General features: G+C 32.0%; 2 protein-coding genes across 4 annotated transcripts; both read right to left on the bottom strand.

Moving 5' to 3' along the window:
* Positions 1–2433: 2433 nt before the first annotated feature.
* Positions 2434–31135, bottom strand: LOC139524417 (cell adhesion molecule 2-like). 3 transcript variants are annotated; one of them, XM_071319190.1, is made up of 8 exons: positions 31031–31099; positions 15483–15875; positions 12485–12832; positions 11182–11460; positions 10407–10457; positions 7253–7354; positions 5086–5119; positions 2434–3287 (listed from the first exon to the last, which is right to left on the bottom strand). In XM_071319190.1, exons 1-8 carry the CDS (start codon positions 31077–31079, stop codon positions 3254–3256), a joined length of 1290 nt encoding a protein of 429 aa, XP_071175291.1. In that variant the 5' UTR covers positions 31080–31099; the 3' UTR covers positions 2434–3253. The 3 variants fall into 3 exon arrangements, with proteins under 3 accessions (XP_071175291.1, XP_071175292.1, XP_071175293.1); XM_071319191.1 differs by lacking the exon at positions 10407–10457 and having other exon boundaries at positions 31031–31135; XM_071319192.1 differs by lacking the exon at positions 7253–7354 and having other exon boundaries at positions 3103–3287; positions 31031–31095.
* Positions 31136–38167: 7032 nt separating this feature from the next.
* On the bottom strand, positions 38168–58328 carry LOC139524419 (angiopoietin-related protein 7-like). Its single transcript, XM_071319194.1, has 4 exons — positions 58208–58328; positions 48307–48403; positions 43943–44107; positions 38168–39131 (listed from the first exon to the last, which is right to left on the bottom strand). The coding sequence occupies exons 1-4, from the start codon at positions 58265–58267 to the stop codon at positions 38863–38865; spliced, it is 591 nt and encodes a 196-aa protein (XP_071175295.1). The 5' UTR covers positions 58268–58328; the 3' UTR covers positions 38168–38862.
* Between the last annotated feature and the right edge of the window lie 13761 nt (positions 58329–72089).

Consider the following 72089-nt stretch of genomic DNA (forward strand, 5'->3'; position numbering starts at 1 on the left):
CGATACAAGATCTTCTTTAATAATAACATCTTTATCATAAATATATACAATAATCCATACATACATGCATCAAGTTGATAGAGTGTCATGGAAGATGGATATATGCGGAGGGAGGTTATGAAATATTATAACAAACTAACTTTTTCCTTACTATCTCGCTACGAACGTAGCATTGGTCAAGTGGGTTTTAACTTTATTTATAAAATGACCGTCGAAATTGTCCGTGCAGAAAGGAATTCAAAGGGTAGTACCATATATCACTGGAGTATTGAAGGCCCGTTATTTTAACAAATTAACGATAAGAAAAGAAAAGAAATGCAAGTAAACTCAGTTTAATCAGGCGAAAATAAAAGTTGTATTGTGGTGTTTGCACTGTGTACCATCAGCATAATGTATGTATCCGATTGTGAGTGAAGGTTTTTTTTATATTCAGTCGTGTAGAAACTCAATCCGGCAATGATGATAAAGTTCATTCAGAACCTTCTGCTACAGAGGATGGTTTTTGATCTTTGATCGGGTTGTTCTTTCTTTGACACATTCCCCTTTTTCATTCTAAATTTTATCCCTTCATTAAATCATACAAAATAAAAAATAAAAACGTGTGGTTGATATAAAAAGTACATGTTCAGTGTTGCATTAATATTAGGATAACATTACACCATGTGTCTGATATATTTATAAAGGGGATGGTACGAAAATGAGTAACGTTGCCCATAATTTGTTATCTCAAACTTTCTGATTTCTGAACTTTTACTACGAGTTACACTAGAAATATAGCATCAACAATTAAACATCAAGGTTATTCAAGTCATGTAACTACAACAGAGGGGATTTATCCTATAAAAGGAGTAAAATCAATTTCAAAAGACTCACCTATAAGTGACAAAAGCACAAAAACAACATGTATAATCATGGTACCCATCGTATTAACCAGGAAGAACAAGAAAAATAAATTTTACCTGTATAGATACAGTCACTTATAAGATATACATTCTCAAATAATTATTTAGTGAAGTAACGGAAATATATAAATTCGTGTATGAAATGAGTGAATATTTTTATCTTGTCGGTATGGCACAATAATCATTGTCTCTATGAGAACGAATGTTTGCTACTAAGGCATTGCATTGCATGAATGGAAATTCTTCAACAGTTAACTTTTTCATCTTTACACATCTTTAATTATGAAGAACCATTAGCTTCAAATTACAGACCTATGTTTTTCCAAAGTAGTCACGTGGTTCACCTCATCTTAAGATAAACAAGTTGTCGACTTGATCAATTAACACGTTGAATTCATCATGTCGACTTCTCATTACTAAGTCATTATATTTATATTAACAAGTCGACATTGAAATGCCATTGCTTCCTCATCTTTCCGACAAGTTGACGCCACATGATGATTAGATTCCAACTTATAACACAATATAACTAATAATTCCGACTTATTAGCAACAAAATAACTTAACAAGGTGTATCATATGCGCTTCCATATATACTACTTTGTAAAGTATCTCTCTGAATCAAGCACACAGATTCTCTGAAACTACTATTATCAAGATGCTTGATGTCTTGATTGACAATATATTTGTTATGTTTGAAGGACGTGTTTGTCAACAGACTGTCAGCATTCTAATGGAAACCAGTTGTGCCATTCATCTGCCGACTTGTTTCTTTATTATTATGAGGCTGATAGCTTGATAGCTGCTGCTGCTTACAAGAAATCTTTTAAACCAAGAGTTCCAAATGGTGAAGTAGAAATCATTCCATCGTAAATTTTATGGACGCCATCACGAGTTGGTTAAACTATTAAAAATTAAACTAGTTTTGGATTAGTGATAAAATGAGCAACACGTCGGGTGCCACATGTGGAGCAGGATCTGTCTACACTTCCAGAGCACCTGAGAGCAACCTCATATTTTGGTGGGGTTCGTGTAACTAAGTCTTTAGTTTTCAATGTTGGGTCTTGTGTACTATTATTTGTCTGCTTGTCTTTTTTCATCCAAGGCGTTGTTAGTTTATTTTCAATCTATGAGTTTGACTGTCCCTCTGGTATATTTTGCTCCTCTTCTACAATACAAATTGGAATTCAATAGAACTCAGAATTCTCCAACTACTTTACATTAAATTTTGATTAAAACTAATTGAAATCAAGTACAAATAAGAATTCCAATAAATACTAAAAGTAGGATTAGATAATGTTCATATCTTTGACTTTTTACTACGGAGTATATAATTTTCCTATAAGTGACCTTTTCTCTAATATGACACTCTAGCTCTCACTAGTAAGCGCAACTAAAAGAAGTAAACTAAAGCTAACAATCGACACAACACACTACATTGAAAACAAACTAAAGACAGAACAAGACAAACTACATTTGAGCCGAGTGAATGTTGAAATCATTTTACAATATTTATGAAAGAAAAGCTTAGTTCTCTAGATATTTTTTATTAGCTTTTCGTTCATCATTTTTGTTTTACGTTATAAGAAACTCATCAATTTAATAACGTATTTGTGATTAAAAACAAGAAAAGTAAATATTGATGATAACAGTTTCATAACTACAGGTAGATTATTTTTTTTCTAGCCACATAAAACCAACTGTGTAGTAAAACACTCTCTTGTACAGCGTTCAAAATCAATGCTTTATGACAATTAATATTCGACAAATATGGTACACTAAAATTGAAACGTACAAGCAATACTGGCTTGCATACTTTCTTTATGGAACATTGAATAATTAAGTTAAATTTAACTGAATTGTGATTTACAACTTAAATGCAAATGATTTTTAAACTTTTTATATTTCAGGGGTAACATAAGTGGAGAGAAGCTAAATAAAAATATTTCTCTATTAGTAAGTAAGGAAACTTTAGTACATACTTAAAATCCGATATTTTTTTCAATTTAAATTACGGGAAACTTTTTAATCATCTGAATGTTCTACCATCTATTTTTGGCGACCAACAGCTGATGTAAGGACTCAAATACGACGACGTCAGCTACATTTTAACAAATATGTATTTTATTGTGTTTAGCGCAACGACAACCATAGCTTCATAACCGAATGAGTATATTTTTGTGATATATTATTTCCGATTTTACAACATTAAAAATCGTTTTTTTCTCTAGCTGTTATCAGTTTTACAGTCTTTGTTTGTATCTTGAAGGCATACAAAGACGTTAGTTCATTTCATTAGATTCACTGTTTTCGCTTTTTGTAGTTTTGTTCATTAAACTAAAGATGTTTTTCTATGTATTTCTACTATTGACTCCAACATAAATCCTGAAAATAAAAAAAAATGTATATGTTAAATATTTGCCTATCCGTATCACATTTTGATGAAGTGCATATAAATGTAGTTGCTGTGAAATATTTTGATTGTGATAGATATAGATTCTACCACTGCATCGAGTGTGATACGATATTTATCTACTCGAGACAATTAAATTTTCAAATTTAAAACGCCAGGCTCGCCGAGCGTTTTAAATATTTAGAATTTAACTGTCGAGAGTCGATAAATATTGTATTACACGAGATTTGGTGGTAGAATCTGTTTCTCTTATGATTTTCAAACAATATGCAGGTAAACGTATTCCTTCTTTTCGAATGGTTTGCAAAAAGATGTGTTCTTTCTATGTGACGTCATCAGGCATGGTCGCCTTTTTTCATGCCGTCACAATATGAAATTCAGAGAAAAGCTAGAAAATTCGACGTCATAATCGGATTTTAACCAATGAAGAACTGACATCAAACGAACCACACGTTGATTAATTTTTTTTTTATACAATGAGTGCAGAAAGGGATAAATTGACGAAGAATTAGAGAAATGTATATATTGAATCAAATGGGTCATTATCCTGTTAACAATTAGTTTGTAAGTTCGAGTCAGGCAAGTAGCGGGTTCGTTCTAATCCACTTTAAATTGAGTTAAATGAAGTGAACTGTCAGGTTCACAATGAAGGTAAGAGTGTCTCTTTGACAATCCGGCTTCACGCATCAATCAAATCAGGCCACAACAAATTAGCGAAAAATGCATAAAGTGGCTTTCAGTGATTAAATAAAAATAGAAAAGAATGCAAATAACGAGAAGTGAAACAAATGAGCAACCGTGGTCCAACCAAAATCTGGTAAATAATGGTAAAATGAAAATTGTTAAAGTTATTGACATGCAGTCAATCAATTAATCGTTGTATGTATTGTGTACACATTCGACAAAAAAAACAACAACACACAAATAACAATTTCCAATAACTGTCCGTTAAACTGACACTCATTTACATAATTTTTGGTCATACAACTTTCCGCCATTTTGGTGTGTATACCTTCTTGACCCTCGAATATTTAGTTTTACGCGTTCCTTTTGAATATCAATCCAGAAAAGTAATTCAACATAAAAAATTGTTCAAGAAAAAAACAATGAAATATAATTGTAATGGTACAACAATGGACAGAGTTTGTATAATGAATTGTAAAATGATGCTAAATAAGAGTTTTTGTATTCCACAGCTGATACTTATTTATATATGTGTGATATACAAACGTTTCAGTTTTGAAAAGACGCTTTTTATACTTCAAACTTTGAAATAAGTGTATTAGACAAATATGAATGATCGTCGATATAGAGCTGTAAGTTATTTATGAGAGTGTTTCGCCTATTTTGTCAGGAAAATGTCCAATACCACCAATATGACCATAAGTCATGCTTATCTTATTGTTAATCTGCAACGTTTTTGTTCTTACTCTTAACTATTAAAGAGTAATAGAATCGATGATATTTCTAAATCGCTTATTGAAATAAACTTTATAATATTATATAAATATATTATTCGGAGTTTAGTATGACGTCCATTATCACTGAAGTAGTATACATATTTTTTAAGGGGCCAGTTGAAGGACGCCTCCGGGTGCGGGAGTTTGTCGCTACATTGAAGACCCATTGGTGGCCTTCGGCTGTTGTCTGCTCTATGGTCGGGTGGTTGTCGCTTTGAAACCTGCCCCATTTCCTTTCCCACTTTTATTCATGAAGTCTCAAGAAAATAGAGCTATATTAAAGCGAAAATCAATGTAATTAGCAACTTACTTATTATCCTTTCCCGTCTTGATGTTTACAATCCCTGAATGGTTAAAATGCCATAGTTCGTACGATACTTAGTAACATAGGTACCTTTATTGTTATGAATACTGATTAATTGACATTTCTGATTTTTGTATTTTGTGCCATGCGTTCCAGTTAGGAAACGAGGACAGAATTATGGTAACGACAAGTGGTACATATTCGTGATCATCTGTGACAAATATTGCATAACAAGAGAACAATAGGTGTTGGCGTCCATAAAAATTTAAAAGAGAAGACTTCATAAGAGGGGCGAAAAATACAAGAGTGGAATTCAAACTCCTAAACTAAAAAAAACCTGACAACACAATCGCGAAAAACAAAAAAGACAAACAATATTACACAACTAACAACAAAGAAAAGTGAAAACTTAGCAACAGGAACCCAACCAAAACTGGGGTTGATCTCAAGTGCTCCGGAGGAGTAAACAAATTCTGCTTAGCTAGTGGCACCCATCGTGTTGCTTATATTAGTTCATTGATATAGGATGATGTGGAATGAGTGCCAATGAGACAACTCTCTATCAAAGTTATAATTTATAAAAGTAAATCATTGTAGGTCATGATGCGGCCTTCAACACGGAGCCTTGGATAACACCGAACAACAAGCTATATAGGGCCCAAAACATTACTAGTTTATAACCATTCAAACGAGAGAAAAAAAAACGAGAAAGAGAAACACGTATGCACTATATAAATAGACGACAACTACTGACTACTGAATATTAGATTTATGACTTGGGAAAGGTGCAAACATTTGCAGCGGGATTACACATTTTAATGTACCAAACTTTTTCCCTTTTCTGAAATAGTAGTATAACATCACAATATAGAAAGACATACTATAAAATATCAATTGGACGGCTTACCTCAACAAAAAGACGCAAACCTGTTTACCAGTCTTATTTAGAACATGTAGAAAGGAAACGGGATTGTACGTACGACATTAGGAACATATTAGCTATCCACTGTCAAATGGATATTCCATAACAGTAACCCAACTCGTCATGGCGTCAGTAAAATTTACAAAGGGATGATTTGAACTTCATCTTACAGCTACTCTCTATCAAGAAAATCATTATAGGAAATACAATCGTTGGAATATTCGTATCAATTGGCCGGTTTGTTCTTATCCCAGGAATAGATTACCGTAGCCGTATTTGGCACAACTTTTGGGAATTTTGGATCCTCAATGCTCTTCAACTTCGTACTTGTATGGAGTTATAAATATTTTGATATGAGCGTCACTAATGAGTCTTATGCAGACAAAACGCGCGTCTGGTGTACTAAATTATAACCCTGGTACATTTGATAACTATTAACACCACTGGGTCGATGCCACTGCTGGTGGACGTTTCGTCCCCGAATGTATCACTAGCCCAGTAGTCAGCTCTTCAATGTTGACATGAATATCGATCAATTATGTGGTAATTTTTTATAATTTTCCTGTTTACAAAAATTTGAATGTTTTGAAAAACTAAGGATTTATTTTTTTATCCAAGGAATAGATTGCTTTAGCCGTATTTGGCACAATTGTTGGGAATTTGGGATTCTCAGTGCACTTTAACTTCGTACTTGTTTGGCTTTATAATTATTTTGATATGAGCGTCACCTATGAGTCTTAAGTTTATTTAGACGAAACGCGCGTCTGGTGTACTAAAATTTAGTCAGTAGTTGTCGTCTATTTATGTAGTGCATACGTGTTTCTCGTTTCTCGTTTTTTTTTCTCGTTTGAATGATTTTAAACTAGTAATGTTTTGGGACCTTTATAGCTTGTTGTTCGGTGTTATCCAAGGCTCCGTCTTGAAGGCCGTACCTTGACCTATAATGGTTTAACGTATCGTAATTTTAATCATACACATGCTCCTGCTCAAATTTTTGTGAAAACTTTGAACAGCTAAGAACTAGTTATAGTAATTTTGTATCTGTTACTAGTATATTAATTCATCAGGTTTGTTTTAAAACTTGATAATATATCCAGAGCTTTACTATTGTGATGACAACGGTTTAGCTAGGTATAAAATTAGGTTTGAGCCACCATTTTTCTACATAAAAAAATCCTACACTTAAAAAAAAAAACACCATTTTTTTCTTTATTAATAGTAAGGTAGACATATTATACAGTTATAGTTTACCTTTTTTATGTAATATATATAAACTAATTATTTCTCCAAGTTGCAGGACATCTAATATTACTACCAAGGAAACCAATATTGGAATCATTATAGTTGAACATTCTACAAAAATATCAGTAGATATGGAGGTTTAGTTTATAAATAAGCGATACGCCACAAATAAATAAGAAAAGAAGAAGAATTTTATATCAAAATCATTTGTTGAGGAAGGCTAAATGCATTTCTAATTTCATCTGACCACGTTGAAGCGAGTTGAAGATGAAACTTGGCTTATAAGATACTATTAACCTTTCGTAATTTATTTTGGCAGTACTACATATAATGAGGGAGGGGCTCGGAGTGGTCCTGATTCCGAAATCCCGGGCTTAAAAACACGAAATCCCAAGGTCCAAAATTTACAGAAATTTAATTCCCGACATCCCGAAATTCGAAAAAAGAATTCCCGCACCCTAAGTGGATCAATCCCGAAATCCCGATCTAAAAATCACCGAACCTGACGTCTCGAAAAAAGTTCATATCAATACACCATAACCATTCCACATTAATGTGTAGACTTTAAGATAGTCCAAGACAAAAATATTTTTTTGTTTTGTTTTTTCGTGGCTTGTCGAAAATTTTGACTGTGAACCATTTCTCAATTGCTCGATTATTCCTTGTTCATTATAATAAATTATGTCAACTGAAGATTTCGACTATGTTTAATATATGAAGACCTTTCTTTTGATACTTTTTGTTGTTTACATAATTTCTGTATCTCTTCATAGGTTTTTGTCAATACTGGAAAATAGGCAAACATTATCACTTAAGATCAATCACTGTTATAAGGAGTAGCACGACAAAGACCATGTAGACATTTAATGAGTGACTTTAAAATGCAAATCTTTATTATTATTTTTATAGTCATCTTTTTTAAAAACGTGGCGTTGTTTCATTTGGTTGCTAATGACAATTGCTTTCTGTTTATACGGTTGTCGTAAGAACTAAAATGGGAGTTTTTTACGTAAAACTATCAAAATCAACACGTTTATCCATTTGTTCCTGATTCGGTCTTATGTCCCGATTCGTTGCTCTGTCCTAAGAATATGTAAAACGAACAGACGATTTCTATTTTGAAATTGTCAAATTATATGAGATATATATTTTCAAAATTATTCGGTATTCAAGAGCTTGCAGCTGCTACTAAGACTTTGTATAGCGTCACCAGTATCCAAGTAGAAGGATGCTGTACCGGTTTATCAAAGTATTGGACTTTTTTCCAAAAAAAAGTTCATTGGCAGGTACTAAGGGTAGGAAGACCTTACTTATAAATATTCCATATCAACTTCACAAATAATGTACGATGGTCTTGAAGTATAGATTATGTGTACTGACGTTGTTTGTCATCTGAATAAAGTGTTATGGTATTCTTTTTTGTTGTATATATGAATATTAATTTTATAAGTTAGTCTGTTTTTTTGTGATATCCATTTGACGTTGCTCTGTACTTATACTCCCGTCATGTTATTGTGCAATGGAAATTTTTGTATTCTTGTCTTTCATTTTTCTTAATGTGGTTTGTCTATTTGTTCTTTTGAATGTCACAATATATACCCTGCCTGAGTCCTGTGTTACGGTCTGAATGCTGTTTTTTTACTAGTGCAGGTATTTGTTTTACATGCACAATCCAGCATATATACTAGTATTATTACATGTTTATTGTTTCTTAATATTTTGAATATTCCGTTTAAAAACACCTTGTTTATCTTGACAATTTCTTCAACAAATGTTTTGAGAGTTCATATCTTGTGTTTGTAGATGTGTGTGGCTTTGTTTATTACAACACAAATATTGAGAAGCCGGCTAACTTGATATGTTCCACATACGTGAATATTTTAAAAATTGCTGTGTGCAACAGTTTATACATTGAAACTTTTAAACATTAAATTTAATTATTTGAAGTCTTAATTGTGTGGTTTTGTATGAATTATGTTTTATAGACTGATGCACGTAATTATATTCTTTCTGTGAGTCTCTGACATTCCGTATTGTTCTGTATAGCTTTCAACTATGTCACATAGTAACAGGTGTTATGAAGACGTTATTGAGGTTCAAATTGGGGATAAAAAAAACACTTAGTATATACCCCGGCAGTTTCCTGTATATATATTGACATCTCTGTGTTGTAATCCAATCATAGAACTCGACACATTGGTATCCGTTATATAAGAAAATGTCTACACTAATTACAAGTCGGAAATATTACAGTTGTCATCTATTCGAGTGATGTGTTTGAGCTTTTGATTTTGCCACTTGATTATGGACTTTCTGTTTTGAATTTCACTTGGAATTGGCATTTGTTTTAAGATCTTGGAATGTGGTATTTTTGTTGTTTTCCTTTTTGGAATGTGATGACGAATATAGCACGATGAGCAGAAGATTCCTTATAGTGTATTGCACTTGGTCTCACTTTGCTGTCCACATTGTGGCCCTTTTTCAAAGTAAGTTATTAGTCCTCGATTTACGAAATAGAACAGTCATTTATTTACACCATTTCATATCTATTATAAGTAAAATATATTTGATGATAATGTGCAGGTATCCGCCCAAATACGTCTGAGATGAAATGAAATAATTTAATGAGTACCTAGATCTGTATTTGTACTGGGTGTATTTGGTGTGGTGAACACTGTCTCTATATTTGTAATGGATGTGTTTGGTGTGGTAAAAACTGTCGCTATATTTGTACTGGATGTATTTGGTGTGGTAAAAACTGTCGCTATATTTGTACTGGATGTATTTGGTGTGATAAAATCTGTCTCTGTCTGTGAACTGGATATATTTGGTGTGGTAAAACTTATCTCTGCCTTTAAACTGGATGTATTCGATAGGGTAAAAAAGTCTCTGTGTTCAGCTTAATAAATATTTTGATATGAGCGTCACTGATGAGTCTTATGTCTTGTTTACAATACTTTGAATTTTTCGAAAAAATAAGGATTGTCTTATCCCAGGCATAGATTACCTTAGCCGTATTTGGCACCACTTTTTGGAATTTTGGATCCTCAATGATTCTCAACTTTTAATTGTTTAGCTTAATAAATATTTTGATATGAACGTCACTGATGAGTCTTATGTAGATGAAACGCGCGTCTGGCGTACTAAATTATAATCCTGGTACCTTTGATAACTATTGTTGTCATTTTCGTAGAGTCAGTTGTAGTGGTAAAATCTGTTAATGAAATTTCATGAATGATGAATTCTTACGTGTTGTTTTAGAATATCTTATCGAATCTTTACAATTTTAGTAATATGGTATATAATATGGTAGTATTCAGTAATTCGATATGAATATTTTCCTTTACAGTACAATGTAAAAAAGAGAATTCAATTTACATTCATGAGACAAAATCAATACACGCACTGCAAAATATAGGACCTTTGAGACGTTGCAACATTTAAACTCTTTTTTTTACCACGATTTTTTTTATTTATGTTTAATGTCTGTTTCATTTAAAACTTACATACTTGTATATATTCCATAATTTACATAAACATAAGTTAAGTTTTGTCTCATTCAGTCTACTATTTAAGGTCTTTGAAAATTGAATTTTTGCTGTTAATTTTCTACCTATTTGTATGTGTAGAAAGTTGATAATGTTGAATGTTTGTCCATTTAATCTGTACAGTGCCATATGGATATAGTTATCTCTCTCAATTAATGTCACATTATTGAACGGTGTGGACGTTTGTGTATATATGTATATCATAAATTTGTATGTGAATTTAGCTGTTCACAGTGGATTGTGGTTCATAAAATCTATTGTATGCTACAAATATGTAGTTAAAATTGACAATGGAAATGTGGATTGTGTCAAAGAGACAACTACACGACCATAGAGCTCTCTCAGTTACTACCGCATTATTGATATATATCTCTATGTTTTAAAACTCACCTATTTGTATGTGTATAGAGTTGTTCATGTTGAATGTTTGCCCATTAAAACTGTTTTGTGCTACACATATGTAGCGATCTGTTTTAACAACATTACTAATGACATATATAGCACCAGTCCCTAATGGCATATTGGTGTTGGATTCTTTGTACCACGTATAACCAGTGTTAATTACAAAAGGATTTCCATCTGATGTACACGTCAGAGATATGGGTCCTGCTCCTTCAGTAAATATTGGAATATTAGGAGACTTAGTAACTTCAACATTTCTTACACTATCTGTGAAAAAGTGAGAGAAAATTTGTAATAGAAATACTGTTATATGTGATTTACTAGTAAACAGCTTTTGGCCCTGCTTCTGTGGTATATATTGGGTTGGTTGGAGAATTATTATGTTGTATGTTTCTGTCAACACTGTATGATAAAAAATTTGTTACTTGTACATTTCTGACAATATCTGTTTAATTTGAAAACTATCAACAAGTCAAAAATAATTATTTTTTTTGTAAAAATAAACTTTCTCACATGTTCCTTTAAGCCGGGAGTCAAGCTTTCACGATTTGTACAGGAAGCCTTGACCGTAACATTCCCTATTAAACTTTGTTAAATGTTTGATAAGATTCTGTTAATTATGTCTGGGAATTCAAACTAAAGTTAAAATTTGTAAAATCAATTATTTAATCACGACAACAATCAGGTATTCTTTAGGAAATATTAACTGTTTTCAGTCGATTTTTTGGGGATTGTCCCTTTTTTAAAACCGATTTAAATCCGATAGGTTTTGCATGATTAGAAATGACAGAATCTGTCTCGACAACGTCCCGATTCAACCGAATGTGATTTGACAGAGTTCATGAATGAATGCATTAGGTCGTATGTTTTTTCGTTTAAATTGTTTATCATTCGTCATTTCGGGGCCTGTAATGTCAGACTATGTGATATGGGCTTTTCTAATGGTTGAAAGCCGTAATATGACATATCGCTTTTAATGTCTGTGTCATCTGGTTCTTGTAGAGAGTTGTCCCATTGTCATTCATACAACATCTATTTATTTTTCTTTATCTAAAAACTTGCATTTTATAGTAGTGTAAGTCTATATATTAAGGAGTTCACATGTTTTATCTTATCAGAAACGATGATTCACTTGTGATTTGTCTTTTCATGTTGCAAGATTTGAATATTAATTAAGGCTTTTACTTTTCTTCATCTTGTGTTATAATTCTAGACTTATTCAGTCTGTAATTCTACTAATCTTTTGGCACAATTTAACCCTGCATCGAAACATTTGATTTTAACAACTTACAATGGACATTAATGGGGTTAGTCTGTTGGTACAACTCCTGTAGTACGTCTTGATAAGCAACCTGACATCTGACTATAGCATTATCATCTAGCTGTTCCATCTTCAGTGTCAGCTGACTGGTACCGTGGAATGTACAGTTTGCTGGAATCTCTATCGCTGTCGTGTTTTGTGATTCGTATGATGTTTCCTCTATAGTATTACCATTGGAGTTACGTCTGTATCTAACCCATCTAAATTTGCCTTGTGGTTTACCAACATTACCAGTACATGTGAAGACAACATTATTGCCTTCTTCTATCCCAGTTGATGGTATATGTACTGGTTCACTTTTTGGTTGTTCTGGATAACCTGATATTAATATTTTTATTATAGTATTAATGAATTGGTGTTTTTATAAAGGCCCTGTTATATGTCCAAGATCTGTAATAATGGTCGAGGAAGTCTGTAATGGCCCGAGGCAACGCCATTATTACTGACCGAGGACATATAACAGGGTCATTATAAAACACCCATTTCTTAATACATTTATTAACCAACTGAACTAAAGTGTATGTGTTGCTGCTAACTTGATGTACTGTCTTACTCTTTTAATGACAGTTTAGTTTGAACAAAATAATTTGTACTTCACCATTATAAAGCTTTAAATATACCAAATATCCAAGATATTAAGTTGAAAGAGATATGTGTTAACAAACAGGATGAACAGTGATCCCTTTATATAGTTCTTCAATGTTGGTTGCTGGTTACTAAATTAAATAAAATACAAAAAAAGTATTATACTCTTTACAACTTAGTTTTATTAACTTTATTAAAAATCTTAACAGGGCTTAATACAGACAAACTGGGCATTAATACAGGGCCATTACAGAAAAACAGGGCCATTACAGAAAAAAACAGGGCCATTACAGAAAAACAGGGCCATTACAGAATAAAACAGGGCCAAAACAGAAATATAGGGCCATTACAGAAAATATGTAATTTTTAATAAACAGTCACTTTTGGCAATAATGCACTTAATTGGTTAATAATGTTTTGTTATATATAAAACGGTTTAGTATTTTTCAAGTCCGGACCTTTTATAACCGACAATACGACTGGTGGAAGTGTTTAGCAACTTCGACTGGCTTTACAGCCATCTCAGGGACGTCTCGATGTCTGACAGTAATTGGCGATCGTTTATGTATTGTTTAATGCGTGACTATGGAAAGTTGGAAAGAACGGCCTACATTTTGTTTTTGGTAACTTCTGTTTGGTATGTTGACTATTATGGTCTTGTTTACTGCCTTGACAACGCCTGTTTCCAGGACTAGGTTGGTCAGCTTGGCAGCCCGCTAACCACAATTGAACAGTACTGGTCGATGAGTCTTGGAAATAGTAAAAACGATGACAGTAAGCTCTATCAGGACCAAAGTCGTAAGACAGTAAAATGGTGGGCCTTTATCAGACGCCTACTTTACAGACCCTCAGACGTCAGTCGGCATAACATGTCCCCCGTAATGGATGTTACGGACCATACATATGCTTAAGTTGGTATTACGCAAAACCACAGGTTTATAAACGTACTGCATAGCCATGGATTGGTTTCTGTCATCGAAATTAGGGCGAAATTGATCATTCTATCAGTAAACCAACATCGTAGATACATGTAGCGGGTGAAGATATAGAAGCTGACCCAGCGATAAGCCATGTCATTTCAGTTGTAATGACTCAGACGTGACTGAATGTATTGCATCAGTAATGGCGACCATACGGTATGGGTATTATCACCATTGAAGGCCGTTTTGATGCATATCATTGCTAACATTCCCTTCATTTGAATTTTGGTGGATAGTTGTCTCATTGACAATCATTCCCCATCCCCTAATTTCGATATACGAGTTACAAAACTGTTCGAATCCCAATTGACTTGTTTTGTTTTTAATTAAGTGTTTAAAAACGCAACGTAAATGTAAAATGTATCAAGGTAAGACTTTAAATAAGTTTAAAATAATGTTTCCCCGTTACCATTGCGATTATTTTTCCCTTTCTCTTTCTATCTCTCTTACAATACGATTGGCAAGCTCAAAAGTCGCCGAGCAAACTCCATATTAAAACAAAAATGTTTTGGTAAGAAATCTGTAGAAAGAAAAATGAACCAAAAACTATATTCAAAAGATTGTAATACTACACCCAATGTTAAGGTGTATGGAGGATTTGGAAGATTTCTTTTGCAAATTCGATTTAAATATAGAATGATTTGTAGAATCAATAGTAAACAACACTGGTCTAAGACATATTTTCATGAATCAGATTGGCCTTTGGAATAAAAATCAACTTGTTAGTGATCAGTTTTGATTCCTCATGGTTGCAGTCTTGTAATTGACTTATCCATAGGTTTACATGCAGACCAGCTGATCTTTGATTCTTTTTTAAGAATAAAATGCTACATTGAAATTGTTTTCATATGCATGTTATGAATGTCGTAATGTGAAATTATAATTTATTTTTGGATTCATTTGAAAAAAGGAGGGTCATGCCACGAAAAATTGAATAAAGTTATGCAACCCAGAAGTCACAACAATTTTTTCTACTTTCTGTTTTCTGTTTTTACTAGGTCGCACCACTCCCAGTAAACCTGATGTCCCAAAAAAGATGCAAAAATTTTTTTTTTAAATGCAAATGGGTGTTTTAATTCAGCATACACTTTTTATCAAATAGAAGAAAAAAAAATGAGTCCAGGAAAAATTTCAGGAAAAATGAACTGTTTTAATTCAATTCACTCCATGTGTTGACATGCACCGGAAACTGGGGTTGTTATACACTGGTATATATAACTGTTATGAAATGTCTTTAAATATAAATCAATTATTTTGTTTCATTAAGTAGCCATATTTGAACATTCATTCTTAAGTTTGCATTGTTTGAACCATAAATTCATAAAACCATAAATCAGTATTACAATAATCTACTTATACGACATATTTTAAATGATGATATCTGTTTTACTATTTACACATACCTGTAACACTTAAATTCGCAACACCAGAATTTGAAGTTTCACTTCCACCTGAACCTACATATTGTACTTGACACATGTACTCATTCTCATCTTCACATTCTATCTGAGAAAACTGTATTACAGCAGAATTTGTAGATGAAGATGTTGGGTTGATAAGTGTCACTCTGTTTGATAAATAATTACCATTTGTTGTTAAGGTTGCATTTAATGGTACTGATGGAGGGTAAAATGTGGCTATATTTTTAAACTGTCCATTTATTTTAGCCTGAATGTTTACACCTGTAACAAATTCCCCTGTCACAGTTGTATAAGAACATCTCAACTGTAAACTATTCTGTCCAAGTATTCCTTCTGAAGGTGTTGCATGTATCTGAACACTTATCGCTTCGATACCTACAAAGAAGGACAACTTAATTAGTTACAATTACACAGGTTATTTAATAAATTTTAAAGTGCAAAATTTCAGACATGAGAAACAATACGACGATACAGCTTTAGCGAATAAGCACAATGAAGGAGTCCAAAGATATAATTTTGGGGCCAAACAGGTGTTATTTGACACTATCGATGTAAGGCAATATATAGTGTGGCAAGCAGTTGTTATTTTACGCAATCGATGAAAGGCAATATATTGTGGCAAACAGGTTTTATTTACACTATCGATGTAAGACAATATATTATGTCAAACAGGTGGCATTTTACCTTATTGGTGTACAGATGGTCGCGATCCTAAGCTTGATTAAAGTTAACTAACTTGGAACAGACTTGTTGACTGCTTTCTAAATTAACTTGAGTTTTTTTAAGCAGACAAGCAAGTTAACTTCGTTGTTGATGGACCAGACCTAAGGTCTGATTTTTTAGGAATGCTGCAGACCTATCGACAGGTCTGCTCCTGACTAGACCTATGGACAAGTCTGCTTTTGACCTGACCTGAGGACAGGTCTGCTTATGACAGATTATCGTGTGTAAAAGTTTTCAAATCAGACTTGAGCTTTTATTAAAATATGTAAACAGCATTCGCATTGTTTTTCCCCAGATAGCAATTTCTTTACTCTCTAGACTCCACTAAATATTATACAAAATTCGATTTTTTAATTTGATATATTCTTATATACATAAAACAATGGCTATACAATCACATAGAGCTATCATAAAGGAAATGAGAGGTTTTTTTTGTTTTTTTTTTATATTAGAGGGCGGATAGAAAGGTTATCCAACTCATCGGAACAATATTCTTATATCATTGGATATCAACATCATTGTCGACGTTGCTTCGTTCCCCGTTTTTTACCTGTCTCTTCCTAAATTTTACTTTATGTATTGATATTTCATTGTTATTCAACTTGATTGCATTTGATTTACTATTCTATTTTATGCCGAATATTCTAACGAAAAATGTGCAGTGTGTGGATACATACGGTGTGGTAAAACTATCAACAATCTCGTCAAATTTGTCAGATTTGTCGAGAGCCGATTTGTCTTTGTCGAATTGATATATGGGACGTTCCAAAATTATACTCAATGTACATGTGCACTTGAATGAAATAGTTGCCACTTGACGTTTGACTACAAACAAAATCAATCAACCGACTACTAGTAATAGCTTAACAGTATACTATTCACAGAAGAGAACCTCATATACTAATTTATTAAAACCTCAAATGAATTCAGATATGTCAGCGTTGGTACTTGGATGATGCGACTAGGAGCAGGAAACGTAAACTTGTAGTCCTTACGGGCGTAGAAAAAGGTGGTAATAGTTATCAAAAGTACCAGGATTATAATTTAGTACGCCAGACGCGCGTTTCGTCTACATAAGACTCATCAGTGACGCTCATATCAAAATAGTTATAAAGCCAAACAATACAAAGTTGAAGAGCATAGAGGATCCGATAAACCTCGCGTAAATTTTCTTACGGGCGTGAAACTGTTGGTATGGCGTAAATAAAAATACCCATAATGCTTTGTTTTAAGGATCATGGGATTTTTTTTCAAAATTTGGCTCTTTGGTTTTAGTTTGCAAGCGTTGCTTCATATATTCAAGGATAATCTAAGCTTGTCTTGCGCTTTTTGGAAGTATTAGAAATTTGAATTATGGAATCAAATTGATTAGTGAAAATCGTGAAAGAAGTATACATGGTAAATTATAATTATGTGAGTATAACTAAGTTATTTTTTAAGTTTTATTTAACCTATCACTAATTTTTAAATCCCAAAACCATTATCCTTGGATAGAAAAACATCAAAATCTTTTACTTTTAAGTTAAATTGCAGTATTATGATTTATATTTTAATTCAAAAGACAATAATTTAAAAAAAAAAAAAACACTTTAAAATGCTACTTTTATTTCAAGAAAAATTATTATTGTCATATTATTTTTGTTTAAACGTAAAAACGTATTTGAGCCAGTGTCTGTTTAAAATGTACTTATTTATATATTAGCTTCTTCAATGGTTAATATTTCAAGTTTTTTTGTCAAGCAATGAGAAATAAAAGCAACAGTAAAGAAGTTTGTATGAAATACACAAAAGTACACAGCTATGGTTATACATTGATCTAAAATAAGTGTAGTATTATGTAAGGATATTACGCCTGGTGTATTTATTGACCAGGCGTACTCATTTAAATTTTCCGCCTGGTTTCCGCCTCAGTTACGCTTGGTTTAAGCCTTGTTTCCGCCTTGACATGCATTTTGTAAACACTGCAATGCCGCCTGGATATAGTATGATTCTTACGCCTGGTTTCCGTGTATAAACGGGCGTCACAGTTCGTACAGAAAGTATCAATATTTTGAAAAAAAGGAGGACATGTTGACACCCTAAATTTATGCGAACAAAAATTTGTTGTTATTGTATTGCAATATTGCTGTCCATTGTATTATACATTGAATCCTGACATAAAAAATATGGCTGATTTACTATGCGGGTATATAGATTTACAAATTAAAGTGCACATAGGGTCAGTTTTGGTCGATGCGGTTAAATAATTGTGTTGTACAAGTCAGCATGATGTATCCAAACTACTGAAATTTTGTTACGTATCAATATTTTGAATAAAGGAGGACATGCTGACAGCCCAAATTTATGCGAACAAAAATTTGTTCTTATTGTATTGCAATATTGCTGTCCATTGTATTATACATTGAATCCTGAAATAAAAAAATAGATTTACAAATTTAAGTGCACATAGGGTCAGTTTTGGTCGATGCGGTCAAATAATTGTGTTGTACAAGTCAGCATGAGGTATCAAAACTACTGAAAGTTTGTCACGTATCAATGTTTTGAATAAAAGGAGGACATGCTGGCACCCTAAATTTATGCGAACAAAAATTTGTAGTCTGTTTAAATGATGCTTTCATTTTGTATAAGAAATTCTATCCTGAAATTAAAATATTGCTACATAAATAAAGGACGTATAACTAACATCTTATATACGCCCTTTCATAGATATACATAATAAAGTGCAAATATGGTTGAATTTGATAGGTATTTGAATATATATGCATTGCCCGTTATCAATGCAACCAAGATCGTTTTTTGATTTATAGGTTGGCAGATCACAGATAAATTTATGTTACAAGCAACGTTTTTATTAATTTATGCGTGCTTTATTTTCAAATATTTGTATAAAATCCTGTTTATACATAAACGGAAATATTAATTTTACTTTATTTTCGATGTTAATACTACGAAACAAAGACATTAAAAAATATTTTTAATAAATCGATGTAGATCTGTCTTGGTTACAAGTTAACTTAGTGTTGAGCAGACCAGTCAAAAGTTAGCTTGGAAACAGATCTGGTTGCGATCGGATCTGTAAAAGCAAAAATTAACTTTGTGGCAGGACTGGTTTCTAAGTTAACTTATATTAACTTAACGGCAGGACTGGTTTCGAAGTTAACTAAGTTAACTTTGACAGGACTGGTTCGAATTTAACCTATATCAATAGCGGACCTGTTTCCAAATTAACTTTTTGACAGACATAAAATCAGTCCTAGGACCAAGTGCGCTTTTCAAGTTAATTAGATTTTGTTCGTAGGACTGGTCAGAGCAATCCTAAATCCGGTCACAGGTTAACTTTGACCAGTCCAAATGACTGGTTATCAAGTTTACTTGCTGTACAGGTTAGGACTGCACCCATCTGTAAGGTTATTCATTTTGTCGAGCGGGTAATATTTTACTCTATCTACTTTAGGTAATTTATTGTGTCAAGCAGATGATATTTTACGCGATCGATGTAAGACAATATCGTGTGTCAAGTAGTTTGTATTTTACACAATAGATGTTAAACAATATATTGTGTCAAGTATTTTGGTATTTTACCTTATCGATGTAAGGTACATGTAATGTATTGTGTCAAGCGTGTGGTATTTTACCCTATAGATTTAAGGTAATATATTGTGTAAAGCACTTGGTATTTTACCCTATCGATTTAATACACTATATATTGTGTCAAGCACCTGATATTTCACGCAATCGATGTAAGACAATATGTTATGTCAAGCACTTGGTATTTCATCATATCGAGGTAAGACAATATATTTTGTCAAGCACGTGGTAGTTTACGCAATCGATGTAAGACAATATATTATGTCAAGCAGGTGGTATTTTACGCAATCGATGTAAGACAATATATTGTTGCAAGCAGGTGGTATTTTACTCAATTGATGTAAGGCAAAATATTGTGTCAATCAGGTGGTATTCTACGCAATCGTTGTTAGGCAATATATTGTGTCAAGCACCTGGTATTTTTCGCAATCGATGTAAGGCAATATATTGTTGCAAGCAGGTGTAATTTTACACTATCGATGTAAGACAATAAACTGTGTCTATCAGGTGGAATAAACCTATCGAGTTAAGGTAATATATTGTGTCAAGCAGGTGGTATTTTACGCAATCGATGTAACTACATGCATTGAATTGAATGCCGATTTCGACAATGTTGAATGATTTATATGTCTTTTCTTGGTGTTGACATGAATATCAATTATGTGGTCATTTTTATTAATTTCCTGTTTACAAAACTTTGAATTTTTCGAATAACTAAGGATTTTCTTATCCCAGGCATAGATTACCTTAGCCGTATTAGACATTTGCGGAAACTGTCATACACCTACGATTAGGATTACAATTACACTTACAGGTAGCATTTAAATCTTGGACTTTCTCAAAGTGTAAAAATAAACCGTTGATCCAAAACAATGTAACGATAGTGATGTTTTGTGTAGTTGAACAAAGATTTTTTCTAATATATTTGCAGCAATGTGTTACATGTAGCATTTATTATTGTAAACGGTGTTATCCAGGTTGAAAAAGCTGTAATTGTACGAAGTATGATAGAATGAACCCATTGGTTGCCTTCGGCTGTTGTTTGCTCTATGGTCGGATGGTTGTCGCTTTGACATATTCACCATTTCCTTTCTCAATTTTAACATTATTTAAAAAATAAATTTAACATGAGACACACAAAATATCACAATTGTCGTTGCAGTAACTACATGTAGATTGGCACAATTTCTGAAAGTCGGCAATACTGTGTTAGGAAAGGTGCAATCAACCATGGAGCATGTTTATCCTAAGTTATACTTTCTTTCTTTTATTTTGTTTATAAGAGAATGAGGAAATACAGGAGAAGGGGTCAGGACCTTTTTCCTGACGTCGGGATCGGGTGTTTTTAAGCTCGAGATTTCGGGAATGATCCTTTCGGGATCCGCGATTTCTTTTTTTTTCGAATTTTGGGATGTTGGGATTTAATTTTTTTTTTTTTAATTCGGAACCTGAGGATTAAATGTTTTTCAGCTCGGGATTTCGGGATCAGGACCCTTCCGACCCCTCCCCCTTTCCATCATATAGCGGACGGGTGTATTCTTCATCATAAAATTTCACTTACCGTTCTGTAGAACTTTGAAGTCTTTTATTTTAGCTGAAGAGGACAAACACTTTTGTCTACGTTTTTGGTTTCAAAAGAAAAAAAAACTCACATCGATTCGAGAGAAAAAAATCCAGTTATCAACGAACTTCTCTATGTTGGAAATATATTTTAGACTATTCACCGCACTCAGTTGAAATGTAAGAATAGCTGACTCAAATAGTTAAAACTTTGCTAAAACAAATGCATAATGAGTTCCAAGTTGTTTTTCTCTTCTACAATTGTTATAATATCTGTAATAACATTGATATTTCGAGACAATGTGTGGTTATTCTTTATATACTGCAACTCTTATAACTGTTCTAAATGAAGTATTTAGGGTAAAAAACATCATTTCTTAATTTTCAACGGAAGACGTAAAATTTCCGCGAACCTGTATGTTTTATTGACGTTACAAATACAACACTACGGAAACATATTGTCAACGTCATAAACAAGGTGATATACGGTCAGTGACTGTATATCACATATGAATATACGGTCAATGCAATTTGACTGCTCAAATAGCACAGCTGCAGTATATTCAAAAGTATGATCGTTTTTTTTTCGCGGTGTCGATAATTATCCCAATGAACATGGGTGGAACTGGTATAATTAAAACATGAGCTTTAACCCCTGTTCCGAGACTGGTGCTATTTTCATGGAATTGTAATACAGAGTGCACTGACGACGCAGGGGTCGATCTAGCTAGCTATTTTCAAAGTAGGATCCCAACCCTAGGTAAAAAGGGGGGGGGGGGGTCCGACCATATGTCCCTATTCAAAAGCATTGATCGGCAAGAGAAGGGGTGTTCCAATCACCCGAACAGACCGTGATCTCTCACTGTGACATTGTTCATTTCAACACAAAGTTGATACGCAAATCTATTGATTGTTAGGAATAAAAATTGCAAACGTATAACTGGACTGAGAAGAATTTAAAAAAAAAATCACTATCTATTTAAGTCGGCAAGGCAACAGTTGCGGATAAAAAGTTGTAATCGTGCATAACAAAAACGAAACCAACATTACTATTTCAAATAAAACCGTTTGTAGAGTAAAAAATGGTCTTATTTGCCACAAAATTTCAATTTTCTACTAATTGCAATTAAAAAATAAGCAATTATGGTTTCTACCGGAAAATGCACCCAAATTCAGTTAAGACAGTCACAGTATACCAAACTATGATCATGAAATACGAATGAAGACTGTCCTGTCAGGATATAAAATGACCTACTGCACTTACATATTTATGAAAATTGTTTGATTTCGACAAGTACAGTAAAATTACAATTTGAAAGAAAAAAAAAATGTCACTTTTTAATGGTTTATGTGACATAAAAATTATACATCGTTTATCAAAAAAAAATATTCTATTCAAACAGAATATACTGTTATTTCTCTAAAATATCCATAAAGTATTTATCTTTTGTATGTTCATTCGGTAAAGCTACACATTGGAGTTGCAACTGATATTTTACAAAACATTATTAGTTACATAGTGTGCTAGTGACCTAAAACGATATATATTAGTTCAGTAAATTAATTCCGTATGGAATGATGGCTCAAATCCCCATATGGAGTTTACTGACCCCATATATATATATATAGTATTAGGTCACTAGCACACTATGTAACGAATTTATCTTACCGACTATCTCAACATGTGGTATTTAGGTATTTTACACTATGGATGTAAGGTAATTTACTGTGTCAAGCAAGTCGTATATGACCCCATATATATATAGTATAAGGTCACTAGCACACTATGTAACGAATTCATCTTACCGACTATCTCACTATCTCAACATGTGGTATTTAGGTATTTTACACTATGGATGTAAGGTAATTTACTGTGTCAAGCAAGTCGCATTTTACCCTATTGATGTAAAAATATTAGTTTATTTTTCAGATTGGTCATGATGATAAAAATGTAAATTCATTTCGAAAATATTGAATTATTTGTAGGTATTTTCATGCTAACTGATTTTAGTTGTCTGTCTATCTTAATAGTTTGAAAAATAATAAAACCAAACAAAAATATAAATTGACGATATTCATGACTGAGGAATCATTTTGATGTAAATAGTCAGTAGGTAGATGGCAGTATTCTAGACATTTCTGCCTAGTAAAATATTTGTCTACCCATAATAGAAAAAACAAAGGACATGGAACTGAGCGTAACCATAAAATTTCGATGAATTGAAAAATGACAAACTTAACCTGTGCATTTGTCCCGCGTCGTAGAAACTTCAGTTACTGAGACAAGCATGTTATAGTCCATTCCCATGGAGGCAAAATGTAGAATCCGCAGGAACAATTATATTGTACCAATACACGAATTATAACATAGCCAAACAAGTACATGTTCAGTAGTTTGATTAAAAAACGGTAATTTTTATTATTACAGCAATGTATCAAAACTAATCTCAGAACTAAAATGGTCGACACTTATAATATTAAACAAAGACGAGTCTCAATATAATATGTAATGATCTCTGAGATTGTGTACCACATAGTTTATATTCAATTGCAACCCTATTCAATCCCAGTTAATGCAGATGGTTGTATCTAGTATTCCTCACTCAGGAATTAAAACATATCAGTTTCACTTCTTCCAAACAGCCATCAGAATTTGGAATACCCTATTTTTTGCGTTTAATTTTAAATGAAGACTCGTTTAAGATACAGTTCAGTCAAAATTTTATCACCTTACCTAGTATTTATCTAATGAATCAAGCCATCATGATTTACTTAAGGGTTCTTATACTTTGTGTTGATTCAATGCTACACACATGGAAATTTAAAGGAACAATGTTTAGAATTTTTCTTTTACAAAACATCATTAGTTACATAGTGTGCTAGTGACCTGATACGATATAAATGGGGTTAGTAAATTTCGTGAGAGGTGAGAGAGAAGCTGTAATCCCCATATGAAATTTTCTGACCCCATATGTACATATAGTATTAGGTCACTAGCACACTATGCCACGCATTCATCTTACCTACTTTCGCAGCATGTGGTTTTTAGAAAAGTGGCCTATAAAAGTGATCAAGTCTGCAACACCGTTAAAATTAGGAACCTACTTCCATAGGTCTATACAAAAACAACTGCTAAAAATACCAATTTGTTACCTTTAAATATGTGTAATGAACTTATTTCAATCATCCATTATCGATTTCATCGTCTTTTTAAACCTTTTAAGGTTTTTCCTCAATGTCGTGTTGCTTGTATAAAGGGAAATAATACCGCTACTAACAATGTATTGAAATAAGCCTCGCCTACGACCATACTATGGAACCTTACTTACCTAATATTGAACCCTACTAACCTAATATGGAATATATACGGTATCAACGCGGTTGCTTTTAACCAATCATATTTCTAGAAATGTATAGCTAATAAGATGAAGTAGTATATTTTACCTACTCCTAAATGTCTGATATGGTGAAAACTATTCAATACAAAAATAAGAAGATTTGATATAATTGACAAAGAGGCAACTACTCACTAAGGACTCATTGACATATACATTAGCAAAACGATAAGCCGTCATACAGTTTTGAACAATTCACATATTCGAAAAAATTTAAAGCCCTGATTTATGTACAAAATTAAAGGCAACAGTAGTATACCGCTGTTCGAAACTCATAAATCGATTGAGTAAAAATCAAATCCGTTTACAAACTAAAACTGAAGGAAACGCATCAAATATAAAAGGAGAACAACGACACGACAGAAACAAAACATTAAAATGTAACACACACAGAAACGAACTACAAATTACCAATGACTATTTTCCTGACTTGGTACAGGACATTGTTTAGAAAAAAGGTGGGTTGAGCCTGGTTTTAAGGCATGCCAAACCTCCCGCTTTTATCGCAAGGTTAAGTATAACATAAAAATGACAACATTACATGAGAGGACTACACTATACAAATAAATGGCAGAAAATATAGGATATAAAAACAATTTAATACACCAGACGTGCGTTTCATTCACACAAGACTAACCAATTACTTTCAGATGAAAACAGTTCGAAAGCCAAAACAAGTACAAAGTTGAAGAGCACTGAGGACCAAAAGTTTTAAAAAGTTGTGCCAAGCACGGCTAAGGTTTCCTGCCAGGTATAAGAATATCCTTATTATTTAGAATAATTCATACTTTTGCAAACAGTACATTTTATAAAATGACTATATGATAGATATACATGGTAAAACCGAAGTAGTGACTAACGCAAACGTCACATTTAAAATTCTAAAAAAAACACTCAAAGTGACGTCACTTTTTAATGTCTAGAAATATTTGCCAAAAATAAGATGGAATAAGGATTGATTTAAGATAAGATTTGTAATACTGATATTTCATTTATTAATAACAATGAAAATTACAATACTAATTAATATCAAATTGTGGTAGTAATTAGATAATAAATTGTATTATCTAGCTATATCAGTGTTTCTTCTGAATCAAACTGTAAACCAAATATATCGTCTTAATTTCGTTGAACCAAACTAAAATCTGATAAATGAAGTGGGTGATTAATTATCTTTACCATAACACGCGAACATAACAGAAAAGAAGTTAAGACATTTGACAAAATCCGATGAGAATAACAAATATAACATCAAAATTAAATACATGAATTTGGGATAGAAAAGTACCGTGACACATCTTATAGCAATGCAAATTCACACTCAGCCAAACAGTCACAATCGGGAATAAGTCACGTTCGGTAATTAAAAGATCAGACGACGTTATCACAAACCAAAATCTAACACATGATCAAAATGTCATAAGTTAGTTTGGAAAAGACACATCGTATGGATCAACCAATTCGTGATGGTGTCCGTAAAATTTACGGAGTGTCATTTTTAATCTGTCCTCCTCATAACTTTGTTAGAGCAGTTTCTGTGTAAGAAGCACACTCCTGTATATGAAGTCCGTATAGTGTGAACAAGCACGATAATAACGTATCAATTGAGATATGTAAATACCATACGATGGGGCACAGGGTATGTTACTGCCGAGAAAATGGGAAACTAATAATCGGGAAGTTGAAATTTTCCCGTTTATCATAGATTTTCGTGTGGGGTCGTCCATCTGTTTTAATATTGAGGAAAAGATCAAGGTATGAAGCGGTCCTTCTAGTATCAGTAGTATCCTTAATTTCAAGTTCACTGGGATATATGAGATGTAAGTATTGGCTGAAATATGGGTTTTTCAATGATAGAACATCATCAATATATCGGAGAGTAGAATTAAAGAATTTCGCAAGATGCTTTTTCTTTTTGTCTTTTAGAAGGTTCTGAATGAATTCTGCTTCATAGGAATACAAAAACACATCGGCCAGTAGGGGTGCACAATTAGTACCATTTGGAATACTGCCTGTCCGTTGAAATATAAATACTCCAAACTCAACAAATATATTGTCGATCATTTAAAGTCCAGCATTTTGATAATATTATCTTCAGTATATTTTCTTGTAGATTCAGCGTGGTTTTTCACAAAATATGAATTATTCTAACCCAAAACATGAAATTTGTATCTACGATTCCCATTTTTATAGAAAAAGCTCTGTTTAATAAGATGGGGAACTCGATCTTTCAACTGGGCATAGGGAATAGTAGTGTAAAGCTTAGAAAAATCAAAAGTCCTTATGGTGCTGCAAAATTGCAAAGATTGTTACCGAAGATTGTCAGTTTATTTTCGATTTATGAGTTTGCCTTCCCTCTGGTATCTTTCGACCCTCTTTTAAGCAGTAGATCTTCGAATATTTGAGAATTCACATCTGGTTAAAACCACTGGTAAAATACATCTCATCACACTATTTTTAAAGCCCATCTTTAACTGAAGAAAGAATAGTAGTCAGTACTTCAGAAAAATGTTTAGTGATGACCCAGACATTTTTATATGAACTCTTGTGTAGTTTTGGTATCCAGTATAATGATCAGACTTGGGGTAATTGTAATTGTAATCGTTAATCAGCTGTAATTGATTACAATTTTTTTAAGTAATCATTGTAATCATTAATCAGCCAAAAATCTGATTACATGTAATTTAATTTAATCAATTACTTTTTAAAATGCCCTGTAATCCTGATTACTTTATGATTACATTCTGATTACAATGGAAAAAATCGTGAACTGTGTTTATGGTCAATAAATGATCCTTTTTGTTATTCTCATTTAATGAATATTTAACAAGTTAAGATAGTTTGGTTTACTTTATAAAGCATGTTAATTGATTTGTATACTTCAGTATATTATAAACTGTTACCGTATTGAAAAGTCATCATTAGCTTAAGAAGAGACATATAATTCAATTTTATGTCTCTTGCCATAGTAAAAGATATATTGTTCATATATTCACAATTTTAAGATGGAAATATATATATTTGGTAAAAACCTGTTATATTTAAGGTATATTATACTTTTCTTTAACCCTGCATTATAATCTTTTGTTAATATTGTGATTTTTGTCAACTCTGTATTGAAAGGTAGGAAACCAATTAAGGTTTGTTTTTATTGCAATTTCCAATTGAGTATAGCTGTAGGACAATATAGATATATGATAAAAGATTAATCAGACATGTGAAAATGTATCTAATTAGCACAAACTAAATTAAAAGTTGGCCAAATATCTTGTTTAAAATAAGTAATTTTTTTGTATGTACTTGGACTGGACATGTAAAATGCATTGCTTTATAGTACATGTATTTTGTTTACAATCTGTTTAAACAATTCTATCAAAATTTTACATAGTTTTTATCTGATAACTATATTTCATCCATATTTTAACTTCCACAAACTGCACCGTGAAATACATAAATAGTTTGGAAGAGGTCAGAAGACAACTCTTTATAATGCCATATTCAATTGAAGTCAAAATAATTCAGAGATCAATGATGATAAAGTGTAACACAATGTCCATGTATCTATGTAGTGAACTTTTGTGGTTTATTAAATAAATGAAGTTTGAAGTTATCATTTTAAAATTTATAAAACAAAATCATTTCTAAAAAGTGCTATAGTTATATTTAACATGTTTAACGTTAATTCATTCACATCATTTAAAATGTTTTTTGTTTTTTTTAGTTCATTGTAATCAGATGTAATCATGATTACTTTGCCAATGTAATCATTAATTTAATCAGAGACTTTCAGAAATGATGTAATCATTAATTTAATTTAATCGTACAAATGACAAAGTAATTGTAATTTAATCAATTACATTGAAAGTAATTGGACCCATCTCTGATAATGATGGTAAATTTTCTTCGTTTTCTTTGATGTTGATACCAAAAGAAATAAGAACAGACTTGTAATGTTGTTAAATTTCGACATTGGTAAATGATGTTAAAGACTATGTAGGTTATTCTATTTATTTCAAGCTCTGTTATATGAGACTTGCAAATAATGGTTTTTACATATGAAAGCAATATTATTGGTGGCTTTATCTGCTGGAACATCGACACATTTGTCATGCAAAAAGGACAAGCATCCACGACATCCGGATTCTTGAAAGGGTTAGTAACTTTTGTGCTCATATTCCATCGTAAATTTTTGTTCGTCTGGTTCGAGCTTTATCCATTTTCTTGCATAGTCCTCAACTGCATCCATCAGTAATTTGAAGTTCTTTTTCCAGTTGATGGCCTGGGGAATTCTTCATTTTGGTCCCTTGGCTTACAACTCTCTTAGTTGTTCTTTGGTAACGATGCCAAGGTTTCCAGTAATAACATGCCCAGTTGGACTATAATTGTATTGTGACGATGCACATTAGCAATCCGGAGGCTTGAATTTCACATCATTGAGGTTAAAGACCTTTAAAACTTTCTTGTGGTTGAAAATCTTGAATGCAATAGACTTCGTGTAAGTATAAGAAATAACAGGTGTAGCTCTATTTTTGAAGTAATCAGGTATAGTTTGTTATACAGAATTCTGATGGAAAAAATTGCTAATATTTACATCATCTGAACCTTTATTTGCGAATTCTACCTTAAAAATTACGTTTTTCCACATTTTTGGATGTAGTCGATACGATACGGACTTGAATAGTCTATGGTTAGCAATGTCCATGATTATTGCAACTAATCTATACAAAACAGAACGAGAATTTGTAACGGACGTATTTTTGGCCTCTTAAAATAGTAAAAAAAACTAGACAATGGAATGGAGTATAATTTAGTTCTGATATGATTAAACATTAAAGGTTTTTGAACAGACGTAAACAAACTATCAATTGTCACGGTGTGCATAGCAGTTGGCATATATTTTCTGTTTCCATGTCTTCTATTTCGTCGAGCAGAAGTATTGAATAATTGTAATGTATTAACAGTACTACACCTGTGACTAGACAAAATACCTACACCACCAATTTTGACATTGTATCCATAGAGAATGTCTGTTCCCAACTCTCTTATCCAAAAGTCTTTTTTTTGTAAAAGATATGGTGTACTCAATATGGGGTCATTTGTTAAAGGGTATTTTTTCTCTATAATCTGGACGTCATTAAAACAATAGAATAGTCAAGCTAATTGAAATTTTTAAAGAGAAATTTGTTGCTTTTAGGATCACTTACATTAGACCGATTTTCATTCATTCTAAAATTGAGTCTTTGTCGAGTTTCCCCCGATGTAGATCAATCCACAAGGAGAACATTTAATACCGTACACAACATTGAAAGCAGTTCAATTAAAATCTTCATGAATATGTGTATTGTAAATTCTAGTGGATAAATTACTTTGAAAGTGGGTATCAGATATTAGTATATCACAGGTAAAACTAAACAATGAATATACTGCAATACACTATAATCAATGAACTAGAGGTTCCTGACTTTTGTTATACAAATACAGCACAGAAAGCAGCATCAACAAAAATTCAATTTTTTATAATCAATGTTCTTGAAATATCTTGAAATCAGATATTTTTACGTTTAAATTTCTTAAATGTTTACTTTACAAAAACATTTTTATCAGACAAGTCTACTCAAGTTATAGCCCTAAAAAAGTATCCAGTTACAAACGATTTTTTTTTATTAAAATGTCAAAGGTAAATGAACTTACGACGGTATGCACGGCCACACATAATATATATATATATACAATCAGTTATACAGGTATCAACTGCAACGAAATTATTAGAGGTTTATCACGAACCTGCTGCTACAGAAGCTGGAATTGCAATATCGATTTTTTTTAAACTGCTTAAACATATTTCTTGAATAGAAAAAAAAACAACATGAGAATGAAGATTGTTCATACACCCGTAAAGTCACCTTGCAGACACCTTTCATCATACACAACATATAATACATAAAACGTGTGATTACTATACAACTACATGCTCATACTTATAAACTTTTCGGCCGAATTCACATCATGTATCCGATTAGTTGTATAAATGAGAAAGCACGATTGTAGAACAAATTGTCCTTAAATCAAATTCATCTCAAACTTTGTCATTTATTAACACTTTCTTGGAGTAACACTGGAAGCTCTGAGGAAAATTAAAACAATGCAACTTAAGTTATAAGTCAAGTATGGAATTTAAGTCGATTGGGAGTTCAACTTCAGTGGTTTTCTTCTATATTAAGAGTAACTTAACTTTTACCCAAAAAATATTTTTAAAATACTCACCTATTAGTGAAAAAAGCATAATCACAACATGTATATTTTTGGTACCCATTATATTATCCAGGAAGAGGAAGAAAACACCGTTAGATTTACCTGTATATATACAGTTACTGTATAGACACAGTTACTTAATAATTAATAATATATGATATGCAATAAAAGATATATTGCGTAGGAACGGAAATGTACAAAATTTGTGTACAGTTATAACAGTTTTTTTTATCAGATAGAATTGAGATAGGAAATGGGGAATGTCTCAAAGCGACAATAACCCGACCATAGAGCAGACAACAGCCGAAGGCTAACAATGGGTCTTCAATGTAGCAAGAAACCCCCGCACCTGGAGGCAGTCTTCAGCTGGCCCCTTAAATAAAATGTATACTAGTACAGTGATAATGAACGTCATACTAAACTCCGAATTATACACAAGAAACTGAAATTAAAAATCATACAAGAATAACAGAGGCCAGAGGCTCCTGACTTGGGACAGGCGCAAAATTGCGGCGGGGTTAAACATGTTCATGAGATCTCAACCTTCCCCCTATACCTCTAGCCAATGTAGAAAAGTCAACGCATAACAATACGCACATTAAAATTCAGTTCAAGAGAAGTCCGAGTCCGATGTCAGAAGATGTAACAAAGAAATAAATAAAATGACAATAATACATAAATAACAACAGACTACTAGCAGTTAACTGACATGCCAGCTCCAGACCTCAATTAAACTGATTATGTCTTCATCATATGAATATCAGACACAATCCCTCCCGTTAGGGGTTTAGTATCATACTATCATAAAATATATAAAAAGAACATAACCCGTGTCATGCGCACAACTGTTTTTTTTTTAAATAAATGTGTTCAGTTGCGATGCAAGCCCCTATAAGTGAATCAATATAAAAGCCAAAATATGCAATCTTTAATGACCTGACACCAGTATCGTAACTATATCCCTTCTTAATAAGTCTGTTTAAAGGTTTTGTAAGCTTTTGAGGTGAATACTGACATTTTTGTGCTTTGTAAAGAATATTACCATTAAAGATTGGATGTGAAATACCTGAACGTATAAGATGTCTGAATGTTGAGTTATATTTACGAATTATTTCCATATACTGATGATGAAATTTAGTAAATGTTTTGATTAGTTATTGATATCGAAAACCCTGGTGTAATAATTTTTCGGTAATACATAAATTTCTCTCGCTTAAAACTAATACGTTGTTACATACATGAACAAATCGTACAAGTTGATATATATAAACACCATAAGATTGTTACAAGGGAACGTCACCATTTAAAAATGGATAAGTAACGATAGGAAATGCAAAATCATCTCTTTTATCATAAATTTTTGTATTAAGCTTCCCGTTAATGATATAGATATCAAGATCGAGGACAGGGCAGTGATCATTGTTAGTATTAGCTTTATTTAAAGTAAGTTCAACGGGATAAATTTCTTTAGTATACATACTAAAGTCGTCATCATTGAGAGGCAATATATCATCCAAATATCTAAAAGTATTGATATATTGAAATGTTGTTTCGATGGGTCTTTGCTAATTTTAGTCATAAATTGTAATTCATAACAATACAAACACAGGTCCGCAATAAGTGGTGCACAGTAAGTCCCCATTGGAATTCCAATAACTCGACGATATACGGAATCTCAAAAGTGAACAAAAATGTTCTCAAGTAAAAATTCAAGTGCATATATCGTATCAAGGCATGTCTAATTGACATAATTCTATTGTTTATTGATACTAAAAAATGACTTAAAAGAGTTTGAACATATGTACTCGTATTCTGACTTTTTAAATGCCCAGTTAATTAGGAATGTGATTTGTTTCTTAATAAGAATATAAGGCCATGTTTTGTGAAATTATTTGTCTTTTTAAAATCAAATGGCATACAGGTCATGTGAGGTAGTCATTTTCATAACTTGGCAATTGACTTCGTCGTCATTAGACTGTGTAAATACTTTTATTTAAACATTATCTCCGCTGAAAAAAGATGGGCGAAAGATACTAGAGGGATAAACAAATAGATATCAAATGTACCGGGCTTTTACTTTAATACGCAAGACGCGTGTTTCGTCTACATAAGACTCATCAGTGACGCTCAGATCAAAATAGTTAGAAATTCAAACAAGTACAAAGTTGAAGAGCATTGATGACCCAAACTCATTGATCAAAAATAAAATGACAGCACCATGGCAAAAAACGAAAAAGACAAACAGACAAATAATAGTTCATAAGACACAACATAGAAAACTTAAGAGTAAGCAACACGAACCCAACTAAAAACTGGGGATGATCTCTTTCATTACAAAAATCCTAATGTTATTCAGTTATAAAATGTGTCTGATGATACTTCCTTACATTTTACATAGCCACAATGGCTTGAAGGGGCACTAGCTGTCAAATTCTTATAGTTGATTGATAACATAGTAAAATATTAATCCAAATTAAAAAAAAAGTCTAAAATAAACACTTAGCAGGGCATATGGTAAATATTATGTAGCTTCGTTTTGTGCTTATTTTAGTCTTGACTCCATCTACTTAACTATCGAGTTAACCTCCGAAGAAAAACCATTGTCACACATGTATAAGCGATGTAAACATAAAAATAGAAATAAATAGGAGCAAACTTGTGCAATTGAATTTTCTAGGTCTGTTTAATTTCATATTATAGATTAAACATATATGTCAATCATCTTTTTACCTGTGAAAGAAGTGGGTTTTTTTGTTGATGGAATTAGTCTATCACAATATATACCTTTGTCTTACTTGCAATGTTGGCATTCTTTTCTTTTAAATAACCGAACACGTATAGAACATGCGTTATCAATCTCTAGCGAAGGTGTTAAATTGAACTTCTTAATGAATACGGATTTAATTAGGTCGAAATATTCAATTGCCTGTGCATAATTCATCATCAATGTTAAATAGCTTAATTTGACAAAACTGAACCATACTGGTTGCTAAAAACGAATTATTTTTCCATTATTTATCTTTCATTAATGAATGAACCATAACAAATCATACTTTAGACTTTTTTTTTTATCTCGTAGCTAGTGCTCCTTTAAAATAGACCAATAGTGTATAAGTTATGTTTTTTTTATATTTTTTTAAAACCATTATAGAAAAATAAAAATTGTAGATATTTATCTACTGTCCATTTTAATAAAAAAAATTACTGCTATGAAAGTTTGCACTAAAGTGCCTAGTTTTACGATTTGGATCATTTATTTTTTTCTATAATCTTGAAAAAAAATAAAATAAAAAAAATACTGAACTCCGAGTAAAAGTTCAAAACAGAAAGTCCCTAATCAAATGCCAAAATCAAAAGTTGAAACACATCAAACGAATGTACAACAACTGTTATATTCCTGGCTTAATAGCAGAAGCATTGTGTTATGTAGAAAACGGTGGACCAAAGCTGGTTTTATAGATGTCAGATGTCAGTTGAAATGGATGTGAACATAAATTGGAAATATCAAATGATAATTTGTTGACTTGATCCTGATGTAATATTCAATATGTAGTGGTATTTTGAGAAAATGACTGGTCTTTATTGTCTTTTTCTAATTGCAAAATTATTCAATAAACGTTCAAACTTCCTTAGGGTTAACCTTTAAGACCACTTAAGATGATATAGGTAATTACGTATTAAAAGTATCCATTCTTAATTTTATATTTTACGTTCATGCAGTTAAGCACCTATGTTTTTTTTTTTTAAATTTTATAGGATTGTTTCCGATGATGGTTGATCCAGCTAGGCGTTTTTAAGCATCACATTTATAACGCGTTGTTTTTCTTCAAAAGTTTATAAATAGATATAACATCAATGACAGAGAAAATTTTAATAACAATACAATTGCAACACATGATTTTAATAAGAATGTAACTGTTTAGCAATCATTGTATAAAGGAAAATAACCTTTTATTTGAAATTTGAATTACTTTTTGTTTGTGGAATATATGCTAATGATGTAATATCAATAACATATATAGTTTTGTTGTTTGAAATACATGTGCATGTAGTTTTAAATTTGTATTTTCGTAATTAAAATTTAAATGCTAGCTTTTAGTGTTTTGAGAGGGTGTGGGTTAACCCGGTAACAATGTGGAAGTTTATAATAAAATTGAGAAAGGAAATGGTGAATATGTCAAAGCGACAACCACCCGACCATAGAGCAAACAACAGCCGAAGGCAACCAATGGGTCTTCAATGTAGCGAGAATTCCCGCACCCGTAGGTGTCCTTCAGCTGGCCCCTAAAATATGCATAATAGTACAGTGATAATGGACGTCATACTAAACTCCGAATTATACACAAGAAACTAAAATTTAAAATCATACAAGACTAACAAAGGCCAGAGGCTCCTGACTTGGGACAGGCGCAAAATTGCGGCGGGGTTAAACATGTTTATGAGATCTCAACCCTCCCCCTATACCTCTAGCCAATGTAGAAAAGTAAAAGAATAACAATACGCACATTAAAATTCAGTTCAAGAGAAGTCCGAGTCTGATGTCAAAAGATGTAACAAAAGAAAATAAATAAAATGACAATAATACATAAATAACAACAGACTACTAGCAGTTAACTGACATGCCAGCTCCAGACCTCAATTAAACTGATTGAAAGATTATGTCTTCATCATATGAATATCAGGTACAATCCCTCCCGTTAGGGGTTTAGTATCATACTATCATAAAATATATGAGAAGAACATAACCCGTGTCATGCCAACAACTGTTTTTTAGAAATAAAACATATTTCTTTACATACAAATTGAAATTGAAAATAGAAAATTCTCAAGAGAACATCTGGCTATGACGTTCGAAGCCCTCAGTTAATCACATTTTATTTTATTTGGGCATTAATAAGGGCAACAGTAGTATACCGCTGTTCAAAACCAAAAATTCATGGACAAAAAACAAAATCGGGTAACAAACTAAACCTGACGGAAACGCATTAAATATAGGAGAACAACGACACAACATTAAAATGTAACACACACAGAAACGGACTAAGCATTAGACAAGAGTGCTTCAGCGATCTACAACGATGTTCTTTTGCGTTGCTAGGCAAGTAGTATTTTGTCAATAATATATTTTTTTGCTATGTAGAATTCTTTTAACATTAGAATTAAGAATAAATTCATTAAACCTCAATTTCTATCATCCACTATTCTGCAAAAAATATGTTTATGTTCAGTGCAGAGGGAAAACAATTAAACTAACTGTTCGAAACCAAAAATAAACAGTTCATAACATGGAAAAATGTACTTTTATCATTGCTTATGTTAATCTACTGATTAAAATGCACAATAAAAAACTGAAAGTACATTAGAAGCATGATACATGTAATTATCAATGCAAACTTTCCTTCCTGGTTCTTTATGACAAACGCGGTGATTGGTTGTTTTCATCAGGAGTCAAAGAGAAAACTAGCGTCCTGGTTTATGCCTTTGAAACAATAAACTAAAAACGAAATCAATAAGAGTATTTATTATTCTGGCTTCTTATATAACTAAGAATCGATTGTTTCCTATATGAAACTACTAGATATTTCTTAACAAAGATTTATTCATATTTGTATCCGTACTTTCAATCTAAATTCCAATCATGGCGTTATGGCACCTCGATTTTTGCATGATTTAAATGATTCATGTGTCACTATATTTTCTTTTACATGTTATAAATAATGCAGTTGCACACTACCTAGAGACGTTATTATTTATTGATTGTTTGTTTAATAATTTCGAATATCTTAGTGTTTCATAGATGATATCGGATATGTTCCTAATGTCGTAACTACAATCCACTTCCCTTTTCACCACGAATGTTTCCTACTGAATAAGACTATTTACCAGGCTTGTAATAACATGAGCAACACGACAGGTGCCACATGTGGAGCAGGATCTACTTACCCATCCAGAGCACCTGAGATCACCCCCAGGTTTTGGTGGGGTTCGTCATGCTTATTCTTTAATTTTTTATGTTGTGTCTTGTGTACTATTATTTGTATGTTTGTCTTCTTTTATTCGCCCCTCTTCTATATGAGGCGATATGACAATATCAGAAACATAAATAAAGTACAGTCGGACAAAACAATGAAAAACAATATATAACAGGCACCAATCAACGATAACCAATAAAACATGCTGCTGCCTACAGAATGTAGTTTGATTGAACATTTTTGTATGCACTAAACCCATCATTAACCTTGGACAATGGTGTACCTATAAAAGCACAGCATAACGAACTGTAAATATCAATTTGAAACGGCGTATATTATCAAATAGGCACGACGTTTAGTGTAACAAGGACCTCTGGTTGACAGTTGTCTGATAGGCAATCATACTTCATTTTATTATTTTCATATACAAATAAAGAAATTAAAGTATGACCCTGTTTAATGCAATTTTTAAAGGGATACTAGGTGTCAAATTCATGCTCACCGATTTGACTTAAATTCTAATATTTGATTTATAACAATGTAAAACATTTATCCAAATTGTAAAAAGTCTAAAATAAACAATTTACAGAACATTGGGTCGAGACTATGTAGCTTCGGTTCGTGTGTATTTTAGTCTGAACGCCGCAAACATAACTATCGAGTTGGCTTCCAAATACCTCCGATGACCATACAAGTGATATAAACATAAATGAAGATATATATGTAAATAGATCAATTAAATTCACATGAATACGGCTTTAATTAGGTGGAATTATATATTTGCAAGTGAATAATACATTATCAATGTGTCTTCGCTTATTTTGACAAGATTGAAACATACTGGCTACTAAAGCGAATTATTATTTCTCTATTTTACTTTAATTAATGATTCAACAAAAAACAATTATCTTTTAGAACTTATATTTATCTCGTAGCTAGTGCCCCTTTTAAGTACCTAATATTGATAGGATGTAGTTTAAACAAATTCATTTATAATGCATAAGATACAAGTTATTACAATTTATATTAATTCTTTTTCTACTTTTCACTTATGCGAGTGCTGCCTTGTAGCGGCATTAGCTTGCTCTTTTTAGAAATCTTCTAGTGTGTTTTATGTGCAAGATATTTTACTCTCTCTAACACCATTTGAATTAAGACCAAACGTTTTCTTAAGCACATATCTTAATTTATCAAAACTCATATTCAAAGACATTACTACGATGTTTAGATGATCTATTTAAAGGTGGATCATCGGTATATATTTCCGTAGATACTTTTTTTTTAATTTGCTAAAAAGATATGTTTGCAATGCTTTTTTGTTTTGTTAATTAAAATAAAAACTGTTGCTCACCGTGCAATTTTTCAAGCTACAGGTCGTGCAAAATGTCCACAATTTGAATAAAATATTTATGAAAAATACAGTTTTGTGCATAAAAAGAAAACTATGAGATCGATTTTTGAAATTGATAATGAGAAAATAGGTAATATAATATGATTCAAGAAAATAAAACGAAAAATGGTGTAACTTAATGCTTTCTACCCGCAGTCTAAAACGAAAATGACGCTATCAATCAATCAAGAATTTAAATTTTACTACTAACATAGGTGTCTCCCCTTAAATGACTAAGTTGAAAAATTAATTCTGAAACATGAATATTTGGTTTTGGCTAATGCAATGAATTACCTGTTTTTCATTATATAAATCAGCAGTTTCACACATTATTGCAAATATATAATATTTAGATAAAATACTAGGAAAAACAAATATTAAAAGTGTAGAAAGTCGCAAGTTGAAAAGTTTATAAATATAAATTAAACAAGTCTTTTTTACGACGTACAAGCTTTTTTCTGACAAATTTCAATATTTTGCAATCAAAAATGTTTAATCTTCATTGTGATAGATTTCATTCCTTTGAATGAAGATTTCCACGGATACCAGAACATACTAGTTGTACTATCATCAACAGAGTACCTTCCATTTGGGTTGACCTTGGTGCACCACCGCTCTGGCAAACCCTGATACCACCATCCACCATTTGTATGGTCAGTACACTTTGCTGTTGGCATGTAGTCATTGTCACGATCTTTGGTTGAAAATCGTGTATCGGTTAAATACTTTTGACTGCCCAACATTGCATCCCCTTAAATTCAAATGAAAAGAAAACAAATGATTATTGTCGGAACTCATAACCTCAGATCTTTTGGAAGAAAAAAACCTAATAGACACTAAAAGTTGAGAAATTGAAATTATATGTAAAAAAAGGTCAGACAACATTTTTAACAGATATGAAACCACTGAAAAAAAAATCCAGATCAAAACAGCTTTAAGATTCAGCGATATGAACTCAACAAAAAAATGGGAATTAATTAAAGTAACTCAGTTCGAGTTAAGCTAGCCAAAGTGGTTAAAGGGTATTTTGTTTCAACTTTTGATAAAAATTCCCGCCATCTTACCAACAAGTCTGCAGCTACTGCGAATAATAAAGGCAACAGGGAAATATCGGTGTTCGAAGGTCATACATAGATTGTTATCCGGGTTACAAACTCAAACTGAGAGACACACACCAACTATGAGAAGAAAACAAACAAACAACAAGAAACCTGAAGTGCAACAAAAAAGAACCGCTGACATACATAGAAACAAAGTTTTGCTACCAACTGCCATATTCTTTAAACAAAATAAAAAAATAAGTATTTTAATCTCATGTATTCTTGTTTCAAAAAGTTACTATGAACATGGGTCACACATTGATTGAACGAGAATCATTTGAACATATTTCCTTTAAAAAAAATAGCCAGTATAAATATATTATTGATGTTTATCAAATAACATCATCATAGATACCAGGGGTTTCGAAAGTGTCATAAGATATGTCATAAGATATATCTTAGGACATATTTCATGATCATCTTAGGACTATCATATGATATAAGATGTAAATCAAAGCTGTCTTAAGAGAGTCAAAGCTATGATGCTCTTATGACTGTCATAAGTGAACATTATTTTCTATTATTTTAAATAATGTTTAAAAAGTATAAAATATAAAAATGAAAATGAAAAGTATGCACATATTAGTTATTACTATTCTTAATATTTACGAATATTTTATTTTTTTTCATTATAATAAACCTGAAATTTTATACAAAAAGGAATTGAAATATGAGTTGATAATTTGTTTAAATTTAGTAATATATGTTTATTCTTGAACTTCGCTTTCGTGTATCATCATACATGCATTGTTATTTAACTGTGAATACTTTTTAGATTCGGTACCTTGAGTACCCGCTTAACAAAATGCCCGTGCACATACGTGAATATAGTACTATTAAATATACTAGGAACGAAATTATATGTATATCTATTGTACAAAACCATAAGTTACAAAAAAAATATCCAAATTGAATGTAGCAGAAGATTCAAATTTTAATTCACGTAGTAATAAAATCTTTACTATTTAGCTAACCGACAAACACAACAAATATTTTTATTACAATTAATATGAAATTATGCCAAAAAAGTCATGAAAACTAATTAAAATTTTAGTTGACAATCATAAGACCATCATAAGTCATGTCGCGAGGGGTCTTAAGTTTACGACAAAAGTTATGACAAATCGTAACTTAGGAAACTTTCGAAAACATATCTTACGACTATGACATGTCATAAGATCATCATAAGACATGTCTTAGTCATAAGATACTTTCGAAAACCAGGCCCCTGGATTGAAATTTTGTATTTGTGTCAGACGGTAATCTCGTTTATAAAACACTCATCAGTGACGCTTGAATGGCAGAAATTAAAAAGGCCAAATGAAGTATGAAGTCAAAGAGCATTGAGGACCACAAAGTCCGATAAGTTTTGCCAAATAAGGGAAGAAAAGCCTTAGTCTTTCAAAAATTGTGTTCACAGTTAATATATAATTATGACCATATCAATGATATCTCATTTCAAGACAGACGTGGTGAATACTGCGCTGTTGATACCCTCGGGAAATAAAAACTTCAGTAGTGGCATCAAACACTTTACAATTATGTTCATATGATTTATTAACTTCTTTTACAAAAACATGTCATTCCAAAAAAAAGAGACATGAATCTATCATACCAAGTCCGATACATAGTAATGTATAGAATTTATAAGTACAATAGGTCAATCATTCTGAAACATACATAAGTATTCATTGTTAAGTACATTTAAATTTTCTAGCAGCTACAGATATGATTTCGTTTTTTTCTTTTTCTTAACACGACTATGCACTTCCATAGAGTTATCAAAACCGAAAGAGCCATAGTTGAGCAGATATACCATGAATGCACTCGACTAGGTCATGTAGGTCGTACGCATTATCTTTTATATAAGCTTTGGATTTCAAATATTTTGGCCACGAGCATCACTGAAGAGATATGTATTGTCGAAATGCGCATCTGGTGCAGGAAAATTGGTACCTTTTATGTTATTAATTTATCAGGCACGATCGATAACTAGAGGCTCTAAAGAGCCTGTGTCGTTCACCTTGGTATATTATATATGTGATTATTAAACAAAAGAAGCAGATAGATTCATGACAAAATTGTGTTTTTGTGATGATGTGTTTGTACATCTTACTTTTCTGAACATTTTGCTGTTTACAGGTTATCTCTATCTATAATAGTATTCAAGATAAAAACCAAAAACAGCAAAATTTCCTTAAAATTACCAATTTAGGGACAGCAACTAAACAACGGGTTGTCCGATTCATCTGAAAAATTAAGGGCAGATAGATCTTGACCTGATTAACAATTTTACTCCGTCTAAATGCTTTGGTTTTTGAGTTATACGCCAAAAACTGCATTTTACCCCTATATTCTATTTTTAGCCATGGCGGCCATCTTGGTTGGTTGACCGGGTCACCGGAAACAATTGTTAAACAAGATACCCCAATGGTGATTGTGGCCAAGTTTGGATTAATTTGGCCCAGTAGTTTCAGAGGAGAAGATTTTTGTAAAAGATTACTAAGATTTACGAAAAATGGTTAAAAATTGACTATAAAGGGCAATAACTCCTAAAGGGGTCAACTGACCATTTCGGTCATGTTGACTTATTTGTAAATATTACTTTGCTGAACATTATTGCTGTTTACAGTTTATCTCTATCTATAATAATATTCAAGATAATAAACCAAAACAGTAAAATTTCCATAAAATTACCAATTCAGGGGCAGCAACCCAACAACGGGTTGTCTGATTCATCTGAAAATTTTAGGGCAGATAGATCTTGACCTGATGAACAATTTAATTCCTATCAGATTTGCTCTAAATGCTTTGGTTTTTGAGTTATAAGCCAAAAACCGCATTTTACCCCTATGTTCTATTTTTAGCCATGGCAACCATCTTGGTTGGTTTACCGGGTCACCGGACACATTTTTTAAACTAGATACCCCAATGATGATTGTGGCCAAGTTTGGTTAAATTTGGCTTAGCAGTTTTAGAGGAGAAGATTTTTGTAAAAGTTAACGCCGGACGACGGACGCAGGACGCCGGACGACGGACGCCAAGTGATGAGAAAAGCTCACTTGGCCATTCGGGCCAGGTCAGCTAAAAAAAATGTAAGATGCTGTTATTACTTGAATGAACAAATACAGCAGACACAAATAATATATAATTTTATTCAAAAAATGATCCCTAAGCTATGTCATGGATGTATACCCCATACCCTTTGTTTTTCTATGATATGATAGACCACAATGTCCTACGTATACCTTTATTACATCAACATTAGTAAATGTTTGCAGCTGATCAGTCCTTCTCCATTACATAGACATAATATAAAAAAAATGTTCATCTACGAATTGTTTAACTCATGTTCAACATGTTCAATACTTTAATATGAAATTTTCATTGGACACAGCAAAAAGAGTGTGAAAGAATACAATATGGGCTGTTTAAATGTTGGTTACCACCGATAGTCGTTCAAAGAAACTGTTTCAGTTGCCCCATTGGCCATGGAATAGATTTAGCGTGATATTCAATCAACATTTTAATTAAAAGTACACATATTAGTTTTGTCTGAATAACTATAAGCAATCTCGCGATTTATTAAATTAATGAGGACACATGAATTATGAAAACAACCCATACAGTTACAGACAAAGTAATATTATTTTTAATACCAGGGCCCACGGTCATAAAACTTTACTCAGTATTCGGAACAATCAATTAGCATTCGGAACACTTCATGCAATATGAAAAATGATTATGTATACTTTTTCTTAGGACAAAATCACCGATATTTTTAATTTAAACAAATAAACAGAAAAAAAAAATGCCGGTATATTATTCCTGAAATTATGAACATTTCATAATGTGAATCATTTTCAAAAATTTGATTCACATATTTAATGTAAACTAATAAAAGTTTTTCCCCCTAAAAAATGCTTGTGTTTTTCTTTTAAAACAAAAATGCATTTCTAGTTAAGGTATACAAATGTCAGAACAAAGGAAGTTTTAGTTAGAAATAAAAACAAATTGACCAAAATTTATCTCTATGATTGGCACATGTGGAATTTACTGACCCCATATATACCGTATTCGGTCACCAGCACACTATGTAACTAATAATATTCATATGATGAAGACATACTGTCCAAAGTCATGAGCCTCTGACCTTTGTTAGTCTTGAAAACTATTGAATTTTTAGCCATTTATAAATTTTTGAGTTTGATATGACGTCCGTTATCACTGAAACATTACAGATTTTTGTTTAGGGCCTAGCTGAAGCACGCCTCAGTGTGTAGCATTTTCCCACTGTTCTGAAAACTCATTGGTGGATTTGGGCTGTTTTCTATATTTTGGTTGGGTTGTTTTCTCTTTGACACATTTCTCATTTCCATTCTTAATTTGATGAATACATTTTGTGGTCAAAACATCCTCGTTGGATCCAAACTGTATCGTATGCGTTTAAATGTATGCTTACCAGCATTCCCAGTGTACCCAGCTAATGTTATTTCATATCCGTTAGACTCATCTGCCAGTTTGAACATCTCGTACTGAGCATAGCGCCATTCTCCTGACCAATCTTGTACGTCGAATCTCAAACTATACGACTTTCTATTTAAGATGTTAAAGATGTTGTCGTTACCTTAAGAAATAAAACGAGACTGTCGTTTCAGGATTTAAATTTTGCTTTTGAATATATTTATTCTGACAATAACGTATACATGGTATAGACAGGGCCGATTGAAGCTACATTGGTAAAATAAATAAATATATAGTGTCTAAAAATAGCAACAATCAGCATTCAATCTATCTAGGTGTGGATCAGTTTGTAAATAAACTAATGCAGTTACTAAATTAAATTATATAAGTGTATAAGAATGTAACTTTAACACACTAATGGGTGTTATAAAATTAGCTGTTATATTTTATATATTTTTCACGCAATATTTCGCTAAAAAAATTAGCTTCATCGGGCATGTGCATCTATCTAGGTGAAATCGAATGCATGACACAATTTAAAAATTGTTATGTACAATAAACGGCAAAAAATGTGTTTTATACAGACCATCAATCAATATGTTAAACTTTTACACAAATTTTGTGTAGCTCAAGCTACAAAGATATTTTTTTGTCATGCATCCGATATCACCTAGATAGATGCACACGCCCGATGAAGCTAATTTGTTTAGCGAAAAATTACGTGAATAATATATAAAATATAACAACTGATTTTATAACACTCATTAGTGTGTTAAAGTTACATTCTTATATATATATATTTTACGTTACAACGACATATCAATTTCCTCCTTTTAGCGACATACCATATCGTAATACCAATATAAAACAACTTAGTATACGGTATGGAGTCATGGATCGATGTTATATCTTAATAAAGTGATTGAATTTTTGTTTTCCTTAGACGTAAGATGATGTTTACATGATATTTGTATTTTTTTCTTGGTGATAGTATACCAATATGATATACTATTGTGTGAAGGGAGAAGTATCTGATTTCTGACAAACAAATAAGGGGAGGAGGGTGAAAAGCTAAATAATTTGTTGTTTTATTTTCGTTTTTCAGGGAAAATTTTATTTCTAATATGATGTATGCAAGTGACAATAAAAAATAAAATTAAAACTGAATAAAACATGTTTGAATAATTGTGGCCCATTCATTCATAATAAATTTTAATTCAAAAGTTTATATAAAAAAAGTACTTAAAATCAAGATTTTGTTGTTTTTTGTGTGAAAATAAACCATTGTCTATCAACAAAAAGCCAAAAAGTTCCCATTTCTGGATCCTTGTTTTTTGTAAAAAAAACCTTAACCTAAACCTTAAACTAGTTCATTAACATACGTTAAACTAGAGGCTCTAAAGAGCCTGTGTCGCTCACCTTGGTCTATGTGAATATTAAACAAAAGACACAGATGGATTCAAGACAAAATTGTGGTTTGGTGATGGTGATGTGTTTGTAGATCTTACTTTACTGAACATTCTTGCTGCTTACAATTATCTCTCTCTATAATGAACTTGACCCAGTAGTTACAGTGGAAAATGTTAGTAAAAAATTACTATATAAAGGGCAATAACTCCTTAGGGGGTCAATTTACCATTTTGGTCATGTTGACTTTATTTTAGGTCTTACTTTACTGTACATTATTGCTGTTTACAGTTTATCTATAATAATATTCAAGATAATAACCAAAAGCAGCAAAATGTCCTTAAAATTACCAATTCAGGGGAAGCAACCCAACAAAGGGTTGTCCGATTGGTCTGTAAATTTCAGGGCAGATAGATCTTGACCTGATTAACAATTTTACACCATGTCAGATTTGCTCTAAATGCTTTCGTTTTTGAGTTATTACCCAAAAACTGCATTTTACCCCTATGTTCTATTTTGAGCCGTGGCGGCCATCTTGGTTGGTACCGTACACACTTAAACTAGATATCCCAAAGATGATTGTGGCCAAGTTTGGATTAATTTGGCCTGGTAATTTCAGAGGAGAAGATTTTTGTAAAAGATTACTAAGATTTCCGAAAAATGGTAAAAAATTGACTATAAAGGGCAATAACTCCTAAAGGGGTCAACTGACTATTTCGATCATGTTGACTTATTTGTAAATCTTACTTTGATGAACATTATTGCTGTTTACAGTTTATCTCTATCTATAATAATGTTCAAGATAATAACAAAAAACAGCAAAATTTCCAAAAAATTACCAATTCAGGGGCAGCATCCAGTCACCAGGTTGTCCGATTCGTCTGAAAATTTCAGGGCAGATATATTTTGACCTGATAAACATTTGAACCCCGCGTCAGATTTGCTCTAAATGCTTTGGATTTTGAGTTATAAGCCAAAAACTGCATTTTACCCCTATGTTCTATTTTAGATGTGGCGGCCATCTTGATTAGTTGGTCGGGTCACCGGACACATTTTTTAAACTAGATACCCTAATGAAGATTGTGGTAAAGTTTGGTTTAATTTGGCCCTGTAGTTTCAGAGGAGAAAATTTTTGTAAAAATTAACGACGCAGGACGACTACGGACGCAGGACGACACCGGACACCAGACGCCGGACGCCGGACGCAAAGTGATGGGAAAAGCTCACTTGGCCCTTTGGGCAAGGTGAGCTAAAAATGATATGTCCCTGGACTCGTTTTTACGTGTGTTATATATTGTCATCTCTGTAAAATGCAACAACATGTTTCAAAAATGGATCTGCAAAGAAGATTTCTCTTTGAAAGTCATCTGTAATTGCATCTTTTTTCAAGGAATCATTTTGTTTTGAAACACTCTCGAATTGATGATAATCAATGAGAGAAAAAAGTAATTAAATTTTATGCCAATATCTATCCCCTATGTATTTGAAAACGTTGGTCGAACTTGTGTTTTACATGTACAAGTCTCTGATTTTGAAGGAAATACTTATTTTCTTTTGATTGCCATTATGATTTTTTTTTATTGTCCAATGGTTTGAGAAATTGTTGGTATGACTAATCTTCGAATGCGTAGGGATACATTCATTATTGTTGAATTTAAACATCTTTTGTGTAGTGGACATGCATCTTACACCGTGACGTAAGTTGTTTCTTAATTTGACTTTTTTTTGCAAGATGTACCTATGTTTGTATGAGACAGGATGTATGTTCTCGTAATTCAGTTCACCTTGTCAGAATTTAGTGCATATTCAGTCAAAAAGGAGTAGGTCCGGTAAGGACCGATTTTGGCCTCAAATTTTAGGTTCATCTGACGAAAGATTTTGACCACTTTTTAAACACTTAAGTGTCTATTTTATTTGAATTAATTAGTTTATGTGAAAGATTTTAACAGATTTAGTCATTAAAAACGATCCGATTCAAGCTCAAATAGGAAAAATCTACCTAATATGCCGAAAAATGTCACTTTTCAGATGGTTTTTGGTAAAAATTAAAGTGGCCGCATCCGTGTTCATCCTCAACCTTTATATATGTTGTGTATTATCATAAAATACAACTTACATTTCAATATTAAGGATGAACACGAATGCGGCCACTTTCGTTTTACACGAAAACCGTCTAAAATTTAACTAAAATGCTAGAACTATGAGGATTTCAGTAATTTAGCATGACTTAATGGTGCTAGTACCGGATATATGTGCATTGTATTGTCAAAAACAGCCCATATTTATGTAGCAGAAGCATTCTACTATCCAATAAATAACTAAAGGTTTACATTTTAACAATTTTGTAAAACTGCTATATTTTAGGGCCAAAAAGGGGTCTTACTGAACCTACTCCTTTACACCAATACGTTGTGAATAAACTCATCATAGATATACCAGGACTAAATTTTTTGTTTGATTGATTTATATCTTTATAATCAAAGGCAGTTCACCAAAGATCGTACATGATTCTGTTTTCTGTGTGGTGATTCCAATCAAGTTACAACCAATATAATAGTTTTATGTACTTATAGATTATCCTTGATCATCTGAATGAAATTGATGTTCTCGCTTGCACCGGTACGATACGGTAAAAGTGAGAAAAACGATCGAGTGGAGATGACCAAAGATAATCTGTTTATCGCTATTTTACCTATGACGAATTTCATGTCAATTTCATAAGCATCGCCTCGTGTCTCTCTTGTTTTTAGCGATAATTTTCATTTCACTCGACTTCACTTGGAAAGGAAGTTATCAGTCAGCAAGATCAAAGTTAAGTTTCGTAGAATAGCGATTAAAATAATTATCATAGAAACTTAACATTGTTATCATTCAAAATTTAACCTGTCATTCATTCATCTGGTTTGAAACCGAAAATGCAAAAATATGAATATGTTAGTTTAAATTTAAATTTACCTAACCAGTATTCTCCCGAAACTCTCCCGAATCCTTTCTTATAGTCTGCCCAGTCTCTATAGAAATCTATTGACCCATCTAGTCGTCGTTGTATCACCTAAAACATAGATAAAGAATCGTTTCATATGATTCCCGTTTATATAAAGGAAACGTTGTACACTGAAATTGTTGTGACAACATTTAAAGCAGGAAGTTTGGCATGCCACAAAACCACGTTTAACCCACTACTTTTTTCTTAAAATGTGCAGTGTCAAGTCAGGAAAATTGCCTATGCTATATTATTCTGTTTTTGTTACTTTTTAATGTTGCGTTTCGTTTTTGTAGTAGTTCTTCTCTTATATTTGATGTGTTACCCTCAGTTTTTAGTATTTTACCAGGATTTGGTTTCTTTTCTAAATCGATTTATGAATTTCGAAATATTCTACTTTTGCTTTTATTTAACTTTTCAATTATTTCTTATTAAAAACACTGAGAATGGAATTAATTTCAATAGTAAGCAATCATTTTTCACCTCGTGGTACATGTTCGTAATGTTTTAGTCCATATATTATTAACACTTTGCAAATGTTACTTTTAAAAATAACATTTTTAATTTGCAGACAGAGTATAAAAAATAGCAACTATTTTTCTAAGTTTAAGAAAATGTAACAAACGATTAAAAACCCATAAACTCCGATTGACTTTTACAAAGCTATTCCAATAGAAAATTACAAAAAATACCGAAGACCGAGGAAAATTTATAACAGAAAGTCATTAATCAAATGGCAAAATCAAAAGCTCAAACACATCAAACGAATTATATGAAATGATAACTGCAAAGTGATTGATTGAATTGAGAAGTTAGAGTTTTACGCTATGAGCGCATTATACGCCCGTCGATTTTTCAACGAATTCAAATTCATACCTCATCAATGGCATATCAAATTAATAAACAAGAAAAGAAAAAAAAGAGAGCTTGTTTTAATAGAATCGTTTTTCTAACAGTACTGACGAGACAATTTCTAAACGCGCTCATATTATCAAAAAACTACAAAAAACTGAATTATAATTAGATAATACAAATATAAGCAGAGGACTAAACCTTGTGCATTGATTTTAATGTTGAAAACTTAAACATTATTTGTTTCTTCTCATGCATTTTATTCTTTTATTCTATTTGAATCCCAACTAAATGGCCCCTGACAGACTGAGTGAGCATTAAATCATTGTGATCGATATCCGATGACAAAAAGGTTAAATGTAAATGATTCAGTATCATCATCAGCAATAGTATTGCGGTTGTCAAAGGAATACCTCAAGATATAAACCAGTCATCAAAGTTTCATGCAAACCCATTTAAACGGATAGTAGCTACGATTTTCATTAAAATTACTTTTTTAATCTATATGCCGGATTTTGTACAAAAAGTAAAATAATTATGATTAAAACAATTACTGGTTACGTTCCATTAAGCGTTTATAAGCTTTTTAACGTTTAGCACCTACATTTATTTATTGTCTATAGATAATTATTCGATGTTAAGCCCAACCCTTATTCATATGACCTTTACTCTTCAGTTCCTAATGCGCAATCGCAGATTGTGCCTCGAAGGGAAAATGGTCGAACAGGGGAATGTTATCGCGGAAATAGTACGTGAATTTACAGTTTCAGCGAGAAAAGAAATAAAAAAGAAGTGCAGACAAGTTATTGTAAATTAAAAATAAAAAACGTGGACGAGATCGGTCATTAAAATAACTCGAAAACACCTGCGACGCAGGCAAAGTCAAACAGAAGTAGCCGACGGTTTGCGTAATGTTTACATTTCTTCAATTTTCCAAATCACATGAACAAAAATTTCAACGTGTTCATAATTGTCAAAAATATGTTTATAAATTTACGGGCAGTAATCTCCCACCTTAGAAGAAATTACAAATCAACTTCCTAAACTTTAGTATTATTTTTCAAGTGTATCCTTCATGGAGGCCCCAATTTAACACACAAACACGTGTATACATTATCGGCATGGTTAAGTCATACAAATGTAATAACAGGTGTATAATATCGCCATTGTTGACGAATCTTGGGTTGGAAAAATATGCCGGTATTTGTTATATTTTTTATTTACATAATTTGATAAATGGCGTCAAATATGTACGTTTAATATAGAGTAATTATCAAATATGTAAGAAAACAAAAAGCACGTGTTCGTATCTATATATATCTTGGTTAGCTCACTCGTTGTGTCGGCAAAGTTCGGGAAGTGAACCCGATGCATAATTAATGAGATGAATAGGCACACAACACGATATGAATTATAAATTATTAACACTTCTGTAGTTTATGAAAACATTCTAGCGATCGTATTGCTTATAATTAGTACATATCTTTGATTTTAGCCACTTTAAAACTTGTTCATATTTTTGTCAAAATCGTAGCTACTATCCCTTTAAGTATATGTTTGAACTTTAGTTCAAAACTAGAAAAAAATCTACCCTTATTTTATCAATAAATACCAATAACTCGGAAACGTAAAATCGAACAATGTTTCGAATGGGAAGGGGTCGTAGAAAAAAGTAAAATCACAAAAATACTGAACTCCGAGAATAATTCAAAACGAGAATTCCATAATCAAATGACAAAATCTACGGCTCAAAAACATCAAACGAATGGATAACAACTGCTTTTTCTTGCCTCGGTACAGGCATTTTCTTATTTTGAAAAAGATGAATAGATTTACTCAATTTATTGATATTTAATAAAAATTGATTCAAAATTTATTTTTAGTTATTGTACTAAAACTGGATAATCCCCATTTTTTTCAATAATATTTTATTGCAATAATCAAGCAATATGATTGGATCAAATTAGACAAACCTAGAGATGAAATGAGATATATGCAATCGGGGATATAATCTTCAATTCCAAAAGATTTCCACTAAAAAAGATACAGTTTTTCCAATAACACAATATTCGCAAAGCCATACCAGTACCGAAATACAGAGTTAACATGTTGTGTTGACTAATATATGTTTTGCTTTTGCATTTATCTATGATGATTGTTCTTGTGTGTGTGTTTGTGCTGTATTTCTGTAACGTAGTGTAGTCATTTTAGCAATATTTTTGCCTTAATTTGCCTTTTCACTTATTTCTTATTAAAAACACTAAAAATGGAATTAATTTCAATAGTAAGCAGTCATTTTTCACCTCATGGTACATGTTCGTAATATTTTAGTCCATATATTATCAACACTTTGCAAATGTTACTTTTAAAAATAACATTTTCAATTTGTAGACAACTATTTTACTAAGTTTAAGAAAATGTGCCAATCGATTAAAAAATCCATAAACTGCGATTGACTTTTACAAAGCTATTTCAATAGAAAATTACAAAAAATACCGAAGTCCGAATAAAATTTATAACAGAAAGTCAGTAATCAAATGACAAAATCAAAAGCTCAAACACATCAAACGAATTATATGAAATGATAACTGCAAATTGATTGATTAAATTGAGAAGTAAGAGCTCTACGCTATGAGCTCATTATACGCCCGTCGATTTTTCAACGAATTCAAATTCATACCTCATCAATGGCATATCAAATTAATAAACAAGAAAAGAAAAAAAAGAGAGCTTGTTTTAATAGAATCGTTTTTCTAACAGTACTGACGAGACAATTTCTAAACGCGCTCATATTATCAACTGACTGGGACAGATTAGGTGAACGTTCCTCTGTGACGTTATATTATTACATATAGACATTTAAACTGTACGGTCTACAAAATACTAAATCATAATTAAATAATACAAATATAAGCAGAGGACTAAATCGTGAGTATTGATTTTAATGTTGAATACTTAAACATTATTTGTTTCTTCTCATGCATCTGCATGCATTTTATTCATTCATTCTATTTGAATCCCAACTGGATGGCACCTGACAGACTGAGTGAGCATTAAATCATTGTACTCGATATCCGATGACGAAAAGGTTAAATGTAAATGATTCAGTATCATCATCAGCAGAAGTATTGCGGTTGTCAAAGGAATACCTCAAGATATAAACCAGTCATCAAAGTTTCATGCAAACCCATTTAAGTATGTTTGAACTTTAGTTCAAAACTAGAAAGAAATCTACCCTTATTTTATCAATAAATACCAATAACTCGGAAAGGTAAAATCTAACAATGTTTCGAATCGGAAGGGGTCATAGAAAAAAGTAAAATCACAAAAATACTGAACTCCGAGAATAATTCAAAACGAAAATTCCATAATCAAATGACAAAATCTACAGCTCAAAAACATCAAACGAATGAATAACAACTGCCATTTCTTGCCTCGGTACAGGCATTTTTTTATTTTCAAAAAAGATGAATAGATTTACACAATTTATTGACGTTAAATAAAAATTGTTTCAAAATTAATTTTCAGTTATTGTTCTAAAACTGGATAATCCCCATTGTTTTCAATATTATTTTATTGCAATAATCAAGCAATATGATTGGATAAAATAAGACAAACCTAGAGATGAAATGAGATATATGCAATCGGGGATATAATCTTCAAATCCAAAAGATTTCCACTAAAAAGATACAGTTTTTCCAATAACAAAATATTCGCAAAGCCATACCAGTACCGAAATAAAGAGTTAACATGTTGTGTTGGCTAATATATGTTTTGCTTTTGCATTTATCTATGATGATTGTTCTTGTGTGTGTGTTTGCGCTGTATTTCTGTAACGTAGTGTAGTCATTTTAGCAATATTTTTGCCTTTATTTGCCTTTCCACTTATTTCTTATTAAAAACACTAAAAATGGAATTAATTTCAATAGTAAGCAGTCATTTTTCACCTCATGGTACATGTTCGTAATATTTTAGTCCATATATTATTAACACTTTGCAATTGTTACTTTTAAAAATAACATTTTCAATTTGTAGACAACTATTTTACTAAGTTTAAGAAAATGTGCCAATCGATTAAAAAATCCATAAACTGCGATTGACTTTTAAAAGCTATTCCAATAGAAAATTACAAAAAATACCGAAGTCCGAATAGAATTTATAACAGAAAGTCAGTAATCAAATGGCAAAATCAAAAGCTCAAACACATCAAACGAATTATATGAAATGATAACTGCAAAGTGATTGATTAAATTGAGAAGTAAGAGCTCTACGCTATGAGCTCATTATACGCCCGTCGATTTTTCAACGAATTCAAATTCATACCTCATCAATGGCATATCAAATTAATAAGAAACAAGAAAAGAAAAAAAAAAGACAGCTTGTTTTAATAGAATCGTTTTTCTAACAGTACTGACGAGACAATTTCTAAACGCGCTCATATTATCAAAAAACTACAAAAAACTGAATTATAATTAGATAATACAAATATAAGCAGAGGACTAAACCTTGTGCATTGATTTTAATGTTGAAAACTTAAACATTATTTGTTTCTTCTCATGCATTTTATTCTTTTATTCTATTTGAATCCCAACTAAATGGCCCCTGACAGACTGAGTGAGCATTAAATCATTGTGATCGATATCCGATGACGAAAAAGGTTAAATGTAAATGATTCAGTATCATCATCAGCAATAGTATTGCGGTTGTCAAAGGAAACATCAAGATATAAACCAGTCATCAAAGTTTCATGCAAACCCAAAACTAGAAAAAAATCTACCCTTATTTTATCAATAAATACCAATAACTCGGAAACGTAAAATCGAACAATGTTTCGAATGGGAAGGGGTCGTAGAAAAAAGTAAAATCACAAAAATACTGAACTCCGAGAATAATTCATAACGAGAATTCCATAATCAAAGGACAAAATCTACAGCTCAAAAACATCAAACGAATGGATAACAACTGCTTTTTCTTGCCTCGGTACAGGCATTTTCTTATTTTGAAAAAGATGAATAGATTTACGCAATTTATTGATGTTTAATAAAAATTGATTCAAAATTTATTTTCAGTTATTGTACTAAAACTGGATAATCCCCATTTTTTCAATAATATTTTATTGCAATAATCAAGCAATATGATTGGATCAAATTAGACAAACCTAGAGATGAAATGAGATATATGCAATCGGGGATATAATCTTCAATTCCAAAAGATTTTCACTAAAAAAGATACAGTTTTTCCAATAACACAATATTCGCAAAGCCATACCAGTACCGAAATACAGAGTTATCATGTTGTGTTGACTAATATATGTTTTGCTTTTGCATTTATCTATGATGATTGTTCTTGTGTGTGTGTTTGTGCTGTATTTCTGTAACGTAGTGTAGTCATTTTAGCAATATTTTTGCCTTTATTTAACGTTTCACTTATTTCTTATTAGAAACACTGAAAATGGAATTAATTTCAATAGTAAGCAATCATTTTTCACCTCGTGGTACATGTTCGTAATATTTTAGTCCATATATTATTAACACTTTGTAAATGTTACTTTTAAAAATAACATTTTAAATTTGTAGACAATTATTTTACTAGTTTAAGAAAATGTGCCAGACGATTAAAAAATCCATAAACTGCGATTGACTTTTACAAAGCTATTCCAATAGAAAATTACAAAAAATACCGAAGTCCGAATAAAATTTATAACAGAAAGTCAGTAATCAAATGGCAAAATCAAAAGCTCAAACACATCAAAGGAATTTTATTAAATGATAACTGCAAAGTGATTGATTAAATTGAGAAGTAAGAGCTCTACGCTATGAGCTCATTATACGCCCGTCGATTTTTCAACGAATTCAAATGCATACCTCATCAATGGCATATCAAATTAATAACAAAAAAAAACAAGAAAAAAAACAGAGCTTGTTTTAATAGAATCGTTTTTCTAACAGTACTGACGAGACAATTTCTAAACGCGCTCATATTATCAACTGACTGGGACAGATTAGGTTAACATTCCTCTGTGACGTTATATTATTAGATATAGACATTTAAACTGTACGGTCTACAAAAAACTAAATCATAGTTTAATAATACAAATATAAGCAGAGGACTAAACCTTGTGTATTGATTTTAATGTTGAATACTTAAACATTATTTGTTTCTTCTCATGCATCTGCATGCATTTTATTCTTTCATTCTATTTGAATCCCAAGTGGATGGCTCCTGACAGACTGAGTGAGCATTACATCATTGTAATCGATATCCGATGACAAAAAGGTTAAATGTAAATGATTCAGTATCATCACCAACAGAAGTATTGCGGTTGTCAAAGGAATACCTCAAGATATAAACCAGTCATCAAAGTTTCATGCAAATCCATTTAAGTATGTTTGAACTTTAGTTCAAAACTAGAAAAAAATCTACCCTTATTGTATCAATAAATACCAATAACTCGGAAAGGTAAAATCTAACAATGTTTCGAATCGGAAGTGGTCGTAGAAAAAAGTAAAATCACAAAAATACTGAACTCCGAGAATAATTCAAAACGAAAATTCCATTATCAAATGACAAAATCTACAGCTCAAAAACATCAAACGAATGGATAACAACTGCCATTTCTTGCCTCGGTACATGCATTTTCTTATTTTGAAAAAAGATGAATAGATTTACACAATTTATTGACGTTTAATAAAAATTGATTCAAAATTTATTTTCAGTTATTGTTCTAAAAAAACTGGATAATCCCCATTTTTTTCAATAATATTTTATTGCAATAATCAAGCAATATGATTGGATAAAATTAGACAAACCTAGAGATGAAATGAGAAATATGCAATTGGAAATATAATCTTCAATTCCAAAAGATTTCCACTAAAAAAGATACAGTTTTTACAATAACATAATATTCGCAAAGCAATACCAGTACCGAAATACAGAGTAAACATGTTGTGTTGACTAATATATGTTTTGATTTTGCATTTATCTATGATGATTGTTCTTGTGTGTGTGTTTGTGCTGTATTTCTGTAACGTAGTGTAGTCATTTTAGCAATATTTTTAACATTGTCCTAAAGCGGGAGGTTTACTTAGCCATTATACTAGGTTCAACCGACCATTGTGTATATAAAATGTCAGGAATATGACAGTAGTTATCCAATAGTTCGTTTCTTAATGTATGCTCGTGATCCTTTTACATGTTTTTCTTTACTTCAGTGTTCCTTTTGTTTTATTTGTTTTAGTTTGTAACCCGTGTTAGTTTTCGCTCAATCGATTTTTGACTTTTGAACACCGTTATACTGCTGTTGCCTTTATTTAGTGATTCCCACGTGTAATAAAATACCTCTAAAAGTAGGGAGGTGAGAGAATATCCCTAATTGGCATCAAAGGTTTGTGTAAACAAAAAAACTCTGTGTAGTATTATATTTCTGTTTTTTAACAAGTGACCCTTCTTAATTATGTGTGTTGATTTGGAAAGTAGAGGGACATAGAATAAATGTGTTAAAACTATGGAGTTATTTTTTCAAAGATCTTATTGTGTTAAAAAAAAACATTTACCACGAGGAGCCGCATCACGAAAGGATTTTAGGGATATGCTAATAAACGAAAAAATAAATCTCACTTCGTACCCCCAAAAATTTAGCCACGTATGTGAAAATGTCATAGCTTCAAAACGAGCCATCATAAATATCCAAGTTTAAGATATGGACTAAGCTACATAAGAAAACGTTACCATTACCGCTTATGGAGAAACGATTGCGATAATTGATCCAGCTACATAGATCTAGATAGCAGCTACATGTAGGTTAGCTACACGCGCACGTTCAGGCGCTTAAAAACTCATAACCGTATGTAACTGCTACGACATCGAACTCAACCCTGATAAGATGCGCATTTCGATAATAAATTACTCGCTAATTACCACCGATTTCACAATTGAGAATCTCACAATTTATACTGAATTTTAACAGCTAATAAAACCAAAAAGTGGTAAATTTCTGCCAAACTGGTTTCGCTCAAAGAGTTTATTAGTAAATACGAAGGTTGATGAAACCTAGTAGAATTTGAATAAATAAGTTTGAATATATAATACTAAAAGGATCATGGCACAGAATAACATAGAATTTTTTTACCAAAAACTAAGTGTATAATTTGCTGTTAAAGACGTGCATAAATACTTTCAAAATAACAGTTGTAATAGATTAATGTTGATGCATCTAATAAAAATGAATAATTTGTTCAGATAGATATATTCCCGTAGCAGTGTGGAGAACCGCAATACTTATGGTGGTAATAACACTGCATCATTTACCTTTAACTTGTTTGTCATCGGCCTTAGATATCAATGATTTTACGCTCACTCAGCCTCTCGGGGGCCTTCCTTTGAGAATTTAAAAAAGAATAAAAGAGTAGAAGTCATGCATGTGCATGAGAAGAAAAGTATTCAACATTATTATCAACACACAAGGTTTAATCCTCTGCTAGTTATTCGTATTATTTGATTAATGCCTTTAGAACATTAGGCGATCCACATTTTTAAATGCCTTCAACAAGTACGATGTGTTGATTCAGCGTTACATAGCGTTCACATAATATGACCAAGTGCATTGCTTACATGTGCTCGTCAAGAAATGGCCTCGTCTACATTGTTATGAAAACGATTCTAAATGACGTGTTTGTACGACCTCAACGAACATACATGTATATGAAACTGCTAAAATACCAGTGAAGACTGACGAATATTTTGAAAATGGCCTGACAGTAAAACAATTTGGGGCGGAGGTAGTTTTGGGGAGGAGTTCCTGCCTCTTGATTAAATTTGGTGTAATTTTTTATAATTACAGTTCTTTTTCACATATATTTTGGTTTTAATTATAACTCGTCCCATGCAAAGGAAACATCTATCCAGAAAGCAATACATTATGTAATTGAAAGTATATTTAGATTTGTACCTTCACCAATTATGATTTAAAGAATTTCAGAGTATTTAAAACTCTGGTACTTAAAAATAAACTTAAAAAAATACCGTCCATCCGTCGGCTACCATATCACAATAAACATCTATATAGCTGTTGTTGACAAACATCCTGTAGACCCCGTTGATGCTTCCCTGTGGATTTTCGGAGCAGTCAGTTGGTCCATGGCCTATAATTTGAAAAATATTCCTGCATATAGAGACAATATAGTGTATATATCCCTAGTCTGGCACATTATATTGTTTCACCTGATATGCAATAACTCACATTATTTCATATCGGTTAAGAATAAGCTTCTCTTATTAGATAAAAAGGGGCCACATGACATTCATTATTCATCAGTAATAAATTCAATCGGTCATTAACACAAAACGGACCAGAAAACCAGTCGTTAATTAACTTTTACATGATAATGACAGGTGGGGCATGGTTCCCGTTTGATAATGACCATTGGGGCATGGTTTCTCTGTTTAGAGAGATGTCTCTTTAATAAAATATTTTCCTGTTTTCAAAATTATATTTAAATTGTTGAATTGTATACTATATGTTTTCGTTAATTATAAAATTATAGAGAACTTGATTAAGTATTTATATACTGAAAAATTGCACTAAAATGAATGGCAGTATTACTACGACTAGTCTTCACTCTTTGCCATAGAAATAGAACAACCACTGCATGAACGCATGCGTTTACTAACATTTAATTTTTCAATAAATTTCTTTCTACTGAAGTTTAGAAATATACTTGAAATTTAAGGCAAATTATACTACAAGTTTGTCAGAAAATACTGAATTGATTCGATTTGAAAATTAATTCACATTAAAGTAAATTTACAATACAATATATTTCAAGTTTATCAGAATTTATAAAAAGTTTTTTAGTTGGAATTGAATACACGAATAACTCGAATTTAAAATATTTTCTACTTCTAAATTATGAGAATTTAATTTGTTATGTTTTTTTGCAATTTAAAGTCTAGTTAAATTACATTTGACCCCATCCTTAATGAGAGTTATTTTTATAGTATACATATAGTTAGGAGTGGTTTAAAGCAAATTTGCAAAATATGGCATTAATTTTATATTCAAGTTATTCTATTCTTTTTTCGTCTTTGCATTTGTTCACTGAATTATCGGATAACGAGGAAAGTTACTATACATTACTTTTGTGCAGACATTTGAGACAACAGTTATTTAATCTGAGGTTGGATATATCGGCTAATAAATCATTTATTAAAAAAGACTATGTTTGGGTCAAATTTCAAGAAGTTGATACTAATTCTTTACTCCCCTTTCCATTATCATATAACTTCTTTTACATTGCAAATTCCTATTTTCCTCGTACATAATTTAACAATTTTGGGGTTTTTAAGAAATAAGGCTTTTGGTTTTCTCAATTTAATTGTTTCATAGTTTTTATGTCGGGGCTTATTGTAGCCGACTATACGGTATAGGGGTTTTCTCATGGTTGAAGGACGTTCTGTACGGTTGCCTATAACTTAAATCCACTTCATCTGAATTTTGATGGATATATATATATATGGATATATATATAACTTTTTGATGGATATATATATATAGTTATATATATATAACTCGTCTAAACATCAACCCAACAATGTTAGATCTGTAAATTTGCTTTCGCAAATATATATATATATATAGTTTAATCTTAGTTGTCTCATTGGCAAATATGCCACATCTCCTTATTTTCATAAACATTAAATATGGTGTATTATGCTATTAAACTGTTTAATCATTCGTATATTATTCGGCATTATTTATATTCCTTTGCATTATCAGTATAGTCAGGGTTTTAATTTTTGCAATAAGTTAGCATATGTTGTAACTGTTTAGCATACATCTAGTTTTGCTTAGTATGATCCAAAATTGTATCCCTATGTTCGTAGAGTTTACCTCCCTTTGATTGCAAAAGATGCATCCAGGGGAACTAACTGCGCTGCATTTACAACAACGTTTTATTTGGTTATTCTTAAATATTAGATACATGCTAATTGGTTAATTTACCGTTTCTATCTTTCTATTTACTACCACAACAACGCCAGCACATAAACGAATTTGTAATATACAATCAAGGTTAAAAAAATAGAAAAGGTAAAATACTGTAAAATGTTAAGGACATGGCTATTTCCTAAACAGATCATATATCTAGTATTTGTTTATGTAAAGAAAGCAATTGAAAGAGTCTGGCCAATCTTTGAATTAAGAAGCCGAAGAAAAATAAAAATATGAAGCAACTGTAAGATATAATTATAGTGTCCTGTGAAAATGTGTCCACCTGGACAGTTTTTCATTGAATTTTGGTATTTAATAATGTCCATTGCCATGAAATATTGTCGCTTAAGTGGACATATTTTTACTGCAAAAACCATGAAATAGTGTTAACCACAGGACAACTTTCATAGAATCTGCAATTAAATTGTGTCCTCCAAGGGAAGTAATACAAAGGTCATTAAAGAGTTTTAATATACTTCAATTTTAATAAAATCTGAACAATTGAAAATTCGGAAACTCGCATGACTGATTAATATACAAATGTTAACAAGCATATTATGGTTGGAAATGAATATAGAGACATTAATTCCTTGGAAATACGTACCCAGTCAATGCTAATGACAATGAAAGGAGGAAGTTTGTAAAGTATAAAAATCAAATTTGAGCAACTTTACTATACTTATTATGAGAAGAAGACAAAAAAAAAATAGAATTTTGATATAAATAATGTCCATTGTAATAAAATGTTGTCCTATAAGTGGACAGCAGTTAACAATAATAGTTATAATTACAGGTATGAAATATGGTCCAACTACAGGACAATATTTATTAGTAGTTAGTGTTTAAATATGTCTATGTCCTTGGAAAATAATACTGAAAAGCATTTTGAACTTAAATCATTATACATGTGCATGTAAAAAATATAAATAAGAAGATAAGGATGGTATACATGTGTACTGATGAAACAACTCTTTTTTCAACGTAACAATGTATTCAAGTTCGCAATTATACATGTAGGTTACAATACGTATAGTTTACAAGGCGATGAATATCATTTAATACTTTATCATATAAAAAATTGTCCGTGTGGACACATTATCCCTGGACAGAATTATAGAATTAAATAATGTCCACGTTATACCTGAGGATATATTTTACATAGAAAATCGTGTCCATGGACAGTATTTACTATAAAATAATGTCCAGTGGACACTATTTCATGAGGAACACTATAAAAATTCGACACAATTCAACCACTACGAGATGTAGAAAATCGGTCTTTTTTTTCCAAATTCCCTTTTTTTATTTTCGATATCTTATACTATTTATTTCGTATCTGCTAATTCATTTACTTTAGTTGCATACAGATTCCCTTATACAAGTGTGTGTGACAATCTGTCCATGATATTAAAACAAGTATGACAATGATTATAGGGAAATCATAGTGCAATGGTTATGTTGACATGATGACTATGTTAAAGGGTCACTAGCTGTCAAATTCATGTTCACCGATTTAATTCAAAATCTCACATTTTATTTATAACAATGTAAAACATTTATCCAAACTATTAAACGTTTAAATAAATAATTTACATTAATATATTGTCTTCTATAAATTTTTATTTTCTCACAACTAAAAAAAACAATTTGTATAAGTATTAGGATTATACATAAATCCACCAGAGACCAACAGATATGGGTTCATCGCATGACCGTCACCAATGAGCTTCTCATACACTTTATTGAAATTAAGCCATCAATTACAAGTAATTAAATATAAAACAATAACAATTAAGCGAAATTGAAAAAGCACGGTCAGAATATACGTAAATAATAAACTAAACGAAAATAAGAAAACCCAAGGACTTGATATTGAAGTTGGACAGGAACGTCCAAGAACCGGTTTAAAAATATCAACAATCCGCTTATATAACTTGGACAGTGTTGGAACAATCGCCGACGTCGGATTTAGGACAATGACTGCTCAATACTTATCTGACATAAAACATACGTCAAGTGCTTGTTTCTAATTGTTCTTACTATAAATATTATCTGAATCAATGTTCGTGATTATTAATGATTGTAATCATACTTGTAACATAAAATGTGTATACGTTATAATATTTGGAGCGTCCATAAAAAGAAGATATGTTGGATAAAAGTTTCTGCTTTAAAAAGCCTCAATCTGAAAAGTCACATATTTTTGATAAAACGGTTCTAACGATGGAAAATGCGCTATGTTCAATCTATTTAGAAGTAGAATCAGAATAATTTCACTGATCTGACTTCTGATTTCACCATGCGTGATTGAGTATTTAGTACTATTTACACATTTCCTGGGCATTGCCTATTATACTCTAATATAAATGAGAATGGAAATGGGGAATGTGTCCAAGAGACAACAACCCGACCATAGAAGAAAAGACAACAACAGAAGGTCACCAACAGGTCTTCAATGAAGCGAAATATTCCCACACCCGGAGCCGTCCTTCAGCTGGCCCCTAAATATTATCTAAACACGAAAGCAGTGCTGGGTTCGTCCTAGTACTACAACCTAGCCTTATAGTACTGAAATGTTAACTGCTTCGACAGTTTACCGTACCCTTTTGTGGTTTTTTAAATATTTAGAACTAAATCTCATAGCCTATATCTAATCTATTGAACTGAAATCTTAGGCTAGTATGCTCTCTGCAAATGTGGAAAATCGTATATATATTCGATTCCAGACTGTATCAAACCAAACTCTTGAAAATAGTGTTGCAGACAAATCACAAAGCAGTATACTATATTGTGTACTGATCAGAATATGACTTTATTTTACATCGTAATTGAAAAATGTGTAGATCCTGTCTGAACGTTTAAAACGCGTTGATTTAAAAACAAATATATGCATATATATCTCAGTAGCATGGGTTCGAATCCCGGCGAGGGAAGAACAACAAATTTCCAAAAGCAAATTTACAGATCTTACATTGTCGGGTTGATGTTTAGACAGAATGTACACAGCCATGTATCACCATCACTGCTGATGATCCGATGGATAAATCTGTTGTAGAGTTGTCACTGGTTCAGAAGTACTTATAATATATATATATAAAATATAGACCGCTTACTTCTCTCATAAAGCGAAGGAGACAAAAAAAACAAAACAGGAATAATGATGGACTTTAGCATGCGAAGCACCCGCTTTTTTTTTAATCATATGATAAAGTTGAGCTGTGACTGTTTTGTTTCATAAATGAAAACTAGACAATCCTGCAGAACTATTTGAAAGTTTTAGTAGTCAGTTTATAACGACTGATGACGAAAACACAATTTCCATCCCATTACATTTTGACGTTATGCATTTCTCCGTATATTCTCTACACCCAGGTTGTCCTATATCACAGAATTTCATAATCTGGCTAAAATTAGTTCAAGTTGTTATTGTATGAAACTGAACTATCTTATTTTAATACTGAAATCTATCTTTGTTTTTTTTTTCAACGTCACACGAACATAAAGTTCGAAACCGAGAACTTTTTCTAGAGAACCAATATCATGCATACATGTAAGTACCATTGACAAAAAAATACACCGACTCAAATCAAAAAGGTCGAATCAAAGGACTATATTCGGAAAGGTAACATCAATACGAATAATCTGACATTGATATTTTGACATTGAGACCGAACTTAAAGGTAATATACATTTTGTACAAGTCATGATGACAAGCTCGAAATCATCGTATGTCTTAGGTCTTCTTCAAAAGAAAGTTTTTTTACAAGAACTTCCACACAGGTAAAATGGCAAACACAATATGCCTACATTCTTTGAAAGGGCAGTTATAAAAGAAAGTATTTTTACTTGAATTATCCTATACAACAGTTGCATGTTGCTTTTGATTTAAGTTCTATTTAACTTAAGATTTTTTTCTTGTATTACAATTGTACCACATCGGTAGTTTCACGGTAAAGAGTTTGTAATTGTCCTTTGTACAGGCTTAGAGGTTGTGGGTTTGTTCAAAGAGCAGAGACAAAGTCTTGTAATAATATCAAGCATTGGGTTCTTTTTCGCACTATAAATGGAGTCATTATTTCAAAATGTCAACTCAGTGTATCGGTCTACATACATTGTAAATCAGAGTATCTTCTAAACCCGTTCGCATTACCATTAGAGTGAACTGTTTGTTGATGTTACGCAGCTATTTAAAAATCTTAATCAATTTTCTCTATAAATATGTATTCAAATAATAAAGATTTTCTTTGTTTATATGAGAACGAACATTTGATATTCTTTGAGGGAGATTATAACACCTGAGTCTTCTGGTCTTGTTATACATGTCTCTGGAAAAAGACCATTTTAGATAAATAAAAGAAAAAGCCGGCTTCGCAAAAGGGGAAAATTGATATTCTCCTCCCGAAATCGTCTACTGCCCCTCTCCAACTATAACATGGTCATCCCCTTAAACAATACGCAGGAAGAGAAGTTGAAAGAGAATAATTTCGCAATTCCTATGAACGGTTAATAGATCGTTTCATCGTGCAGTGGCAAGTATTACAGATATATTTAGGACGAACTAATTCAACAAACCATATCCATTTCAATAAATATGATATAGAATATTCATTTGTCATAAGAAAACTGGATCTGTCAATATGTGAAGGGAACTTTATCACCGAGTTGTCTACGTATACCAAAAGAAGATGTGGTTATGATTGTTAATGAGACAACTCTCCACAACAGTCCAAAATGACACGGAAATTAACAACTATAGATCACCGTTCGGCCTTCAACAATGAGCAAAGCCCATACAGCATAGTCAGCTATAAAAGGCCCCGAAATGACAATCTAATACTTTAATGGCCACTAGCGTGTCAAAACTGAGGCTGTGACTGTGGTTCTTTCTTCGGCAAAGTGTGTTTAGCTTAGATCTTTAAAAATAGACACGCGTTACTTGTTTTCTTGTCGAAGGCCAGTGGGTTTCTCTGGCTTTCTCTACAAATTAATCTTGATTGTCATGGAAAGCCAAGCGTAACGATAGTGTCACTAAAACCAGCAAACAACTAATTGTTCATACGATTCTTTTCGTTTACGGGTAAAATGATTTTATTTTAGTTTGAACCATGTATTTGCAAGACATGAGTGCGCACACATTTTTCATCACTTTTTTATACTGATTTTCGGAGAACCCTAATTGTGCACCTATTCCTATGAACGGATATACTGTATTTTTTCCCAAAATATTGAATAAATCAAATTTTAATTTCGGCGATCTTGAATAATATAGTTAATACAAGAGTATGTACATGTATGCCATTGTATCATTCAGGTTTGTTTTTAATTTTCACCGGCAGACGACTTTGTCAACACCGACTCCAATGAAGCGAAATTTCGATTACAACTGTGAGAAGATGATGAAGTGGGGAGGGGCAGGGGAACGGTCTCCCTTGTGGAATATCATATTTGTAAAGTGCTTACACTTTTTTTAAAGTAACAGTCAAAATATTTGCTTACTAGTCCCTTTTTTTAAGTGGTTTATCATTTTCAGACAAAGGGTATTAAACGGATCTATGAAATGTCGTAATATATGGGCAATCGCACCGCAATCCAATCGGTAGAAATCGAGAAATCGTTATTATGTGTCTTTGTATGTACATGTATATTTCATCTTTTAGTATCATAGAAAGGAAGATGCAAATGTGGTTCAATGGAATCTTTTGTGTAACTATTACAGCTATGTTTGTTTACCAATCACAGTTTCTATGATATAAACAGATGTGGCATATACAATTTGGTATACATTGGCCTTATGTATTAAAGCAGAGTTTAAGATTTAGATAAGCAAAACTTTAAGGATATAGAATTTTATAGAGGTTCGGTTAATTTCCCTGTATTTTTTATACTTCATGTAACGTGTCGAAATTTCGTACTTGCAAAAATCCAAATTATTCATTGGATAAAGCACATATGATTTACATAGCAATGCACAATACAAGTGTACAACATATAAAACATAAATTAATGAAAATTAACCACAAGTCTATTTTATTGGTAGGAAAAATATACATGGTCCATAATCTCATGCTTTGTTCTTTTAATGCTATCCTAACGAATGGCTATCAAGAATACTATTCAGATTCAAACTCTGAGCCTTTCCAAATGCACTGTCTAGGCATGGAAGTAAAATTTATACTTCCATGGTTTAGGTATCTATTAAAATCTGAGATCCGAATTTCCATAAGTTTTTTTTAAATATAAAGGTCTGTATACAAAGGTCGTAACTTGAGTTTATCAATTATAATCCAATATGGAGTTCAAAACTCCCCTGCGATTTAAATTGCGTATGGGTGTCCAACAGATCGTTTAATAATAAATACTAAAAATTTGCAAATACATGTACATGTATCTGTAAAATTGAGGTCGTGTGCCATCTGAACAAATTTCTATAATACAGTTATAAGATAATCACGTGTCCGAAAATATGTAAAACAAAAAACAAATATATGTGTAAATCTAAAAGTACACATTTGACACTACATGTACGGTCTTAGTAAAAAAAAAAAAAAAGGAAATTAGCTGCTTTCCATGTTTAAACTATTTGACTAAGGTCCAGGACAAATGTGTCATGCATTATCAGGATGAGACAAATTAAAAGTAAATCTATACAATAGTTAGGTCCTGCAATAGGGGTTATACCGGGATGGTCGCTGGAAAGTTGGAATGCAAATTGAAAATGTTGGTATATGGAAAAGGAACAGAATTTAGGCATTGTAACTGACCAACGCCTTTCCTCTCACATAATTATTGCAAGGGTTCATATAAATCATCGGCATCTAGTAACGTAACGTTCTCTTTCTGACCGGACGAATTTATTCATCACACACAGTCCAGCGTGTCTTCTGTCGTGAAAAGATGACCAAGAAATTATCATGTTTCTAGACCCCTGTCGACAAATAGGATCTACTTGATAATAAGAAGCAAGCTATAAACCCATGGGTTCCACGTAATGTAATTATAGTTATCCTTTCGAAAAGAGGGACAAAAGATACCAAAGAGACAGTCAAACTCATAGATCGAAAATAATATGACAATCTGAGCTGCTACGAAACAATCTCGTGTTGGTTACAATTCAGTAACATTTATGTCACAGATAACCAGCAATATGTTCCTTAGAGTATTGCATATGCATGTTTTGATCGTCCTGTTTGCCTTGAACGTTACATCTAGGAATGAAACTTCATATCAAATTTGTTCATAAATGATCAACATGACGGTTGCCATATATAAAGCATGATCTGCATATCCTTTAGGAGCCTGAACAATTTTAGTTCATTTCTTGGAAGCACAATGCTTATTGTTATATACGTATTGTTATTTGAAGTGAATGTGAATTAGTGGTACAAAATCGTTTCTGTCGATAAATATTGTAAACTGTTGATAGACAATGGTAATGTTAGCGTGTCGGGCACAGGCACTTGTCTCAGGAAAAAAATCCTATGTATACATTTTATATTAAGGTATATAGGATTTTTTTTTTTGAGACAAGTGCCTGTGTTGTCGGGGCCTTTTATTGCCGACTATTTATACGGTATTGTTTTTTTTTTTGTCATTGTTAAAGGCCGTGCAATTGCTTATAATTGCTTAAATGCTCTTCATGTGCACTTTGGTGGATAGCTGTCTCATTGATAGGCATACCACATATCCTTATCTTTATATTGTGTTATTCGTTGAGTAAATACACTTTCTTCGAGAATAAGTTTTTGATGGCAATTCTTGGTGGTGTTCCCGAAGCTATCTTAGGATAATTACATGTTCTTAGACTATCTTATGACATGTCTTTGTCTAACTTGATATATCGCATTGATCGTTCTAACTTTAGGACACCTATTTATATGCATTAAAATGCATTAGTATATAATTAAAAACACATATCATACTAGATTCTTTATCTACATATTCTTTTAGAACTTACATAGTTCTCATCAATCTTTTATCTTATATCATTGGTTGAAAATTATTGATGTTTATGCCCTTCAAATTAGAAAGACTAGAACACACCGGCATTCAGAGCGTAGTTTAAAGTCTGTAAAGTGTTGTTGGAAGAATTTGGTAAAATATTGAATGACTGGAGAATTTCAGCAAAAGTATCATAAGTCATAGGTTATTGGGGATAGGAAAATGTTTTTTTTTATCCCTCCTCCTTCATTTTCAAAATTCCTATATAAATAAAGCGTATTTACTTTCAATTCTAAATTTACTTTTCGATCCATGGTGGTCAATTGATATAGTATACAGATCCTATCCATTTAATAAACTCTGTGACCGTCGTGAATAGTAAACTTGAAAATGATAGCAGATAGAATTAAAAACCAATTGTTCAGAGAACCATTGATGGTCTTTCCACCAGTAAGGATCTTTTTTATATGAAAATATTAAAATTCGGTTTTAAATGTCAATTTTAGCGTCAAATGACAGCTTATTGGACGCTGATTCCAAAAATATATGGTTTCTATACAAAAAGATATACATAAGGGAGATCATTTTTTACTTCCGGTTTAAAAAGATGTTATTTCCGGTTTGATAGTTTACTTGACACTGATTCCAAAAATAGATGGTTCTATATACTTTTACATTAAATTAGTACAAAAAATGGCTACTTCCGGTTTACAAAAGGTCACTTCCGGTTGGCCTTTTCAAGGTCACATTGCTTGCAACCTTTTGCCAAAAGTCCCATGGCTTTATCATGTATATATAAGAGGAAAAAGCAAAGGTCAAAATCTAGAACGTTAAATTTACCTATGACCTTGAGCTCAATTTCAAGGTCATCAACCAAGGACCTCAAATCAAAAGACTCTAGGCCTCTACTTTATATTGTTAATGAGTTATATTACCATACAACTAATATTAGATATAAAAGGGGGCAAAACTCGCATTAAATGTTACGTACCCTTTTAAGTAAAATTTACATGTTACGACATATCGCAACTAACAATTGTGTGAAAATATTTTGTCGATATCTTGTATGATTTCTGAAAATAAGAGATAACAAGCCAAAATCAAAAATTTGAACATGACCTTGACCTTTGACCTTGACCTCATTTTCATACTTTTTGAGCAAGGGCCTCAAATCAAAAGACCCTAGGCCTCTATCACTTATGGTTTTCCAGTTACAAATTTATTTCACTTATTTCAATACAAAAGGGGAAATTACTCTCATATGGGGTCTTCGGAAAGCTTCGGTCAAAATAAAACGTAACATCCTGAGGATATAACGAGCAATTTGGAAAAATAAATTTATCGCTTTCTTTTACAGTTGCAGAGGAGATCTGATAACAAGAAAAACAGTGTTTGGGGAGATAACTCTTACAAAGAAAAGTGTTTGGTTAAACAGGGTGAGTTTCAAAAGCGTATAGACTGTATGATCTCATATACAAAAGACTAAGCGACATCTTTTGAAACATTTTTACACCGCAAGAAAAAAATAAGGCGGAAGAAAAAAAAAATAATCAGAACAAAATCAATAGGTCTTTCCACACGAAAGGTGGAAAGACCTAATTAAAATACACTTTATTCGTAGTATATGTATGTTCAGAGAATACAGAAAAAAGCAAACCGGAAGTCTAATCTGACTTAAAATTTCTTCCAATGACGGGACAATATCCGGAAGACTTTTTTCTCGTTTTTTTCCCAAAATAACTCAATCTGAATAATCATACGAATGGATGACAAATGCGACTATGTACTGTACCTATAGGACACAGAGGCGTGTTGATTAATTTATTGTGAAAGAAGAGAAGCGACACACAAAATGAGGTCTTCTCGTTTAATAGTATAGATAATATCATAGGACGTTTCCAGTTGACTGGACTTAACTTCATCAAAAACTACCCGAACCAAAAACTTTAACTTAAACTTCGCACTATCATTTCTATGTTTAGTGGACCGTTATTGGGGTCAAAACTTTAATTTGGCATAAAAATTAGAACGATAATATCACAGGGAACATGAGTACTAAGTGTCAAGTTCATTGAACTTCAACTTCATCAAAAACTACCTTGACCAAAAAAGATTAACCTTGACCGGTACAGACGGACGGACGAACGGACGGACGTACAGACCAGAAAATATAATGTCTCTCTTTGATCGTAGGTGGGGCATACAAACGTAGGGAAAAACAATTTCAATATACGGCAGGGAGGTCATGCTTACATTGCTTGTGTATTTTCCTGAATAAGTTAAATAATACTTATTCTGACACCAGACTCGGACTTCTCTTGAACTGAATTTTAATGTGCGAATTGTTATGCGTTTACTTTTCTACATTGGTTAGAGGTATAGGGGGAGGGTTGAGATCTCACAAACATGTTTAACCCCGCCGCATTTTTGCGCCTGTCTCAAGTCAGGAGCCTCTGGCCTTTGTTAGTCTTGTATTATTTTAATCTTAGTTTCTTGTGTTCAATTTGGAAATTAGTATGGCGTTCATTATCACTGGACTAGTATATATTTGTTTAGGGGCCAGCTGAAGGATGCCTCCGGGTGCGGGAATTTCTCGCTACATTGAAGACCTGTTGGTGACCCTCTGCTGTTGTTTTTTATTTGGTCGGGTTGTTGTCTCTTTGACACATTCCCCATTTCCTTTCTCAATTTTATTATGTCTTCATATTTCAGTCTTAACAATTCAAAATTATAAGATTGTGTTTCTTGTTTGCCTATGACATTGACTTTGATTAACATGTATATATATATATATTATTTTTTGTATTTGTTTTGGCTCACATCGAACAGCAAGCTATAAAAAATGACCAAAGGTCTAATTTATTTAAAAAACGAGAAACGAGAAACACTTATGAACCGTATATCAACAGAACATCAGATTCCGGACTTTGGTCATGTGCAAACAAAAGCAGGGGGTTTAAACGTTTTAATTGGTACAGACCCCTTACCTTATCTGAAACAAATGTGTAATATCACAACACAGAAAGACAGGGTCTCAAGGATGATTAGCTTTATAGCTAACTGTGTAACCCTCTTTAAATGAAGAATTATTATTATTATTATTAGACACATAGGCAGACATATATAGCTTGCCTTACGTTTTGTGAGATTCTATCGTCATTGTTATCTTTAGATATTTATCTTTGGTCGCATGTATTTTTAGCTTACTTTTTCGTTCAATGCTTCTTTCATTTATACATTTGAGTTTCCTGCGAAAAGTAATGATGTTCGGAAGGTTCGATTTTTACCCTTCCGGAGCACCTGAGATCACCCCTATTTTTTGGTGGGGTTCGTGTTGCTTATTCATTAGATTTCTATGTTGTGTCATGTGAGACGGAATTGGAGAAGGAAGATTTAAAAAAAAAATATATTAAGATCATATGTAAAACCAATCAAAGTACACATCCTTTTATTCAGTAAAAATAATGTGTTGAAGAGATTGGTAAACAATTGATAAATAAAAATTCGCTTCATGCATAAAACTAATTCACAAAGAGTTAACAAAGATATTCACTTGAAAAATCATTCCAGAGGTCTAGATGAACAAAATTTAATACAGCAATACACCACAACCCTGTGCAGAACACAATCGAACTATTTAAAAAGCATTTCAAAATCTGTAAGAGTGTCTACCTAAACACATTTTTTTATCAGACGAATTGTTGAAACGACCCCTGTCAAACTTCATATATATAGGAAACATATAAACCTCGTTTTTGAAAAAGCGGAAAATTAGATATTTTTAACAGAAAATATTAATCTAATATACCAAAAATTATATGAATGATAAATTATCTGACTGTAAATAAAATCAACGTGCAGACATTTTAAAATATCAGGGTTGAACTGCTCGAGTTTTGTTCCGAACAAACGGATTTTTCTACACGTCCTACGATAAATTAGTACTACGAATGGATATTTTAACTTCGTGTTTTTTGC

Source organism: Mytilus edulis, chromosome 5, assembly GCF_963676685.1.
Source record: "Mytilus edulis chromosome 5, xbMytEdul2.2, whole genome shotgun sequence".
In the NCBI taxonomy this organism is placed as follows: Eukaryota; Metazoa; Mollusca; class Bivalvia; order Mytilida; family Mytilidae; genus Mytilus; species Mytilus edulis.

Excerpts from the sequence above, each read along its gene's own strand:
- LOC139524417 (XM_071319190.1), bottom strand. The coding sequence starts at position 31,079 with ATGGGTACCAAAAATATACATGTTGTGATTATGCTTTTTTCACTAATA. Across the intron at positions 10,458-11,181 it reads CTCTATACACATACAAATAG|ATTTTACCACTACAACTGAC; the intron begins GTGAGTTTTAAA and ends TTTCATTAACAG. Across the intron at positions 3,288-5,085 it reads AAGACGGGAAAGGATAATAA|GATTTATGTTGGAGTCAATA; the intron begins GTAAGTTGCTAA and ends TTTTATTTTCAG.
- LOC139524419 (XM_071319194.1), bottom strand. The coding sequence starts at position 58,267 with ATGTTTGTCAACAACAGCTATATAGATGTTTATTGTGATATGGTAGCC. Across the intron at positions 48,404-58,207 it reads TGGTAGCCGACGGATGGACG|GTGATACAACGACGACTAGA; the intron begins GTATTTTTTTAA and ends TCTATGTTTTAG. Across the intron at positions 39,132-43,942 it reads TGGGTACACTGGGAATGCTG|GGGATGCAATGTTGGGCAGT; the intron begins GTAAGCATACAT and ends TTTGAATTTAAG.